At 46.8% G+C, this 52,245-nt stretch overlaps 1 protein-coding gene across 1 annotated transcript; it reads left to right on the top strand.

Annotated features, from left to right (window-relative positions):
* The first annotated feature begins 10,647 nt into the window (after positions 1-10,647).
* SLC18A2 (solute carrier family 18 member A2) lies at positions 10,648-49,438 on the top strand. Its single transcript, XM_065923407.1, has 16 exons — positions 10,648-10,960; positions 11,438-11,573; positions 13,143-13,494; positions 22,676-22,734; positions 23,034-23,117; positions 23,404-23,496; positions 24,413-24,502; positions 24,612-24,655; positions 24,725-24,785; positions 28,285-28,380; positions 39,725-39,803; positions 39,971-40,022; positions 40,897-40,960; positions 42,800-42,919; positions 43,062-43,195; positions 48,979-49,438. The coding sequence occupies exons 2-16, from the start codon at positions 11,453-11,455 to the stop codon at positions 49,081-49,083; spliced, it is 1,554 nt and encodes a 517-aa protein (XP_065779479.1). The 5' UTR covers positions 10,648-10,960; positions 11,438-11,452; the 3' UTR covers positions 49,084-49,438.
* Positions 49,439-52,245: the final 2,807 nt, after the last annotated feature.

Below are 52,245 nucleotides of genomic sequence, written 5' to 3' on the forward strand. Positions count from 1 at the left end.
TGCTAGCAGCCATGTTTAAAAAGGTACAAAGCAAGAGGTGAAATTAGCTTTTAATAATATATTTTATTTAAGCCAATTCTAAGTATCTAAGATGCTAAGATCTAAGATATGAAGATGTTATCTAAGTATCTAAGATATTATTGTTTCAGCATATAAGAGTAATAAACATTAATGAAATTCTTTACATTTTTTTCATACTGAGTCCTTGAAATTCTCTGTGTATTTTATACTTCACAGCACCTCTCCATCTGGCCTCTGGCATTTTGAGCGCTCCATGGTCACGGGTGGTGCATGGCTACTGGACTGGACATCTCAGGTGTCCCTGGTCCATTCCTTGTCTATACAGATGAAGACACTGAAGCAGACCGACTGGGACAGATGGCTCTAGCCCCAGGCTCCTACCTGTGATCCGATGCTGGTCCCAGGATTTACTCTCTCCAGCTCACTGTACAAGCCACTCTGGGGGAGACAGAGGAGGAAGGAATCCCTTTGCCATCAAGGAGCTAATAATCCAGTTGGAGAAAAGAAAAAGAAGGAGCCCAGAGGCACCTTCTGGGGACCAGTGCTGGCTGGTTAAATTTTAGGGGGGACAGGCTATCAGGGCTTCGTGCGCTCTTGGAGATAGAGACCCAGGGTGGCTGTGGGTCATCCCAGACTTGACTTCATGTGAACAGAGGACTTGAGTTGGGCATCCAGGGTAGGAAAAAGATTCAAAAGCTCAGAGAGATGTGGAAAATATGAATAATGTCCATTGCTGGGGAATTAAGGGGGCCATTGTGATTAGAGCCGAAGGTGGGAACTTGGGGGGGTGTGGTGGAGTGGATTGTGGACAACCTTGAAACATAGATACTGGGAAAGATTGAAGGCAGGAGGAGAAGGGGACAGCAGAGGATGAGACGGTTGGATGGCATCACCGACTTGATGGACATGAGTTTGAGCAAGCTCTGGGAGTTGGTGATGGACAGGGAAGCCTGGTGTGCTGCAGTCCATGGGGTTGCAAAGAGTCAGACATGACTGAGCAATTAAACTTGAAACACAGAAGTGTTTAGACAGGAGTATGGGAAGCCACCTTTGGTTCTTGAGCTGGGGAAGGGTTCACTGGAAGCGGTGGTTCAATGAGATCCGCTCAGTCACTGATGGGCTGGAGGCAGCACCTGTTGCCAGGAGTGGGTGAGGGGACTGCTGGATCAGGAGGTGGTGACCGGAGCTGGGGGTAAGAGGAGTCATTCTACAGAATGAGAGGATGCCAGTCCCGTGGGTCTTCAGCTTTGATGGTGAAACCATGATGGTGTGATGAGATCTGGGCATTTTGTTTCCTCCTGGGCTCTCCCTCCTAAGGGCAGGAGGGTCACACTGTGTGGATGGTTCTGCTTAAGCAAAGACTCAGTCAGAAAGAGACAGAGGTTGGGGTGTTGGGACTGGGTTGGCTGCAGGTAAGTGCTGGGGAGGGAGGGGGATGAAGGAATCAACTGATTGAGGCTTTAATGAGCAAGACAGCAATTCCTTGCATGTGTGCTTAGTCGCTTAGTCATGTCCGACTCTCTGCGACCCCAAGGACTATAGCCTGCCAGGCTGCTCTGTCCATGGAATTCTCCAGGCAAGAATACTAGAGTGGGTAGCCATTCCCTTCTCCAGGGAATCTTCCCAACTCAAGAATCAAACCTGGGTCTCTTGCACTGCAGGAAGATTCTTTACCATCTGAGCCACCAAGCCTTGGCATCATAAATTGAGTGGGGTTTTTGGTAAGTTGGTAGAATGGCAGGAAAAAGGTTTTTCAAACCCAGCCAGGTAGGAGGGGGTCAGGGCTTGGGCAGGTAGAAGACAGGTGGTAGAGGGACATCAATTTTGCAATGACCTCTGAGCTGGACTGGGCGTAGCAGCTTGTTTCTGTTTCTAGACAGCCTGGGAGAACAGAGGTCAATTCCGTGAGTCACCCTCACGGAATTGAAGGCAGGAGGAGAAGGGGACAGCAGAGGGCGCTCACTGCCAAAGTGGTCTCCAAGCCGGAGTCAATCACTGCATTTATGGGTACTTCCTCTGTGCCAGGCAGCGTGAGGCTCTGGGGGGAAGATGTGGGGAGCAAGACCCCAGCGGCCTTGCCCTGGCCTCAGATTGTGTGAAGGAGGGATGGAGAAGTCAGACATTACTCACAGTCTCACAGTCACAGGTTATTATTGAGAAGTAGCAGGAATGAAGGAACCAATCAATATACTACAAGCGACAAATGCACAGGTGTTGGTGAGACCTCCCAAGAAGAAACACCTTTCCATCCATTTGCTTTCAGCCTACCTGTGTCTTGACCCCAAGGCATAAAGGCTAAGGGGAAACTAACAAATTTAAAAGGAGCGAGAGGGAAGGACATTCCCGGCAAGCAGAAATGGCCTCAGCAAAGGCTCCACGTAGGAAGGAGCACAAGATATATGAACAGATGGAAGGCAAGGAATGAGAAACAAACAAAGAGACAGAGAAGAGCTTCACAGGCAGAAGGAATGGAGCGTGCAAAGGCCCTGAGGCAGAGAACCTCAGTGCAAGAAGCCCTCTGTGGCTGCAGGGGGAAGGGAGGGGCCATAAGAAGTGTGGAGGCTGCATGACCCAGGAGGGGCATGGCCTCTGGTTCAGGGTTCCTCCAGCTGCAATGCTAGGACCCCCGTGATACACACAGACATATGATTCTATCTGAGAGCCCAGCAAATCAGAAGGGAATCTGATTTTAGGTTAGCGGCACGAACAGTGTGGTAAATGAGGATGGAGGAGTGGTTGAGGCCAGAACAGGCACTTCCTGTTGGACCACATTGAAGATGTTTGACATTATCCCAAGTGCAAGGCCTCTGAAGGTTTGGAGAGGGAGTGGTATCACCACTCTGGTGTTTTGGAGCTCTCTAGAACACGTGAGGAGGGTGAAGTGTAGGAGGCCTGGGTGACCGTCAGCGTAGCCACTGGAGATGATTGCAAAAGTCCAGGTGAGAGTGGGGAATCAAGGCCTAAAGCTGATGAAATGCTGCCTTTCACAGCTGCCTGGCTCCTCTGCAGCCTCTAATAACAGCAAATGTCCTCAGACAGGTTAGTGATTCTATTAAAGTGGCCAAACCTGGAGACCCACATTTTACAGATAATGCTGCATGAAGCCAGTTAATTCAGTGATTGAATTATTAAGTTAGAGCATCTATGACTTAATTTCATTGGCCATCAGCAAGGCCTCCTTCAAGTAAATTGACATTTGCTTTGCCATTCTGTCTTAAAACCAGAACAGTAGATTTGGTTAAACTTTATACAGAAAATGTGCTTTGTAGTATGCAGAAGAACTCAGAAAAGGATGAAAATAAAATGAATTTTTTTCCTACTTGTATTCTCAGTCTTTATATACGTGGTTAACAACAGATAGAGCCAGCTTCAAGAAGGAAGCTAAGAGCACTTGAAAAGAATGTGAAGTCATTTGTTCAGGGTAAATAAATATCAATTAAACCAAGGTGGTTGATGGCGTGGTTTTGATCTTCTATATCTGCTGATTTTTTGGTCTAGGTGTTTAGATTCCCTAGTTTGGATTGTGAAATTGTCTTTTTCTCTTATTTAATTCTGTCTGGTTTTGTTTCATACATTTTGAAGTTCTGCTCGGGTATATACACATTGAGTCTTATGTTTTCTACTGAATTGATCGCTTTTACCGTTATATTAATGTAGTCATTTCAGTACTCTTATGCTTATAGTTTGCATGCTGTATTTTTTTTCACCCATTTACTTTCCACCTACCTGTGTCTATATTTAAATGGTCTTGTATAGACATCGTAGAGGTGGGGCTATTTTTTTTTTTAAATCTATTCTGACAATTTCTACCTTTTAATTGTGGGTCCCCATACACAATATAATTGTTAATATAGCTGAGTTTCAATCTCATTCTTTAAAATTTTTTTTTTTTGACTTATTTTTGGCTGTGCTGGGTCTCCGTTGCCGCAGGAGCTTTTCTCTAATTGCAACGAGCAGGGGGCTACTCTCTTGTGGTGTGTGGGCTTCTCACTGTGGTGGCTCCTCTTGTTTCAGAGCATGGGCTCTAGGGAGCATGGGCTTCAGCAGTTGTGACCCCCAGACTCTAGGGCTCAACGGTTGCGGTGCACAGGTGTTGGGTCCTTTAGTGGACCGGAACCTGTGGTCCCGAGTCAACGATAAGAAAGTGAAAGAAGGAAAGAGGCTAATATCCCCTGGATTATGCAGCCGGCCTTCACGCTCCAGGGAATCAGTCAGAAAGAGAGAGAGAGAGAGAGACAGAGAGAAAGAAGGACACGGGGACCCAACTCTTTGGTGGAGCAAGGGTGCTTTATTGAACTCTGTAAGAGTATATACACCGTATTACAAGGTAGCTTCTTCAGATAAAGGTCAAAAGACCTGACTTTACAAGTTACCAAGGAGACAAGAAGCAATAGAGGCCATAAGGCCAAAAGGCGATCCATATCAAAAGAGAGTCGTAAATACTCCCTTTCACCAAATGGAAAAGCTAATGAAGGAAATCCGATGCAAGCATCCCATCTCTATGATCTCTGTCCTGGGAGCTGCTGGCCAGCTCCTCTCGCCCCTGATGGGGACTGATAAGGAACAGAGGGCTCAAGAGAGATAGGACACAGCACACAGGAGTCCTCCTGTTAAACATCCCCTGACACACAGGCTTCGTTGCTCCGCGGCATGTAGATTCTTCCCGGAGAGAGGATCAAAACTGTTTCCTACATTGGCAGGCGGATTCTTCACCACAGAGCCACCAGGGAAGCCCTCAATCTATCATTTTATTTTTTGTTTTCTACTTGACTCCTCTAGGTTTTTTTGTTTGTTTGATTGATTTGTTTTCTTTTTTTTGCTCATCTGTTCCTCCTTTCCTACCTGTTACAAGTATATGAATACTTTACAGAATCCCATTTAATTTTCCTGTTAGCTACTTATCCTCCTTTTTATTACTTTTACAGTGGTTGTGCTAGAGATTACAACACACATTCTTGACTTTTTACAGTCCATTTACAGTGAATAATATACCACTTCACATAAAATACAGATATCTGGCTGCTTTAGATCCCCACAACCACTCTCATCCTTTAAGTTTTGGTTGTTTTAAGTAGTTCATCTACTCATCATCAATTCCTCAACTGTTATAGTTTTAAATGTTATAAATCTAAACAGTTAAAGACTTATAAAGAAAACAAGAGGGAACAAGAGGGAAAAGGCAAAACAAAACAAAATAAGACCAAAAAACCAGCCGTATCGTTTGCATTTAGTTTGCATTTGATGTTCTCTGCTCTTTCCTGGACCTGGATTTCCATCTGCTCTCCCTTCCCATCAGGCTGGGTTAAGACAGGGCACAGTCCTGCCTGCCCTGGGAGACAAAGCCCCTGGGCAGCCTATGCATTCAGAATAGCTAACTCTGTACTGAAAGGCTCCTACTTCTCTAGGCTTCCCTTTGGGGGCACCCATGTGCACAGAGTTGAGTTGATCATCTGTCTCATCTCTGAGCATACTATCATCATCGATCCTTGTAAGGCCCATTTCTTGGTTTATGTCCACTTTTTTTCCCCAATTCATCTCACATGCTCACTCCTGGGCCGCTCCCCTATGAAGGCACCCACTCCGCAGAACTTAATATGGATCTTTGAATAGGAATGAAGCCTCCAGAATAAGTGGTGCTCCGTGTGCTTTTACAACATGGAATTTTACTTCAGATCCCGCTCGCCTCCTCGTGCCTTTACCCTCAAGGCTTAGTAGAATCTGTACACAGATACATGGTAATCCCACATCCATGGCACTCCATTCTGAGCATCCTCCACATTTCAATTATTTCTTCCCTAGTGATGGAGACCGAAGTTGCCTCCCACTCCCCACTGCGACCAACACTGTAATGCCTTCCTGCCTTCCCTAGTTCTTCCCCCCTTGGGATTTCCCTGAGATGTGAACTTGATCAGAGGGTGCACGCTGACTTAATTCCATCAAGCTTCCAGAAAGGCTGCCGCAGTCCCCACACCACCCCCAAGGAAAGGGTCCCTATTTCCTTACATCTTCACCAACAAATGGCATTTACCCAGCTTCCTAGTTGTTGCCAGTCTGATGGGTATAGTGCTGCCTCTTCGTCCCATTATAATTGGCATTTCTCTGATCACTAGTGTGTCTGAGCATCTCTTCATGAGCTTCAGAGCCACTAGGGCTCCCTCTTCTAGGAACAGCCTGCTCCACCCCGTGCCTGGCTCTCCACCGGGTACTCCACTCCTTACTCTGCCCACAAGTTAACCAGTGTATTGGGTTTTGCTGGCCCACGAACCATTGTGTCACTTCAGGATGCCATTGTTCATTTCTGCTCTGATCCCTTGTCTGCATTTCACAGCTTAATGCCCAGGTCATAAATCTGTTTTCCTTATTTCCAAGGTCTCTGATGGGGAGAGAGCCCGAACATTTTCCCATGGACCAGTTATACCTCCCACGTATCAGCACTTTCACTTTTCTGAGGCCAAGGAACCCTTCAACTGTGAGCTTCTGCTCTATGCCAGGCACTATGCCAGGATCATCTCCCTCCATCCCCAAACAGCTCTGTATGTGTGTGTGTGTTGTGGGGGCGGGAGGGGGGGGTGCTCCTATCATGCTTGAGTGACAGATGCTAAACTGAGGCACATACAAGTTTAATGACTCACTCAAATTCACAGAATTGTAAAAGTGACCCAATCAGATGCCATCCATAGCTTAAACTCTTGTTAGTGTATCTCCCATAGTGCCGATTTCAAATAACTGCTATGTTCAAGAAAGCTCCATGCCTTATCTTTCCTAAATACTGAAATTTAATGGGGAAAAAAAAATCAACCCTATTGGGACCTTTGTACCTTCCCAGTCCCTAGTGTTTGAAAAGGGTGGGAGTGGGTGAAGGCAGGGGGTTGAGTGGCTGAGCTCACCAGTCTGAGTTCCCAGGAAAAGTAAATACTGGGTTGGCCAGAAAGTTCATTCGAGTTTTTCCTTAATATCCTACAGAAAATCCCGAACAAACTTTTTGGTCAAGCCAATAAACGTGTTCACTAGGAAATGAAAGTGAAAGTATTAGTCACTCAGTCATGTCTGACTCTTTGTGACCCCCTGGACTATAGCCCGCAAGGCTCCTCTGCCCGTGGAATTCTCCAGGCAAGAATACTGGAGTGAGTTGCCATTCCCTTCTCCAGGGAATTTTCCCAATCCCTCCCGCATTGCAGGCTAATTCTTTATCATCTGAGCCACCAGTGTTCACTAGGGGGCTTCCTCAAAGCCTGGTCCTGGAGGAGTGGGGGAGAGAGACAGGAGTGTAACCTTGACCTTCCAGCAAAGGTGCTTCTCTTTCAGGTTCCCACCATTCTGCTTCAGAAGGGAACCCGATTCACTCAGAACACATCCTCTTTGCAGGTATTTAATGAGCTTCATCTGTGTTTTGGAACCTTGGTGATGACCAAGAAGGGTCTCCCTGGTCCTGATACCTGGGGAGACAGAAGCTCCTCATGGACAGACATATTCTGGAGGAAGTAACAGTTCATGAGGATTTACAAGAGAAGGGGACCTGATACTTGGGGCTGGGGTGTCCATGAAAGGATGGCTCCCCTTAAGAAGTGGCATTAGGACTGGTAACGAAGAAGGAGAAGGGGATAACTAGAAGCAGAGCTTCCCGGGCAGAGAACGTGCAGAGGCCCTGCGGCAGAGAAAGGCCAGAGGAGCGAGTGTGGTGCAGAGGGGAGGCAGGGGCTGAGTCAGTTAAAAGGCTCTGGAGTCCCAAAGTCCCAGATCAGGTTGGGCTTCCAGGTTGGCTCTTCAGTCTGCTACTTCAGGACACTGGGTATATATGAAGGTTTCCCAAGCCATAGCAGATGCTCATTCCATACGCCCTGTACTTAAAAATTGACCTGGCTGCGATGGTCCCAGGTAGAGACATGAGGATTCTCTTTTATCACTTCCCCTTTCAATAATCTCCTGTCTCCCACTGGACAAAGAAAGGCTTACCTCCCACCCAACATGACACATAGGGTTTTACTGTGTTACATTGTTCCGAGGCATAAAAACATCCAGAGACAATATGGTTTCTCTTCTGTTAAGGCTCCAAAAATCCTCTCCCTGCTCATCTCATTAGGTAATACACGTCTAATATGTTTCTCTTTTGTTTAATATTTATCAAAATTTGTATTATGTGTTTGCAGCTTTATCATTTATATACTACTAATAATTGCTATAATAACACAATCTTAAAAAGAATTTTTGAACTTAGGACCTTATGGCTATAAGAAAATTTTAAAATGCTAATGCATGTTCACATATCTGTTGAAGTTCATATAATAGATAAGGCGGTAAATACAGAATTTAAGTAGTAAAAAATTACAGTTAGATAAAAATTCTGTTGAAAGTGGCTAGAAAATATACTTTGAGAGCATAAAGGAAACAATGTAAAAATTTTACATTGTTAAAGAGAAACAATGTAACATTTATGATGTTAAAGAAAAAGTTCTTTGCATTTTTAAATAAAATGTGGTAATTTTATAATCCATTGGGTACATTCAAAAGAGAGTCACAATGGTTTTATATATAAAGATGAATATAGCCTGGTGTGCTGCAGCCCATGGGGTCGCAAAGAGTCGGACAGGACTGAGCAACTGAACTGAATTGAACTGATACATGATATGGGGCTTTCCTGGTGCCTCAGACAGTAAAGAATCTGCCTGCAACACAGGAAACCCGTGTTCAATCCCTGGGTTGGGAAGATCCCCTGGAGAGGGGAATGGCAACCACTCCAGTATTCCTGCCTAGAGAATTCCATGGACAGAGGAGCCTGGTGAGCTACAGTCTATGGGGTCGCAAAGATTTAGACACAACTAAGTGACTAACATACACACACATACATGATGTACCCCTAAACTATTTAAATTTATGACGAAAGAATATTTTAGATGCCAACTGAGAAATGTGTCAGGCTCACCTATCTTTTTAAAAACACTCTGGGGCATGTCAACAAAAAATCTGAAGACGCTAGTACAGGCTATGGTGCTCTAGGAGGGGTGGCAGAGATCAGGAGAAGGGACCCAGGGATTGGCATTTTCCCCTAGCGCCACATTCTTCCAGATGGCTGGGCTCGAGTTGGTGTGGCTTCCTCTGTGCACCATCGTGGTGTTGCCACCAGAATGTGCAAGGCCCCCAAGGATGGGGATTTTATCTCTTTGGGCCATTAATATCTCTCCAATATCATCGACAGTGCCTGGATGTAGTCAATGCTCAACAAATATATGTTGGGTGGATGAATGGTGGATGCTGACTCTCACTTTTGTGCCAGGCACTGTATTAAGGAATCCTTGTGGATCCCCACAACACTGCATTATGTCCAGTTGGCATCCCCGTTTCAGAGATGAGGAAACTAAGGCATGGAGAAGATACATAATGTGCCCGAGGTCACCTATCAAGGACACAGTGGACAGGACCCAGGCATCCTGATAACCAAGGCACCTCTCTTCCCCAGCGAGCAGAGGGACAGGGCCTGTGTCTTTGTTCTGAAACTCCAGGCACTTTGGGCCACCCCCATGAACGTGATACCCTTCTGAGCCATCTCAAACAGCTCCCTGCCATCTGTTCTCTCCTCCTAAGTGGTTTTCCTCCCCTCCTCCCCGTTTAATATTTAAGTTGCACACATCCTGGGACATCCCGGAGTCCCCATGTTACTGACCTATTTACTTATCCAACCATTTCTCTTACATCGGGGATGGCACAGGGGGTGTCTGGAAGGAAGGAGGTGCAGAGAGAGGGGAGCCCCACACAGCACCCCGCTGCTCTTAGCAGTCTCCAGCTGACAAGCAAACATTAATAAAACACGGCCAGACTCTACCGCTGCCGCTGCAGCAGATAACATTTATTCTAAGTGGCTTTCCAAGAAAACAGCTTCTGCTCCTCCCGCCCCTTAAAGGGTCACCAAAGCTCCAGCTGTGTCAGGAGGGAAGTCTGTCTTTTTCTCTTTATAAAATAGAGGGACTTGGAAATCAGATTGGGCTCCTGCCCTTTGGTAGCGAAGATGACAGCTCCAGGTCAGCCACAGACAGGCCCTTTGCCAGTATCCCCGGAAAACATTGAGCAGAGAGCACTGTGGCCACAGGACTTGGGCAGCTGCCCACGGGGTCCTTTTATTTGGTCACCAGGCGCTCACCTAGTCTCCAGTGTCCCCTGCTCAGGCGACATGGTCCTCCTTTCTGGGATCTGGACTCAGGGGCCTGGGGCCCTCATATCCTCACTCTCACTCTGGGGATGACACTGAGGGATGTCCCTTTCTTCACCCCCCCCCCCCCCCGTATCCACATCACCATCTGGAGGGTACCCGAGGACCCAACGGTCACAGAGGCCGAGGGGCACTCTGCACCAAGATCCGGAGGCGGGAGAGGGGAGGGGTGCTGGGGTGCAGGGCGGCTTCTCCAGGAAACAGGCCTGTCCGCGGCCGCCCAACCCCCAACCTCTGTCCCTATCACACTCACTCACGAGGCTTCACGTCCTCATGGCCCGGCTCAGGAACACGGAGGCTCAACGAGAGCGTTAGCTCCTAACTGGGGCCAGATGAAATCACTAACCCCCGACTCCTCATCCTGGCCCCTGAGCCCGGGACCCTTGGCCCCTCGCCCTGGAGTCCTGACGTCCTCCCTTTAGACCCATCCGCTTCACCAGGGCCGGTGTTCCCAGGGCGCACGGCCAAGTGCCCGGGCAGGGGCGAGGGTCTGCTCGGGACCGGGCAACTCCGGAGTCCCGGCGCAAAGCCGGGTCCGGGGCGGGGACAGGAGAGCTACTGCGCTGGGAAGGCGGAGGCCCGGGCGCCCCTGCCCCCCGCCCCCGCTCCGCGCCGGCCGTGACGTCAGAGCCGGACCCGGTAAACTGAGCGGCGGCGGCCGGGCGCTGGGGTGGAGACGGCGACCGGAGCCGGCCGGCCAGACGGAGCCCACGGCGGCCAGCCGCAGACGACCCCGAGGTAAGGCCGGCTCCGCTCCCGGCCCGCGGGGCTCGGCGCTGGGGACTGATCGCCGCCGGGACGCGCGGGAGAGCGGGGCCCGGCTGAGGACAGGGGAAGCCCCCGGAGGCGCCACTGGAGGGGTTCCGAGGGGTCCCGGGAAAGCCGAGGTGCAGGACGTCTGGTGCGCGGGGGGCGCGCGGCCCTTTCCGAGCGCGCAGGGGGTGAAGTGGGCGCGGGCGGCGGAGAGCCGGGCGTGGCGGGGGATTCGTGCCCCGACGGCGCTCGCGGGCGTTATTACCCGGGAGCGCAGGTGCCGGTGAGGACGCTTTCGCCGCAGGTGAACCGAGGGTGGGACGCCGGGGACCGTCTGGCGCCGTCCGGTGCGCGCCGCTCTGCGAGCGCCCCTCCGGCGGGCCGGGCCGGGCGAAGTCCGAGCCCTGGGGTCGGGGGAGCCGGCGGCCCCGCACGGCCCCTGACCGCGCGCCGCGCCCGCAGCCGAGCCCCGGAGCCATGGCCCTGAGCGAGCTGGCGCTGCTCCGCTGGCTGCAGGAGAGCCGGCACTCGCGGAAGCTCATCCTGTTCATCGTGTTCCTCGCGCTGCTGCTGGATAACATGCTGCTCACGGTCGTGGGTACGTACGGACCGGGCGTCCCAGTCCCCGGGCGCGCACGCCTTATCCCAGCGCGGTGCGGGCAGATTGGAGGGAATACGTTTTTCAAAAAGACGTTCCCCGCCCGAGGCTGCCTCGTTTAGGCTAGTGGCCGCGTTTGCGGCTTCGTTTTCCTGGAGGTCCGGTCAAAAAACTGTGACATCAGATAAAACCCAGAACTTATGTTTCCTCCTGATAATTTCCTGCTTCCCCTTGTCACTTTCAACGCGATTAAAAAAAAAAAACAATTCTGTGAAGGAAGAGCAATTTCCAGGATTCAGAATAATATTATAATAATTATTACGCCCCCCGAAAAAGGTGGGTTAATAATGTGGTCTGTCACCTAAAGGAACAGGTCAGCATACCTCCCTCCATAGAAGGAAGGGACATTTAAATGTAGTGACTCTGCAGATGACTTGACATGGACGCATGTCAGGACTCCTATCAAGAGCAGCTTTAACTGTTGCTTTTCATCTTTTTTGTTGTAACAGATTTTTGAACAGCTACATAATTGACATCCAGGTCTCTTAATTAGCCCCAAGAACAACGGGTTTGGCACGCATATTTTCCTAAAAAAGTCCCAGTTTTTAATGAATAAAAATGATTTTTTAAAGGGTCATTTCCCTTGTCTCTGTTTAAGGTTCTCTCTCTGGACGGTTTTCAGAGCATCAGAGAGTCAGGTTTTCATTTCCAGGAATATCGGAGCTTTGGGGCTCATCCCAGTAGAGTAACAAGGGCCTGGGTACTCCTTTGTCTTGAATCCTCTGTTATACACATGCCCAAAGCTTCGATTACATCAGCTTTCTTTTCTTTCATGAAAGTCTCAGGAAGTCTTGAATTTGCCAAGTTGTATGAAACATTGCCGCTTCCCCCTCAAGTAATAGAAAGATAAAGTGAGCCTGGTGCAGAATTTCCAAATTATTACTTCCTGCAGGTTAATTTTTTTTTTTTCTAAGACACATAATGAAATTTAGGTTTCTGTTTTCCTGATTCATTCACTTAAAGGTCTTTCTAGCCTCTTTCTGAGAAGCCCTGGTTGACCCCAGGTCAGCACTGACTAGATTTCAGATTGCATCTTGCTTTCCTTTCCTAAAATATTCCTGTCAAGGAGCCCTGTAAGAAGCATAGGGAGCTTTGGGGTTGGTCAGGTCTGCTGGCCCTGAGAGCTCACACAGCCTCTGGGGCTTAGTTCTCAGAGCTTGTTGTTTAGTTGCTCAGTTGTGTCTGACTCTTTGCAGCCCCTTGGACTGCAGCCCACCAGCCTTCCCTGCCCTTCATCATCTCCTGGAATTTGCTAAAACTTAAGTCCATTAAGTCGGTGATACCCTGTAACCATCTCATCCTCTGTCACCCCTTTCTCCTTCTGCCCTCAATCTTTGCCAGAGCTAAACAACATGAAATTGTTCAGTGTCAGTGCAGAGGCTCCCTTTCCTGAGGCAGACACGCCACTTCCCTGGGTCTCCTTTAGCGTTTGACAAGACTACAGTTTTGCTGGCTTTGGCCCCAGGGAGGCTTTCAATGTAATCACCGCTGTCCTGCTCTTGTCCCCAGTCCCCATCATCCCGAGTTACTTGTATAGCATTGAGCATGAGAAAGATGCTCTAGAAATCCAGACCGCCAAGCCTGGGCTCACAGCCTCCGCCTCCGGCGGCTTCCAGAACATCTTCTCCTATTACGACAACTCCACCATGGTCACCGGGAACAGCACCGACCACCTTCAGGGGGCGCTGGTGCACGAGGCCATCACGCAGCGCATGGCCACTAACTCGACCTCGGCCCCTTCCGACTGTCCCAGTGAAGACAAAGACCTCCTGAACGAGAATGTGCAGGTCGGCCTGCTGTTTGCCTCGAAAGCCACTGTCCAGCTCCTCACCAACCCGTTCATAGGACTGTTGACCAACAGGTGGGTTATATTGTTTCGGTCAAGGAGCTAAATATTCATAATTTTGTTCCAGATTATTTTGTTTCTCATTCATTGATCAGAGTCTGGAGATCTAAAGCTGGAGGGAAAATCCAATCTCCTTCACCTTACGTTGCCATCTTGAGTCAGTCGCGATTTCCCATTTGGTGCTCCTTTTCATTGCCACTGTGGCCGTCATTGTGGGATTGTATGTGCCACGTGGCTTTCTCTTCTCTTCCACCTCTGGTCATGGACTTCCCAACAGACAGCCGAAGCGGTTTCCTTCAGGGCTGGTGTGGTCAAGGCTCGTGTGGATGGCCAGGTGGGGAACGTGGGATCTGATCCGTAATCCTGCTGATAGAGGAAGCAGCTCACTGACCCCGAGGCCCTGGGCAGTGGACCTTCCCCTGCCACGTGCTGAGCTGTGTCCACGTGCACACAATGAAGAGAATTTTTTTTCCCCCAGATAATTCAAGCTGCCCACACGAGCTTTATGTTAATCCGGATGTTCTGGAGTCTTTTAAGACCCAGTTATTCTGAATAATGGTTCACATTTTCATTGTTGGTGGCCATCCAGCTAGTATTTGTTCTTCTCCAGCTGAGGTGGTCCAGCTCTGCCCAGTACTTGGGGGCTGCAAGCACAGGTCAGGGGGCTTGCAAAAGAGGGGAGGAGGTGTCTGTTGCAAAGAGTGGGAGCTGGTAGAGTGGTGGTGGTGGGCTCACATCTAAACAGTGTGACCCCAAGAGCGGAGATGTGAAAAACGGTGGAGGGGGGTGGTGCCCAGAGTCCTACCTGTGAAGCAGGCTTAGAGGCACAAACAAAGACAAGGACCAGAGGTGGGAAACAGGGCAAAAGAGGGGTCCAGAGAACAGAGGAGGGCAGCTCTGGGGGGACTGGGCCGGGCTGGGCTGTGAGAAGCCCCACGTGCTAGACGGAGGAGTAGGAGTTGGTTGCAGGAGCACTTGGGAGCCACTAGAGGTTCCAAAACCAAGTTGAAGAGTCAGGGAAAGTGAAAAATGAAAGTATTAGTCACTCGGATGTGTTCGACTCTCTGCGGCCCCGTGGACTGTAGTAGCCCACCAGGCTCCTCTGGGAAGGGATTTCCCAGACAAGAATACTGGAGGGGGTTGCCATTTCTTCCTCCAAGGTCCGGCCTTTTATTAACATCCTATTCATCATTTCAAGATGGTGACAATAGAGAGGGACCCTGTGTGGCTGAGAGTGTGGCCAGCTCTGGAGGGCTGGGGGCTGTATGAGGCGATGAGGCCTGGGGTGGGGCAGGGGCTCAAAACGGGCACAGCAGGCCTGCCTTCCTCCACACAAGCGGTGCTCTGACACAGAGATTTCTGGTAGGGTTCCCATGGTGAGTCGGACGGAAGCACGTTTTCTACCTCTGCGATGTGATTTTCTGGACTGGGTGGTGCCATTGAATGCATTTTAACCATCCCAGGCCACATCCAGCCCGCAGGCTGTGTGGCAGTGTTATCAGGCTGCTGCATAAAAAGCTAAGCAAATGAAGGCAGGACGCTGGGCCAACTGGGCGCCCACCAAGAAGCACCATTGTGAAGGTGGCAGTCAGCGGGTCTTCTGTTCTTCAGGAAGAAAACCAAGCAGACCTCCGTGGTTACAGGGTTTTCTTTCTTTTCACACGCCTAAGAGCGCGCCTTCAAATGCATCTGGTATAATTACAGAAAACAGCTCCGGGTTTTGTATTCTGAGAAAGCAAACAGCTCAAATGATATATGGGAAAATTGAGGACATTATTGTAATAACACCTTGCCAATCACTTGGGCATGACTGTCACTAGCTGTACAGTGCAATACTTAGAAACTCGGCAGAAACGACGTGAGCGTTCCAATCTTCCAAATGTAAATGGCAAATGAAAAGCCTGAAAAAAACCTCCCATTCTCATTTCTAATGCTTTGCTTATGCCAAGGGGCAGGAGCTTGTTTAAAACCAGTGAGACCTTTGCCCTATTATATACTCCAAATGCTTTGACATTGCAGCCACCTCAGGGGTAAAGAATCTGCCTGCAATGCAGGAGCTGCAGGAGACGCAGATTTGATCCCTGGGTTGGGAAGATCCCGTGGAAGAGGGCATGGCAACCCACTCCAGTGTTCTTGCCTGAAGAATCCTATGGACAGAGGAGCCTGACAGTCTTACAGTCCATGGGGTTGCAAAGAGTTGGATGTGAGTTAGCACACATGCATGCAAGGCTTGTGTTTGGGCCTCCTAAAAAAAATTATCTTCCAAGACAAAACTAATTTCCTTTAGTGACCTGTGAAATTTAGTCTATTTGTATGGTGGAACTTGTCAAGAACAAAATTTTCCTCCCTGGCTGATTTCTCCCAGCTCTCCAGCAAATTTCAAAATAATCTTCATCTTCTAGCACTGCCTTGTAATGTGGAAATGGAAACAAATGTTAATATCAATGCAGGCAGGCAAAACAATTGAACAAACTCTGTTGTCCCTCCAACATGATCGTGATAAGTAATGTTTTCTAATATTTTCCAAGCCCAGTAGATATGAATTTGGGGACTTGCAGCATTTCTGGGCACTCCGCAGCTCTACTCAGAGAAGTGATAAATATGTTTCCGCTTACAGACTCTTCCCTTGTGAGCCATTGCAAATAGCCTTTTGATGTAATTTGTGCCAATCACATCCGCAATTACCAACAAGATGTGTGACTCACATTTTCAGGGTTGTAAAGAACTGAGTTTAAAATAGCATTTTACACTTGGTTAATATGTTTTTGATTAAAGAGTAGTTAAAACTTGAAGCATCAGATCTTGAGGAGGCTTGAGCAAAAGCTTTTGGGGCTGTCTTAATATTTTTATAGTGGTGGTCCCCACCCTTTTTGGCACCAGGGACTGGTTTTGTGGAAGACAGTTGTTCCATGGGTAGGGAGTAGGGGGTGCTTTGGGGATGATTCAATGGCATTACATTTATTATGCACTTTATTTCTGTTATTATTACATCAGCTCCAGCTCAGATCACCAGGCATTAGATCCTGAAGGTTAGGGACCCTGGTTTATAGCCACAGGGGTTTGCCACTCACAAGGATAGGCTGCCTTGGTGACTCAGTGGAATGAAATTGCAACCACTCCAGTATTCTTGCCTGTGAAATCCCATGGACAGAGGAGCCTGGCTAGCTATAGTCCATGGGGTCACAGAACAACCTAGTGACTAACCAACAACTCAGGAGGAGAAAGCATTTGTCCAGACTCTGATGATGTCTTCCTCTCTTCCAGTTCTTTCCACCAGCTTACTATTAACCTGGTTTGTACCTTTAGTTATGGAATATAAATAATATAGGTAAAATCCGCCTTTTTGGCATCTACTTGGGCTCTCCCTGGGTACACCAGGCGGAATGAGAAAAAGTAAAAACAGTGAGTTGTTGGATGCTATTTTTATTCAATGGGAGTGAGTTTAGGAAAAATCAGCCTGATATGAGGGAACTTGATCCTCCCCCACCTCCCTGGTCCTAGAAAAATATCTTTTTCCATCCCATGATGTGTGCAGGTCCAGCATCCCGGTATCTCTGCAATGCTTCTGACAGTGGGGAAAAAAGAAACCTCTTGCATCTCCAGAGATGCAGTGGGGAGCTCCTTAGAGATGGGCTGCTTGGAGCCACTCATTTCTAAAGCTTCTTGCTCTAAGCAGCACCCACTCTGAAATGAGACACTCAACGTCACACCCATCATAACCCGTTGAACCCCCACATTACAATCCAGCGCCCCATTGTTTGTGGTCACGATGCTGCCACGTGAGTGGCTTTTGTGAGTGGGTGACAACAGGAGGCAGCCTCCTGTCTTTTGTTTTAAATATTGGGTAAGATCTCAAGTCATGAAAATAAAATATGACGCTTCTTGGGAAGTATTTAAGTGCTCATTTGGCTGTTGGATGGTGCAAGTAATTCCTGTTTCATTTCCTCTGTAGGTAGTATATTTTCACTGAATAATTTGTGACCAGATAGGGAACAAAGGACATTTTGACTACGGTGAGGGTGGTGATCACAGGTCCAGTAACACACTTTCCAAAGCCTGTGGGTGTGTGTCTTGACTTGATTGCCATCTTTGAGGCTTGTGTGACTTCTTTTCTAATTCCAGTTTAACTGTTCATTTCATGATTGCACTTGTGAGTGAAATGGAGTAGAAGGACTTATATGAGCAACAGCTGTTGTCATTTGGCCCAGTAAGTGGATTTTTAAAAAGCATGTTCCAGGGAGGTAAACAATGTGAAAACCACCTTATATTTCTCTCTTCCGTAAGTCAAATTAAGAACATGGCACTGTGGTCTTCACTTGCTTAACATAAGGCTTACATAGAGGTTGTATCTTTAGACCCAAGATATTCCAAATGAACCCGACGGCTTGGGAAAGGGTTAACTCTGGGGCCAGGGGGTGGGGAGAGCTCCCTCCTCAGCTTGTCGTTGTCTCAGTGGTCTGCTTTTTATCAAACCAGCCTCAGTGGCTTAATTTATTTCCATAGTTACCTAGTATATTTGAAAGCCAGTTATTCTTCCTCACAAATCTTAGCTCACATCTGAACGACAGGGAGAAAGCCGCAGGGCATGAAATCCCCCCCAGATCGACTGTGTGTTTTTGTGGTTTTTTTTTTCTCTAGCTTCAGGCAGTTGGTCTGAGGTGGGTTCTGTAGGAATAAGCAGTGACCTTTTCAAAAAACATCTCCATGGACAGGGAAAGCAGCCATTCTGGAAAGGGATCTCCCATCCCAGATGTCATGAGGATGGAGAGGGTGTGACAGAGTCTTTGCTTTGAAATCAGAACAAGTTGGCTGTGGATTTGGGTCTTTCCCATGGGAGCAGAGCCCTCACATGACCTGTACATCAAGGAACACACGGGCGAGGAAGAAATTCAAGGCTCATGTAGCTCACTCCACATGTAATAACTGAAAGAGACAGACCCAGGGGCTAAACCTAAGGATTTTCTTTTATTTATGAAATGGTTGACCACAAGCTTCCAAGTCCTGTCGGATTTTTTGTGACCCCATGGACTGTAGCCGGCCAGGCTCCTCCGTCCGTGGCATTTCCCAGATAAGAATACTGGAGTGGGTTGCCATTCCCTTCTCCAGGGGATCTTCCCGCTCCAGGGATGGACCCTGTGTCTCCTGCATACCACTGAGCCACTAGTAAATGTAAAATGCCTTTCTGTTGACTGCTGTTCACCGTTTAGGAGTGTGTTGAGATAATTGAAAAGGGAGGTGTCACCTCTGTCTCCTCTGGTGCAGTTGGTTCCCTTCTCTGTCTCCTGTTCTGTGTCCTTGCTTTTGTCACTTACCCAGAACAGGGAACTGAGGCCGATCTTAGCAAGCCTGGGACAAGAGCTTGCATTAATCTCTGTGATAAAGATAAACTAGTTCGTAGCATTAGAGAACAAGTATTGATTGCCAGTGATAATTTAGGAACATAATGGGGTTTTTCCACTGACTGTATGGATACATATTGCATATAACTTTTATTGCTTTGCGCTCTCTTCTAGGATTCAAATATATGATTTTTACTCTTGTTCCAATTGAGTTAACTGCTCCCTGATGCCCTGTGGAGATGACTATAGGCCAGGATGACTCACGAGGGGGTGATAACGAGATGCTTGGGTAAAGGTTTGCTGCATCAGACATGGCTCAGCTCAGTAACACTTTAATTGAGATGGCATTGAATTGCGGCAGGAGGCCAAATCAGACATTTATGACTAATGTCAATTGAGGTTCTGACCATTTAGGAGACATTGTGGGGAGGCAGAAAGGACAATGGCCATCTGCCCATCACTCAGTGACCCTGGGGCCTTGGGCAGCTGTCCTGAGGCAGGTGTTCAGGGGACAGGACAATCTGCGGGTGGAGAGCCAGGAGCTGCCCAGTGGGCTGCGTTTGCCTTGGGGCTGAGCTCCAGAGAAGGATGCTGCCCAGCACTTGCCACTGGGCAGCCCTGCCAGTGGCCTGGCCAGTGTTGAAAGCGTAGGCCACACGAGTCTGGTAGTGAGAAGGAAGCCCCAGGATCCCAGTGATACCCAAAGCGTCTGGCTTGCTCTGCAGTTGTGGCTGAGTCACAGGCTCCACCTTTGAACCTTGACTTTCTCATCCCAAATAGGGGTTTGGACTGGGGGCCAGCCTTTGAGTTTCCTTCTAGCTTTGCCATTTGGTTTTCCAGTCATGCTTTATTAAAACCCCAAAGCAATTGAGAAACACAACAGTAGCTGCTGTATTTTTAGAGAAAAACACAACACCTGGTTTTGGTTAAAACAATTGTCCATAAGTGCACAGTCCTCTGGGTACCAAGCCACCTGGTACTAACAGGTACTGTGGACCCATGCTCCATGCACCCCGTGTGAACCTCTGCTTCTGCGACTGGTGTCCCCACCAGAGTGTACACTAGCAAGACCTGGCCTCGTCGACACTCAAGATTATGCCCTCTGTCCTGAATTTGGGGCAAGTTACTTAAGTCCCTTGAGCCTCCATGTGGCCATCTGAAAATAGGGTTGGAGCCAGCTACCACATGGAACTGTGACAGTAACAGGTGACTCCGCATGCTTATCATCTCTGGGAAAGCTGGAGCCTCCAGGTCAGAAGGCGCTCACACCAGCTGTGTTCTGCCAGGTGACCTTGGTCAGTGGCCGGGCTGTAGGCTGGATGTAATATTACTGGTATTTCAATAGGTTTGACTTAAGTCAGTGGTTTTCCAGGTTGGATGTTGAAAGGGACAAGAAGCCTCTTTTCATTCCAGGGCAGTTGTGTCTTCATTCTTCCCCCAGACAGGCAATGTTGTTGTTCAGTTGCTTGGTCATGTCTGATTCTTTGTGACCCCATGGACTGCAAGTGCCAGGCTTCCCTGTCCTTCATCAGCTCCCGGAGTTTGCTCAAACTCGTGTCCATTGAGTCGGTGATGCCATCCAACAATCTCATCCTCGGTCATCCCCTTCTCCTCCTGCCCTCAATTTTTCCCAGCATCAGGGTCGTTTCTAATGAGTCAAATTTTTGCAGCAGGTGCCAAAGTATTGGAGCTTCAGCTTCAGCATCAGTCCTTCCAATGAATATTCAGGGTTGATTTCCTTTAGGATTGACTAGCTTGATCTCCTTGCAGTCCAGGGGGCTCTCAAAAGTCGTCTTCAGCACCACAGTTCAAAAGCATCAATTCTTTGGTCAGCCTTCTTTATGGACATGCAATAGTTACTGAGGAAATAAACTGCCTGTGACTTCTCTGTAAGCCTCCTGGAAGTTTCCTTCATCATTTTCCGTTAGTGCTGTGTTGAATCTGGTGTTGTGAGCAGGTTTCTTTTGCCCACAGAAGTAAGAGCACAGAGCAGTCAGCTCAGGGCTGGTGGAGACAAGCAGCTGTCATTCGATGACATTCGAACTGCAGTTCAGAACCTTGGTATCTTTCCTAGTTCAACAGATTGGCTTCAAAGCCTGCTTTGTGAGTTACAAGCTCACTTCAGGTCACAGTAGAGGGGTCTTTGCGTCGGTTTGTGGGGGTGGTGATTGCCTGAGAATGCGAGGATTTTATGATGCTATTTGTTTTCTGAATGCACATGAAAGCAGTTAAAATATTATAAAAGTGTGACCAGAACTTTTAGAAGGTTCTGTTCAAAACCACATATGCCTTTTGGCTACTTGGGGAGATTAATAAAGTAAGTCTGCAAGGAGAAGGACTAGTTAGAATGGCCCTGAATGGAATTAGCCTTAAGACATCAGACAAGTCAGTTTTTCATACCTCATCTGTAACATGGGGAAGTGGTCTGTCTGCTCTTATCAAATCAGAGAGCTCATGGGTGGAAGTGCTTGGAGAATGGAGTGTAACCTTAGGTGAAGGTATTGTTGATTTTTTATTCCAGCTTGGGGTAGAAGAGCCCTCCCAGGCTGTGTGACTGGGACTCAGGGCTTCTTGTTCCTCGTTGGGTTTCTCACCAGGGTCTGGAGTGTCTAGGGCTGGAGGAAGATGAGGCCTGGAGATGCTCAGGGCTATTCTGGGCTGTGACACAGATCTCCTCTAGGGCTGTCGCTCAGCCAGTCCTGGCCTCTACTTTTTTCTGCTTTTTTCCTGGCAGAAAGGAGGCCAGGGGCAGGAAGCCACTTCACTCTCATGTACCATCTGTATGACAGGGACCAAGCTGCTTAATCTGCAGAAACGGGTGGGGAAAACAGGAAGAGAATGAGGGATGAAGCAAAATTTCTGAAGCACTTTTCATGTTCCGGGTGCCCTGGTAGCAGTTTAATAGCCATGTCTCATGTCATACCCACTCCACCTGCCTGGTGGTACCAGTGGTAAAGAACCCACCTGCCAGTGCAGGAGGCATAAGAGATGTGGATTCACTCCCTGGGTCGGGAAGATCCCCTGGAGGAGGAAATGGCAACCCACTCCAGGATTCTTGCCTGGAGAATCCCATGGACGGAGGAGCCTGGTGGGCTACAGTCCATGGGGTTGCAAAGAGTGGGACATGACTAAAGGGACATAGCATTCCACCTCTGGGAAGTGGGTGGTGATCTCTCTTTGAGCCTGGGGAGGTGGGGATCTACTTGAGTTAAATGACAAGGCCAGGTGTCCAGCCAAGGGTGTGATACCCAGACGCTGAGGTCTCCCCACCTCTCCTGTCTGCCTGGTGGCAGAGCCCTGTGCTCTGTGGTCTTATGGAGCAATTAGGATGTTGAGATTTTTGCACAGAAAACAAGGCCTGTCTTTCTTAGCTAGCCTTATCAGGGTCAAGGTGAAGATAGACTTGGAATTGTCCTTGTTTCTTGATGCCTCTTAGACGTACTGCAATTGTGTCTGCTGCTCATGGAATCTCTTGATGACCTTTTACTAGAATCATTTGATTGCAGCTGTCCCTCTGGGGAAGCTCTAGCCAAGACTATAATTAAAGAAAGTTTTACAAAATGCTGGAAACAGGGGCTGTGTATTTGAATGTGTTCTGGGTTACTTGCCAAGATTTTATTAACATTTATGCCAGAGAAATTTCCCCTCAGAGTGGCAGTCCCTAAATGTATTCACGTTCCAAGACAGTCAAACACCAAAAGGTCACGGAGGAAGCACCAACTATATGAATTTTTAGAAAAGTTGACCAGACGCTTATCCACCCGATCCCAAAGGCTAACAGGAGAAACTCAATAGAAAGGCTTAAAAAAAAAAATACGGAGCAGTCACTAGGTTCTCTCTGTGGTTCTGTTTTGCAGAATTGGCTACCCAATTCCCATGTTCACGGGATTCTGCATCATGTTTATCTCAACAGTTAGTAAGTGTCTGACGTTTGCCTTCCGAGTTTGGGTCACCGGGTGGGCTCTGACCGCCACCAGCTGGGAATTGAGAACGCAGCTGGGATGGGGGCGGGGGTAGGTATGTTGGCAACAACTGCAGAAAGGAGTGAGGTCTTCAGGGTGGGTGAGGTCTTCAGGGAGCCAAGGCATGATGTGGTTAATGCAGCAGTACCCCCATCTGGCTAAGGGAAGCCTTCCGAAGGGTCCTGTTTGCGCGTGTTTGGTCGCCCCGCCAGCCGGGTCTGCACTGACTGTGGCCTGGCCACTCTCTCTGCAGTGTTCGCATTCTCCCGCAGCTACGCCTTCCTGCTGATCGCCAGGTCCCTGCAGGGCATCGGCTCCTCCTGCTCGTCCGTAGCTGGTAGGTGTGGAACCAAGTCCGTGCCCCAGGGGCTTTGGTCTGTGGGAGGACCATGGGCACTGCCTTGGCTGGCGACCCTTTACAGAATGAGCTGGAATAATTCAGGCAATTAGGGTATCGGTGGTGGTGGGCGGTGGGTTTTTGGATGTTGCTTGACCTTATGTTTTGTTGGTCTGGCAGGTGTGGGAAGACCACAGTCTGGGCTGGTGGTGGGCGGGGTTGTGAGTCATGAAGATAATTCTGTTGCTTCCAGAGCTTGGCTGTCACCGTTTCTTTCCCTGATTAGGGATGGGCATGCTGGCCAGCGTGTACACAGATGATGAGGAGAGAGGCAACGCCATGGGGATTGCCCTGGGAGGCCTGGCCATGGGGGTCCTAGGTGGGTGAGGGCCACAGTAGGGGGAAGGGTCTGTCCTGTGTTGGACAATGAGCCCCTTTTCACTCTACTGCCCTCTGTTTCCTCCCTGCTTTCATGGAGTCTTTGAAAAATGGGACGTGTCCTGACCTGGGCAGTTCTGGGCTCCCCAGTCCCCTCTCCCCGATCCAGATGAAAACGAGTCTTGAACAGGATGCCCTGCCAAGGTCCCTGCCCTAGAACATTCTCTGAGTTTCCATCCCACCCGAGGACCTTCCCTCTTTCTGAGCCTGCCTCCCCGACTTGCCCTGGCTGAGCTCCCAGGCCAGGAACAGGCACCTTCCCTGACAGATCCAGGTCATCTGCCTCCTCTGTACCTTCCTGCCCTTCGTCTGGGAGCCCACCGTCCCTCCCTGTCTGCTGCTTTGGAAGGACCCTGAAGTTCTCCCTGGTCCATTTTCCTCTGCATGTCTGTGCCTGGGCCTTATTTCCCTCTAACCTTTACTTGGGGGGTTTCCCTCATAGGCTCTTGCCCATGTCTCAGGTGTAAAACCACTTAGAGGAGTCGCCAGGGTGGTTTAACACTCCTGAACAGAACATAGGGTGGTCCTTTCACATACTGTCTGGAACCAAGTAGGGGGGGTTCCCAGGAGATGTTTGCAGTAAAGAATCTGCCTGCCGATGCAGGAGATGCAGGAGAGGAGGCTTTGCTGTCTGGGTCGGGAAGATCCCCTGGAGTAGGAAATGGCAACCCACTCTAGTATTCTTGGCTGGGAAATCCCATGGACAGAGGATCCTGGTGAGCTACAGTCCATGGGGTCGCAAAGAGTCGGACATGACTGAGCACGCGTACAGGGAGAAGCACAAAACAGAGGGTTCTGGACGTGGGGTGGTCGGCAGTCCCGGGCCTGGTACCAGCCCCGCTCCGTCTTCCTCGCAGTGGGCCCCCCCTTTGGGAGTGTGCTATATGAGTTTGTGGGGAAGACAGCTCCGTTCCTGGTCTTGGCTGCCCTGGTGCTCTTGGATGGAGGTGAGTGAGTGAGTCCCCTGGGACCCCTGGCCGTGATCTCGGGGACCTCGGGCTCAGCATCCTTGTGGGCAGGTGCTCGGGGCCACGCCTCTTCTTTTTCCTCCCGTAGCCATTCAGCTCTTTGTGCTCCAGCCGTCCCGGGTGCAGCCAGAGGTGAGCAGCAGGGCCAGGTGGGCGCTGTGGTGGCCGCGCGGCCTCTTCTAACCCCTGTTTTCCCGACAGAGCCAGAAGGGGACGCCGCTCACCACTCTGCTGAGGGACCCGTACATCCTCATCGCTGCAGGTGGGGCTTCCCCAGCACCCCGGCTCTTCCCTGCCAAGCAGGTGGGGGCGGGTGGCGAGGATCAGTGTTGGTTTTGCTGCTGGAAACATTGGGCTGTAGAAAAACATAAAAGGCACAAAGAGGTCACACGTCAGAAGAAATGTTTTTCTTCTGTTGTTGATTTCTGACGCAGCCAAGTTCCTTTGTTGTTTTGCATTTGGGGCAAAGCTGTCTGCGTCACAGAGATGCCCTCCACGCAGGATGTTTGGGCCAAGCTTGTTCTCTGTGTTTGTGTCAGCGGGCATCGCTGTTTGGCCTCGAGCTTCCGGCATGGGTCCGTGGGCTCCCTACAGGCATCTTAGGTGGGTGGTCTGATTCACCTTGGCACCTGTGAATGGAGGCCGACAACAGGGCACTGGAGGGTGAAGGGGCACGCCCTTTCTGCAGAGGGTATCCTGTGCGGCGGCCAGAAGACATCCTTTGTGTTCTTAGCAGAGATGGGCTCAGAAGATGCCCCGGAGTGCTGTGACTCTTGCAGGGGATAATGGGCTGTATCCATCCAAGTGACCCTCCTCCTAGGACCATCCCTGTGACCCAGGCCTGGGACTGCCTCGTGAGGGACCAGCCTTATGTGGCCTGGGCCTGGACACAGGGTCAGCAGCAGCCCTTGGGGTCAGGAGACCTGTGCAGTGTGGGTTCCCTCCCATTAGGGTTAGGTGTCTCTAAGCAGGGGTCACAGACAGGGCCTCAGGGAGCCTGGGCGAGCCAAGGCACACCCTGCCTGAGGCCATTCAGATTCAGCCATTTTCAAAACCTCAGGCTGTTTTTTATTTTATTTTTTTAATATTTTAAATTTTTTATTGGCATATAGTTGCTTTATAGTGTTGTATTAGTTTTTGCTGTGTAACGAAGCAGATCAGTTAAATGTGTGTGTGTGTATATGTGTGTGTATATATATATATATATTTCAGTTCAGTTCAGTCGCTCAGTCGTGTCCGACTCTTTGCGACCCCATGAACCGCAGCACACCAGGCCTACCTGTCCATCAGCAACTCCCGGAGTTTACGCAAACTCATGTCCATTGAGTCGGTGATGCCATCCAGCCATCTCATCCTCTGCCGTCCCCTTCTCCTCCTGCCCCCAATCCCTCCCAGCATCAGGGTCTTTTCCAATGAGTCAACTCTTCGCACAAGGTGGCCAAAGTATTGGAATTTCAGCTTCAGCATCAGTCCCTCCAGTGAACACCCAGGACTGATCTCCTTTAGGATGGACTGGTTAGACCTCCTTGCTGTCCAAGGGACTCTCAAGAGTCTTCTCCAACACCACAGTTCAAAAGCATAAATTTTTCAGTGCCCAGCTTTCTTCACAGTCCAACTCTCGCATCCATACATGACCACTGGAAAAATCATAGCTATATATATATATATATATATATATAGCCTTATGTGTATATATATCCCTCCTTTTTTGAGGCAAGGTTGGCAACCCACTCCAGTATTCTTGCCTGGAGAATCCCCATGGAGAAAGGAGCCTGGTGGGCTACAGTGCATGGGGTCACCAAAATTCAAACGTGACTGGGCGACTAAGCACATCCTTCCTTTTTTGGATTTTCTTGCCATCTAGGTCATCACAGAGCATTGAGTAGAGTTCCCTGTGGTATACAGTAGGTTCTCCTTAGTTATCTATTTTATATATAGTATCAATAGTGTGTATACATCCTTGTGGAATCTGAAAAAGTTGGTGCAGAGGATCTTATTTACAAAGCAGAAATAGACGTATTCTCTACAGACATAGAGAATGACCGTTTTGTTACGCAGGGGGAGAGGAGCGGGTGGGATGAATTGCAAGACTGGGGTTGACCTGTATACCCAGGCTGGTTTTGTTACGCCATCTGCCGCTGGGTTTGGTTCAGGCGGCACGCATGTGACCCTGGTCTGGACCTTCTCTGTCATACCTGTTGACCAAAGGGTGGTAAGCCTAGAGTGGTGACCGCCTCCTGGCGGGGGCCTTCTGGGTGCCCCCTGCAGGACACAGGGAACATTCCAGAGCTGGGATTCCCCTGGAGCCCTGGATGTCCGAGCTGGGGGTGAGGACATGTGTGGTGAGAGGTGGGGGCCCAGAGACGCCACCCTGTACCTTGGGGCAGACGTGGGCAGGGGTTGCTGCCTGTGACCTTCCTGCCCCTGCCTCTCTCTGACCTGCTCTGACCTGTCTTGTTCCTACGCGACACCCACCCACCACGGAGGAAGTACAGAGACCCAGCCAGCACTCAATGGCAGGCCATCGCAGGTCCAGGCAGCCTGGCCAGGGGGAGGGGTTAGTTGCAAGCCTGGTGTGTCTCATTTGTTAGTTTATGGAGGTGACTGAGTGATGACACAGGAGAGGTCAATACCGCTGAAGGAAGATTTTGTTAGTTGCATTTCCTAAGAAAAGGGAGCATGCCACACTGCTCAGGGCCACATGGTTTGGTCAGGAGGCAGAAAGGGGCTGGGGAAAGCCCAGGCCAGACTCTAGGGGCTTCTATGTGAATATTAGGGCAGGGTAAGCAGCTTAGGGTTGGCTAGTTTCAGTAATCCCAGTTTGGGTGCTCTCCCCAGTTCCCTGGGTGAATTTAGAGTGGGGAGGGGATACTGGTGTCATGGGTCAGAGTTAAGAAAGAGAGAGCTCAGAATATGGGCCCTGGATTACAGGGGAGACATGAACAACCCTGGTTTGTTAGTTTGGCCCTATAGTTAATGTCAAATAGACATACAGAATCTAAGGAAACACAAAATAGGTGAGTGAAGGTAGTCTAGCCATTTCAATATCATTTTTACGTTCTGTCTTTAAGTTTACAAATAATGAAAAAAAATCTTTCTTCATCTGTAAGTACCTTAATTATGGTTGCACGATGTTCTTTGAATCTGAAGTCTAGAAAATTAGAGGATTCACAGTGCACAGCATAGGAAGCTTTCAGAATAATAGGGACAGCAGTGTATGTGTGTGTTTTCCTCAAAGGTTCTGCATTTACAAAGGGTTCTGGTTAACACAGTAATGATGGGTATTTACCCTATAGGTATAGTTGTTTTAAAAGGAAAATTCCTCACCAGCATATTTGCACTGAGTGCGCTGGAATTTCAAGCAACCAGGGGCATCCTTAGAAATATCTGTGTGATTGCACAAAGTGTAAGAGCCTCAGGTTGCCTGAGTCTGTGTGTGATCAGTCTGAGCTGCTGAGTGGCCTCAAGGATATTACTTCCCTAATAAATTGGGAAAGTTTAAACCTGGTGATCTCTAAGCCTTTCTCCAGTTCCAAACTTTATGACTATGAGATGCTAGTTGTCTTAAGTAATAGTAATACTTAAAAGAAACAACCCTTCCCACTATCCCCTTGATCTATTATTCTTACAAAAGTAGAAGTTCTGGGTATCTGAGCTGATTGTTCTGGCTGTGGGCACATGGGATTTAGCTGTGTTTGGGAATGGTAGGGGACACTGGGGACCCCAAACAGAAGGACACTAACCCTCTTCCTCCCTTAAAGGGTCCATCTGCTTCGCAAACATGGGGATTGCCATGTTGGAGCCAGCCCTGCCCATCTGGATGATGGAGACCATGTGTTCCCACAAGTGGCAGCTGGGTAAGACTGGGCCGGGCACTTCTGATTCTAGAACTGTTGTCCCCAGGGGAGTTCTCATTATTGTAGCCCTGGTGAGCTGCTGGTGGCAGGATGATAAAGCGATTGTTTCTGTTTGACACTTAAGGGGATCAGTGCTTAGGTTAGCAATGAGCTTTGGGGTTTCTTTCAACTCCAGTTTTTGCATCATGCCTGATAGAGGTGCAGTTAATATAAAGAGCAGAAATGAGAGAGAAAAAATGCATTCAGTATTTCCTCATGTTTCTGAAGCTGAACTATTGTATTAAATATATGTGGACAGCAATCAAATTTATGGAAAAGAGAATAACAAGAAACTTAGTTTTATTTTTCAAGAGGGCTTCCCTAGTGGCTCGGTGGTAAAGAATCCACTTGCAGTGCAGGAGATGCAAGTTGGTCCCTGGGTCGGGAAGATCCTCTGGAGAAGGAAATGGCAACCCACTCTTGTAATCTTGCCTGGGAAATCCCATGGACAGAGGAGCCTGGCGGGCTATAGTCCATGGGGCTGCTAAAGAGTCAGACACAACTTAGCAACTAAACAGTTTTTTTAAAAATTGAAGTATCGTTGATTTACCTTTTTTTGTTAGTTTTCGATGTACAGCACAGTGATCCAGTTATACATGCATGCGTGCTTAGTCACTCAGTCATGTTTGAGTCGTCGTGACTCTGCGAACTGTAGCCCACCAGGCTCCTCTGTCCTTAGAGTTTTCCAGGCAAATTTCCTCCTCCAGATCTTTCCGACCCAGGGATCAAACCTGAGTCTCTTGTGTCTCCTCTATTGGCAGACAGATTCCTTACCACTGTGCCTCCTAGGAAGGCCCAAGCATATATATACATATTCTTTTACATTATGGTTTATTACAGGATATTGAGTATAGTTCTCTGTGCTGTAGAGTAGGCCCTTGTTGTTTCTTTATTTTGTATGTAGTGATTTGTATCTGCTAATACCAAACTCCTAATTTATCCCTCCCCCACCTTCCCTGTTTGCTAACTATGTATTTTGTCTTCCATGTCTAAGTCTGTTTCTGTTTCCTAAATAAGTTCATTTGTGTCAAATTTTAGATTCCGCATGTAAGTGGTATCATATGCTATTTGTCTTTCTCTGTTTGAGTTACTTCCCTTAGTATGATAATCTCTAGGTCCATACATGTTTCTGGAATGGCATTATTTCATTCTTTTTATGGCTGAGTAGTATTCCATTTTATCTATATACTACATCATCTTTATCCATTACAAACTTAGTTTTTAAGAGGATGAATTTTTTAGAGTATTTTTTATTTATAGTGTAAATCATGCTTATTGGTGGCTTCTTTGGTAAGTTAGCTGTTAAAGAATTCGCCTGCAATGCAGGAATCCTGGGTTTGATCCCTGGATTGGGAAGATCCTCTGGAGAAGGGGACGGCTATCCAGTCCAGTATTCTGGTCTGGAGAATTCCATGGACTGTATAGCCCATGAACTCACAAAGAGTCAGACACGACTAAGAGACTTTCACTTTTGCTTTCATGCTTATTGCTCAAAACCAAAGTACAGGGAATGAGGAAGTAAAATTTTTTTAAAAATCTCATGTGCATCTTTCCCCTTCTCCCAGCCCAGGCCTCTGTGACAGTCACTGTTAACAATTCTGTGTCTTCTGGTTCTGTGCCATCTGTGTGAAATGCTTGAAAACCCAACCCATGTGAAATCTTTTCATTTACATAACTGTGTGACCTCTTGTTTTTTCATGTTTCTGTGTCAGAATGGGTAGATTTACTTTTCACAGTTAAATTTTAGTTTTTATCAAAATTACACATGTACATAATTTTTAAGTAAAATATTACACAAGTCATAGTGAAAAGACAGCAGTCTTATTTTTTTCCATTTATTTTTATTAGTTGGAGGCTAATTACTTTACAATATTGTAGTGGTTTTTGTCATACAATGACGTAAATCATCCATGGATTTACATGTATTCCCCATCCCGATCCCTCCTCCCACCTCCCTCTCTACCTGATCCCTCTGGGTCCTCCCAGTGCACCAGGCCGAGCACTTGTCTCATGCATCCAGTCTGGGCTGGTGATATGTTTCACCCTAGATAATATACATGTTTTGATGCTGTTCTCTCGAAACATCCCACCCTTGCCTTCTCCCACAGAGTCCAAAAGTCTATTCTGCACATCTGAAGACAGCAGTCTTTTCTGAATGCCTTCTCATCTCCAATCCCTTCCTCAAATTTTGTTCACCCTCAGCTCTTTTAGTTGTTTCTTCTGCTAATTCCTTCATGTCTCTCAAAAATGTGTACACCCTTATTTTTTGATTTTCCAATTTCTGACTTGTCCACCAGCTTCCTAATATAATAAATGAGGCTTTAATGCCATTATTGCTCTACCTGAGAATATCAAACAAACAACTCACGTGTTTTCTCATCCTCTGTTCTCCTAAACCAGTTCTATAATAGGTTTTGTTTACATTGGCTTTCAGTGTTGACATTACTATCACTGTGTAAATGTTGTTCAAAGATGAGCTGTATAGGGTTCTGTGATTATTTCCTTCGTGTGTGTGTGTAATCTAGTTCCCCAACCAGGGATTGAACCCAGGGCCCCTGCAGTGGAAGTGTGGAGTCTTAACTACTGGACTACTTGTAGTTTCTCTCTTTTTTACAAACTGCTTGTTTTTCCTAGAGGCAGTAATTGCTGTCTTTCCATTTCCTTAGATTCCAATGTAGCATTTATGAATATATCCCTCAAACTCTCCTGCAGAGATGAGAGACCCTCTAAATATAGCCAAGTGCATTCACAGACCTAACCTTTCTGTGTTTCTGCTTGTTTGTGGACATCTGTTCCACGTCATTCTGTTTTCCTGCTCCAGTCTAGACTTGCTCTCTAGGCCATCCTGAGACTTTTCTCTTCTAATATCTGGGCATCTTCTTTGCCTTTCTTCTGTTCCCTGTACCCTCCTCTCTTGCATTCATCTCTTTGGTTTATATTCTCATTATGCTGGAACACATCCTCCAGCAGCTTCCTGAGGGGGGAATGCATGGCAGGTAAAAGTTCTCTGGGATCCTGCATATCTGAAAGTGTCTTTATAGAGGAGGGCATGGCACCCCACTCCAGTGTTCTTGCCTGGAGAACCCCATGGACAGAGGAGCCTGGTGGGCTTCCGTCCATGGGGTTGCAAAGAGTCGGTCATGACTGAAGCAACTTAGCACACACACATGCATCCTTACCTCAGTTTTATCCTGAGTTTGATTGACTTAGTCTGTTTGGCTGTATAATCCTAGGTTGGAAGTGCTTTTCCTTCAGAATCTTTAAAAAAAAAAGTTTTTTTGATGCGCTGTGTGGCATGTGGGATCTTAGTTTCCCAACCAGGAATCAAACCCATGCTCCCTGCCTTGGGAGTATGGAGTCCCAGCCACTTGACCACCAGGGAAATCCTTCAGAGTTTTGAGGCCACTGGCCTGTTGTCTTCTGGCAGCCAGGGTCGCTGTTGAGGAGGCCATCTTCTGTAGGAGCTTGAAGGGTCTTCTGTTTGTCTCTAGGTTTTGAGCATCCACGATGCTGACTGACAGGAGTCTTGTTTTCCTCCACTCTGCTGGGCATTAGCGTGGTCAGCCTCCTCACTTAGGAAACCCCTTTTTTCAGTTCTGGGAGACCTTTTTATATTATTTCTTTAATCCTACCCCTCTTCCATTTTCTCTCTGCTCTTTTCTGGTGCTCTGGTTGGTCAGATGTTGGACCCTTCACTTTATACTTTAATTTCTTATCTTGCCTTTCCTGTTTCCAAGGATTTCTTCATCTTCACCCTCTAAACTCTATTGAGTTTTTATAACTGGTGTCATATGTCATACCTCTGAAGAGTCCTTTCGTATTTTCTCTGAGTGGTTTTGTGTATGTGTTGGGAGGGTGGTGATGGGGTTGTTGAAAGAGTATCCTCTTACTATTTAGTAGGAAAACTCTGTCCACCTCCTGTTTCAGCCTCCTGTGTCATTATCTGGGGTCTTTGAACCTCTTCAGTTCAGTTTCTCTCAAGAAACTGTCTCCTGCCAGGTGAATCACTGAGGACGGGGCGGATGAGGGGGCGGTTCAACCTATCTTAGAACAACCCTCTTTCTGGTTGACGGCCTGCGCTGTCAGCCTTACGTTCACAGCACCTGGAGCCTTCAGCTCCTGAACTTCCTGGCTTCTGAGGCACAAAGGTCTCACTGCCTCTACCCACTCTGTGTGCGGGTGGAAGGTTCCAGAGCTCTCTGCCATGTCCCTCACTTCTCTCCCTCTGGTTGATCCTCCCTCTCACTGCATTTTCTTTTTCATTTTTGTTTCTCCTTGAGCAGAGAGGGGAGGGTCTATAGTTTTCTTTTATTCCTTTACTAAAATTTAAGTGGAATTTAGAAAACGCTGTAGATTCAGTCTGCCCTGTTTAACTGGATCTGGCTTCCCAGATGGCTCAGTGGTAAAGAATCTGCCTGTAATGCAGGAGATGCATGTTCAATCCCTGGGTCAGGAAGATCTCCTGGAGAAGGAAATGGCAACCCCCTCCAGTGTTCTTGCCAAGAGAATTCCATGGACAGAGGAGCCTGCTGGGCTGCTGTCCAGGGGGGGTCACAAAAGAGTCAGAAATGACTCGGCAACTAAACAACATCATTCCTTTTTAAAATTTAAATATTTATTTATTTATTTGGCTGAGCAGGATCTTTAGTTGTGGTGTGCGAACACTTAGTTGCTACATGTGGAATCTGGATCCTTGACCAGCGATCGAACCTGGGCCCCCTGCATTGGGAGTGCGTCATCTTAGCCGCTGAACCACCAGGGACGTCCCCATCATTCCTACTAGTGATTTCCTTCTGTTCTGTGTTATGATTATACCATACATTTTCCACTTGTCCTTAGCTGAACATTTGGTTTCATTCCAGTTTTTGCCATTAGAATCCACACTGCAGTGAAATAGCCTTTCCATGTATTCCTACTCAAGTTTGAAAGTACCTATGTCTATAGGGCAAATTCCTAAACTTAAATTGTGTTTTGATATTTGGTGGCCTTGCCCTAAAACAGGTGTTATCAGCCTTTCCCCATTGAGTGTATGTGAGAAAGGGGGTCTCATATTGATTTATTTCTGCTTTGTGAGTGAAATTGAGCAACCTTTTCATATGTTTATTATTCATATGTATTCCCTTTACTGTGAATTTCTAATTAATATCCTTTGCCCATTTTTTCTATTGTTTCATCCTTTTTAAAAAAGTTGTGTTCTTTGTATGTTCAGATATTAATCTTTATCAGATGTTTTGCAAATATGGCCCTTTGTTGTCTGTCTTTTGACTTAATAGGTGTTCTTAGGTTTTTTTGTTTTTCTTTCTTTTTCTTTTTGCCACTTGGAACATTTAAAATGCCCTGAGTCAGATTTAGCAGGCTTCTCCATCATTTCAAAGTCAGGTTCAGGAAGGCCTTTCCTATGTCAAGATTATTGTTTCGCTGAGTTTCCTTCAATAAATGTATGAGTTGCTTTTTTTTTTTTTTTTGCATTTAACTCTTGGTTTTACAGAGAATTCATTTTGCTGTATAAGAGTGCGACAAGGACCTGGTGTTACTGTTTTCTTTATAGCCAGCCAGCCCTACAGCCAGGCGCCCCTGGAGTCCATCTGATATTTCCCATGTCCCACTTGCTGGAAATGACCATATGTTCTCGAGTCTGTTTCTGGATTTCTCTCTTGTGTTCCATTTGTCTGCCTGTATCCCCTTGTGAATACCTTACTATTTAATTACTGTAGCCTGATAATCTTGTTTAATATCTGAAAGACTAGTCCTTGCACGTACACATTTCTTTGAGAATTTATCAACTGTCCTTCCTGGAGATTTAGTTTCTTCTCACAGTTCTTTCACATTACATACTGACATCTTCAGATGGAGACTCTCAGTTTTGAACAAGCCTACATTTTTAGAGTCCCCCAACCTTTTCTGGTAGCTCAGTTGGTAAAGAATCTGCCTGCAATGCGGGAGACCTGGTTTGATCCCTGGGTCAGGAAGATCCCCTGGAGGAGGGCAGGGCAACCCACTCCAGTATTCTGGCCTGGAGAATCCCCATGGACAGAGGAGCCTGGCGGGCTGCAGTCCATGGGGTCGTAAAGAGGCGGACAGGACTGAGTGACTGAGCATAGCCCAGCACTACCTTCCTCAGGTGAGCTTGCATGCTCCTTGCAGAGGCGTCTTCACCAACGCTGCTCTCTGGTTGGGGCTGGTCCCTCATCTTCCAGACTTATTCCAGTTGGCCTGGCCTGGGGACTGGTCCTTTGGGGGTCTGCACTGAATTTCTGTGTTCTTTCATTAAAAAAAAAAAAAATCCTTCATTAAAAAGCCCCAAATGGCTGGAAGCTGGGCTGGATGTGGAGGGACTGCTAAAGGGTGTGAGATTTCTTTTGGGGGTGATGAAAGCATTCTGAAATTAAATCGTAATGCTGGTTTCACAGCCCAGTGGATATGATAAAAAACCAGTGAACTGTGTACTTCAAAAGGGTACACAGAGTTGTCTGGTCTGTGGATTATGCCACAAAACAAAACCAAAACCAAACGCTCAACAACAGGAGTCATTCAGTGAAGGAGGAAAGATTCTGGGAGCTCAACTAAGGCCAGTTCTCAGCAGAAATCTCACTTTGAACTTCCTGGCTATGGAGATGGCAAAGGAACTGTGGAAGCTCCCCAGGGTCCTAAGGCGAGCTCAGCGCTTCTCAGGAGGCGTGGACTTCTGTCCTTAAGTTAGTGAACAGTGGTTTTGCAAAGGATGAGACGTGCTTCGTCTCAGTGCTGATACCTGCGGATGACGCCATGGGGGGTGTTTTTCTCGGGCTCTTTCCCTCTGGCCTGTGCTGACTGGGGCCTCCAGGTGTCCTCAGGCGTTGCCCTGTGTGTTGGCGAGGCGCGTGGCTGTGAATGGAGCTACGTGCTAGCTTTGCACGTGCTCCTGGGCAGAGATGCTGCTCTGGTGTTTCTGTTTTCTCCAATTAACTGACTTATCGCTCTAATTGACCGTGTCCTGGCCATACGCAGGGCTCTTCAGCGGCTTGGCCCTCTTCCTCTCCAGACACGTAAACATCATCAAGTCTTTCATGTCAGCCAGGGACCCAGGCCATCCGGGTTAGATAGCCGGACACAGCCTGCTTAGATTTCATCAGGAAGGACCTCTTTCAGGGCTTATCTCTCCAGCCAGATGGTCCCCCAGCCCCATACCTTTCCACCAGTGACCTGGCTCCTTCCTTGCCTCAGAGCTAGACTTGTGTTTCCTTCAGAGAATCAGATTTCTGTTCCCATTTGCAGTGTCATCTCCAGTGTGGGGGAAAATCTCCCTCCATCCCCCACCATGTGGGCCCTTGGCACCTTGCTGCCCACCTCTCCCGAGCCCCTTGGGCACCCCCAGCCAGGTGAGGAGCCCCCACGCTGAGCCTGTCCCCGAGGTGAGGAGCCGCTGCCAGGAGGCCACACTGCTCTTTCCCGGAGGCCTGGCAGCTCTGCCCCTCCTGGTCTAGGGTCTCGTGAGGTGGGGGTTGAAGCCCGCTGCTCTTGGCTCTGGAATGTGAACCAGGGCTGGTGGGTGGAGATGACGGGAGGGCTTAGGGCTTGGTGTCAGGATGCCTGCCCGGTCCTAGGAGGTGCCCTGAAAGGCTGTCTGGAAAAGTAGTAGGTTGCCAGCCCCGGGTCTGGCAGAGATGGATGACTCCCTGTTGGAACACTGGAGCAGTTCCTCCGTGAGGCCCACTGAGGTCTCTTTGAGTTCCGAGAGGTGGGTTCCGTCGATGGTGTAGGCAGTGGAGGTCCCAGAAGGAAGAGGATGCAGAGGCTGTGTCAGAACATGAATCGGGAGCTCGGAGCCTGAGGTCCAAAGAACATGTGGCCCTGTCCACACCTTGGAGGGAGAAGGGGGGCTTCTGGGCTCCTAAACATGTACCCTGCCTGTTTCCCCATGGGGCAGGCTGCCGGACCAGTGGGGGCGCCTTCAAGGGACGGCCTTCAGCTCTGTTAAGTGAATGTCCTGGCTCTGGGTCTTTGCTCTAAATGGTCAGGTGGTTCGGGCACCTCCTGTGTGCCGCCGTGGAGCAAGGCTGCAGGGAGACAGATGAAGTGGTCCCTGCCCACAGAAGCTTACCGCAGTGTGGGGAAGGTCAGCGTGCCAGGGTGAATGGTGGGTCAGGTGGGGTGAGTGTGGAGTGACAGGGCACAGGGGTCGGGCTGGGAGGGCAGGTGCCAAGCCCTTGGTGCTCACTTGGCCACGTGATCTTCAAAGCCTCTCTGTGAGGTGTGTGCAGTGGGAGCTGTTGCCATCTCTCTGTCTCGAGGTTCAAGTGACCCATTCAAGCCTCAGCTGGTAAATTCCCAGCTGAAATGAACACCTTGTTGCCTGCCTCCTAATTCCATGCTTCTGACTAGAGAATCATGAAGTTGGTGTTTGCCGTCTGAGAGTATCGCTGACCCTTGAACAACTGGGGGGTTAGAAGCACTGACCCTCCACACGGTTGGAAATTCGCTATAATTTATAGTTGCCTTGGTGTCTGTGGTTCCACATGTGTGGATTCACCCAACCGTGGGGCGTGTAGAACTGTAGGATTTACTACTGGAAAAAATCTACATGCAAATGATCTGAGCAGTTCAAACTCATATTGTTCAAGGGTCAGCTCTATTTGCCGGAAAATAACGTGTGCCGGCTCCCAGGATACGCCTGTGTGCTCAGTATCCCAGCTGGTTTGCTCAGGAAGATGTAGCTCATCTGGGGCATTCCATGAGCTTGTTTGCATCCCTGCTTTGAAGTTTCAGCTTCAGAGATGCTTCCCATGTTTCACCTGGGGAGTCAGGAGTCACCAGCAAGCCATTCTGGCCAGATGCTGTACCAACCACTTTCTCCAACCTCCGCTCGGGTTCTGGGCCAAATTCAGCCTAGAAGTACATTTTGCTTGGCTGGCACAGGTGTTGGCATGAGGTTTATGTTTTTAAAATATGAATTGCCAACGTGTAAAAATCAGGAGACTTCATGTAAGAATCTGGAGTTCCAACTTTTCTAGAAAAACCAGGCCGTCTCATTTGGGACTTCAGTCCCCCAGGGCAGCCATTGTCTGGGCAGAATGGCAGCTGCATCCTTAGGTGGGTCTGGGGCCTCCCCCTCTGTTTTCCTTTTGTTTCTCTGATGCTGAAGCTGAATGCCAGCAGCTCTTTATCACAGTACCCATGCTGCTGCTTTTCTGATAGTTTGCGTGCTTCATTCATTAATGCCTCCCTGACACTCATCCTCAGACAAAGACCCTCATGATTTCTTACATCTCCAGACTAATTTAGCTCTCTGCTATGCCCCTTCCAGGGTCAGGTTTAAACACTGGCTGCTTTGGGGAGCTTTGCAGCTGCAGACTCTGGTTCCCAGAGCCCGGCGCTGGCACCTGTGTGCGTCCCCAGCTCAGCCATGTCGTAGTTCAGTTGTCCTCTGATCCTCTGAAGAGGCTCTCATGGTGACCAGGACCACGTTGTGGCCATTGTCTTTGCCGCAGCCCAGCCCTCATGAGCTGTTGGTGATGTTTGCTGTGTCCTGTCACCCCAGCAATTATGTGGCCACTGTATGTTGCTAAGTGTGATGGAAATGGTTTCCTGGAACGCGAAATGAGATCGCATTTAATTGTTATTTTCCAGATTATCAAATCTAGAATGATCTGGTTTTAGATTTAACTCCCGTAAGCAATCACTTATTGAAGTCCCTTCTGTTCCGGGAAGCTCGGCCTTTCTGGAGGGTTTTTTTTTTTAATTAATTTTTATTGAATCACAGTTTCTTTACAATGTTGTTTTACTTTCTACTTACAGCATAGTGCAGTCTGCTGTGTGTTTACATATACCCCCTCTTTGATTCCCTTCAATACTGTGTATCTGAGAGTTTGATGGCTTGTGTTAGTTAGTGCCTGTGGGGGAGCAGTGGAAGCCAGTGTGTCTTTGGAGAGGTAAGATCACACTTGCTGCTCGTGTGCTGGTGAGCTGCTTGGGCCTTTGGAGTGAGTGGGGACCTGCTGACCGTCTGGTATCCCTCTGCATATCTAATTTCTGCAGTCAGATGATTGGGAACAAAGCAACGTTTACCACTTGTGGGCCAGGCTTAGGAACCAACCTGGTATTTCTGGATTTCAAGGGAAAACACCAGAAGTGTTAAAACTTTGAAAAGCCATCTTTGGAAAAGAGATTGTCCTATTGCCCTAAAGATGGATGGAGACCAGATGGAACTGATGTGGACAAATGCCCTGGCCACCAAGCGTGGGCTGGCTTGAGTAGGCTTTCCTATTCCAGGCAGAGGTACATTCAAGGCAACCATTGCCCTCGTCAGCTGTGAACTTAGCTTGGGGCTTGCAAAGTTCCTCTCCTGGGAAACCATGAAACTGTCAGTCACATAGGATTTGGCCACAAAAAAATGACCACATACTTATTTACTTATTTATCTGGCATGCACAGATGTCCATAAGGTAATTGAAAGCAGCTTGGGGCTTCCCTAGTGGCTCGGTGGTAGAGAATCCGCCTGCCATTTTAGGAGACACAGGTTTGATCCCTGGTTCGATCCCTGGAGGATCCCACCGGCCATGGGACCACTCAGCCCGTGTGCCCTAGACCCCATGGCCCCCAACAAGAGAAGCCGCTGCAAGGAAGAGGAGCCCCACTCGCTGCAACTAGGGAAAAGCCTGACCAGCAATGAAGACCCAGCACAGCCAAAAATAAATAAATAAGTCTTAAAAAAAAAGATGGATATAGAACCGTAGGTATAATACTAATTTTTTTTTTTAAAGACACAAAACTCCTGTGCTTACGCATTTATTTATGTACATAGAACTTGCCAGGGAAAACTGTGGGACTATCTGAGTGATAGAACATGGGAGAATTTTAATGTTTTTTTCTTTATGCTCATCTCAGTGTTCCTGACTTTTGTCAGTGCCTGTGTCTTTGTTCCTCTGCACAAATACGAAGGGAGGAACCTGGGAGCAGATCACCAGCACTGCTCACTGCCTGTGTGGGGCGGCAGCCGGCAGGTCCACAGCCGGGAGCAGTCCCCGTCACCGCCCCCTCCCCTGGTAAAGCCCGCCACCAGGCAGAGGTGGGGGCGAGATGAAGCCCACGATAGAGGGAGGGGTCTCATTTCTGGAGTGTCGTGGCGGCTGGCGGCTTCGTGTGGACGGATGAGCCGTGTGGGGTCCAGACTAGCTCCGTCAGACACCGGATATTAGCTGCTTGGGTGCAGGTCGCAGGACTTCATTTCCTCAGCTTTCATCACAAGCGTGGTGCCTCACCATTATTAGTTTTTCTCACACGTGACTGATATCTGTACTGATAAGGTGTCCCTTTCATAAATTTACAGGCGTGGCTTTCTTGCCAGCTAGCGTCTCTTATCTCATTGGAACCAATGTCTTCGGGATCCTCGCACACAAAATGGGGAGGTAAGATGAAATGAAACAACTCAACACTCACTCTGTTATGGTGACGTGCTTACTTCAAAAAACCCCAAGTGTTTCTACCGTCACTATTTTGATTCTGTTTTGATTTCCACTGAAAACCTAGATGGGGGGAGAATCGTTTCTTAATGTGCTTTTTTGTGTTTTGACAGATGGCTTTGTGCTCTTCTAGGAATGATAATTGTCGGAATGAGCATTTTATGTGTGAGTAAAAGATAACATTTGAAAAAAAAAAGAAAAGATGACATTTGGCAGGTGGAAATAACCTGTAAATGAAACTTTTGCTTTGGGCAAGAATCACCAACAAATATGGCAGTTTGAAGTTTGTTGACACTTAGTTTTATTAATCTTCCCTTTTCTTCTCATTTTTTATCATGTTAAAAACTGCGGACAAGATTCTCCAAAGGGTTTATCTTTATTTTATGTCAGTGGGAAATTATTTAGAATGTTACATTGTTTTTATTTCACCTTGTTCCCCCTCCCTGTGCATCTAAAACATTGCAGTATCTTGAACACTTTAGGGCAACCAGCCAGAAACAATAGCAAGATGTTTTTCTAGAGTAAAACATCTTCTACCAAAGGCTAGTATCTACCCCAAATGAGACCTTCTGGTTTTTTCAAAAATGGAGTATGGGCACTTCCCTGGTGCTCCAGTGGCTGACTCTGCCCTCCCAGTGCAGTGGGCCTGGGTTTGATCCCTCGTCAGGGAACTAGATCCCGTATGCTGCAACTAAGCGTTCGAATGCTGCAGCTAAAGATCCCGCATGCTGCAACTAAGACCCAGTGCAGCCAAATAAATAAAAATAACTATTAAAAAAAATGGAGTATAGAGTAGGCTGAACTTTCACATCTGGAAGTGAACTAGCTTTTCATGGTGGTCACAAAACCCATTTCAACTCTATTAAATAAAGATTTGGAGGGTCCTCTTTTGCCCAAACCCCATCTTGCCCCCTCCTCCTACTTCCTCCATGAGGGGACACACATACCAGGCCAGAGAAAACCTCTCTTTAAGACTTCCTATGATAATTCAGAGTTGAATAGCATGTTCTTTTGGCATAACATGTATTTCCTCTTACAGATTCCTCTTGCAAAAAACATCTATGGACTCATAGCTCCTAACTTCGGAGTTGGTTTTGCAATTGGTAAGTCACTGGAGCCTCGTGCCTAAATTTAAAACTTTGTTTTCCCAGTACCAAGAAAGAGTTCCTCAACTTCCCCGGCAGTCCAGTGGTTAGGACTCTGCACTCTTACAGCAAGGGCTTGGGTTCAATTCCTGGTTGGGGAACTAAGGTCCTGCATGCTGCACTGTGTGGCAAAAACAAAACAACAACAAAAAAAGAGCCCTTACTTGGGCACACTTATAGTTACTCAATAATAAAATTTCTAGAAGCTTGACAGGAGACTGTGGCAGCTTAGCTCATGTACAGTTTGTAGATTGTCCACAGATACTGGCTTTCATGAACTAGTCATTTATTTCCCGAAAACCAGTATTGTAAAAGCCTGATATTTACAGAAGCAATACGACACTCCACTGCTGAGCCTGGGCAAACAGAACTGCTTACTCAGAACCCATCTGTTTGGGCTCATATCTGTGCACAGACTTTCTCATATGAGGCTGGGGGACAAAGGCTTCACATGTAGTTTTCAACAAGGTTTGGTACAGAAAAGGTTACTGATGCATTGATGACCACGGGAATTTTCACAAGCAAAGGGGACAAGTCTTTGTAGCAGTGTGAGGCACAGTAAGTAATATGTTAGGAAAAATCTCGTTCATATTTTAGATAAATAGCACATGCTTGTTTCTCATTTATAATATACAGATTAATCATGATAAAGGTGAATCTGTCCAGGGTAAAGGCAGAAGTTGGATCTTTGGTACAGTAGCGAGGATGGAGCCTTTGCTGACCGCTTAGACCAGGCTAGGTTATCCCAGCTTATGTGCATACATACACATATACACATACACATACATATGTGTATACATACACACAGCTTCTCACAGCACCTTCATAGCATCACTCACAATCATAATTTATTTTTCAACTCTTTGCTCTGTTCGTTGTCCCAGCACCTTGCACATCTTAGGTGATCAGCACATACTAGGTGAAGGCAAGAAATCTCCCTTACCCTCCTGCCTCTGTGGGGGTGTGGGTGAGGGAGCTGACATTTGAATGCCCTGCCAGATGTGTTCACAGCCATCATCTCATTCAGCCAGTCATTATCATCTCCATTTTATCAATGGGGAGAGTGACGTTCAGAGAGATAAGGCACGATGATGCTCAGCCAGCCAGGGGTTTGGATTTAGAACTCCGAATACACGTGTCCTTTCTTTATGCTTCCTGTTCCCTGACTATTCTAGAGACTAGAGGTTCTAATACAGGTCTTGGCAGTGGTGATGGTTTTTGGTGTTTTAGCCAACTAAATGAGCAAACCTCTTTGGATTTTAGTTTCCTGAGTAGGGCCAGGCAGTCCCTCATACTCTTTCCTGTTCTGGTCCCTCCTGATTCTCTCTATGCTTTCCGACTTTAGCTCTCATAATTTAAGAGTGAGGCCAAGCTGTGGGTGGGGAGGAGGCAGGGTGAGGCATGTAGTGTACCCACTCTTTGAGGGCAGAGGACAACGTGGACCAGAAAATAGTGAATCAGGAAAGCAGCCACAGGAAGCAGGCTCAGGGTTCACACAGCCGGTAACCAGCATCCCTCTGGGTCTGCAGGATGGCAGGCGAGTCCCTAGAGGACTGCGTGCCGTCTCCCAGACAGTGGAGGACACGATGGGGCAAGGCACGGAACAGGCAAATGCTAGTCTGAGTTCCAGTCCCAGCCTCAGGCACCTTTGGTCTGTCTTCAGTGAAAGGTACGTTGTAGGGAGTCTGCCGTGAAGAATCTTGGCAGGGTTGTAAGGTTAGGACACAGTCATTGACATTCAGCCCACTGTTGGTTTCCATCAGTTTTCTGTAGACTGTGTTCCCTGACTGTCCACAGGTATGGTGGATTCATCAATGATGCCCATCATGGGCTACCTGGTCGACCTGCGGCACGTGTCCGTCTATGGGAGCGTGTATGCCATTGCCGATGTAGCGTTTTGTATGGGATATGCCATAGGTAAGGACACTGGGTTTCCAAAAGAACTTTTTTTTCTCAGTGCAAGACTAATAATGCCTACTGAGAATTATTTAAACCTTTGCATCTTTCTGCCTACAAGACATTTAGAGAGAGCTTTATCTAATTCTCTGTTTCCTGAAAGGTCCTTCCGCTGGTGGGGCTATCGCAAAGGCAATTGGATTTCCATGGCTCATGACAATTATCGGAATAATTGATATTCTTTTTGCTCCACTCTGCTTTTTTCTTCGAAGTCCACCTGCCAAGGAAGAAAAAATGGTAAGAAAAATTTTAGGTTGCAATTAAGTGTTTCTTGATCATTTTAGCATGGTCTTCTGGCTAGTGCCTTATTTCTACTCCTTTTGAACAGAACTCCCCAAATATAAACGGTAAGAGTTCCTTTTTAGCTTATACTGCATAGAGCAGATACTTCTTTGACTGTATCAAGCATTATGTTTATACATTTGAAGAGTGAAATAATTTTCATACCTAGATTATTGATCAATATAGCTCTTCTGTCAATCAAATATAAACATAGATTTATATTAACAATTAAACAATTTAACTTTCAAAGATTCTTGAACTCTTGACCATAACTTTTTTGCCTCCAGTGCTCACTCCTAAGATCAACCTTTTTTGGTCCTGTCTGCTTTTCTCTTAACCCTTACCATTTTCAGTAGTAGTGTCTTAGTCTTTATTGCATAAGAGTCTGGAGATGGTTTTAATGTAGGTAACAGACACTTATGGAAAAACATTGTTTTATGTACCTTTGGGCACATGTGAGCACATCTTTATAACGTTTAAGTTAACAATTTCATGACCAGAATCCTAACTATAAGCAAGATATAGTATTGAGTATAAAGTGTTCCCCTTTTGAACAAATTCAAACTTATCAATTCTAAATTTGAATTTTGAAATGCATCAGTCATTTTATCCTTTCCAATAAGTGTTCATACCTGGTAGTGCTGCTGCTGACTTTTTTAAAATATTCGATGCTGATGGACACGCATCTGGTTGAAAGAAGAGGGCCTTAGATTAAGAGTGAATGAGAGAAGCAAGGCCGGGGGAGGTGGTATTTTTGTGTTTAGTAATGGATATAGCTTCTTCCCTTGCGCTGTGCTCTTGGCAGGACATCAGAAGTTCTCCATGACATTTGAACTGTCATGGGTTTTAAGGCTTTGGCATTTCTTAATCGCCCCTTTCAAGACCTTCCCCAAAGAGTAGGTTTAAAGACAGACACAGACCCTGAAGTTGAGTTGTATGTAGTCTTTGTTTTGGGCATTTTGGGCATTTATTAATATGTTCAGTATATTTAAGAAGTGTATCCAGCACTGAGCACTGGTCTTGTGCCCTTTATTATATAGGATTTAAGTAGGTATCTTTGAATTACTCACACCCATCTGACTCTTCCTCTTTTGCTGACACCTCCCCAGCTCTGAACAACCTTCTCATCTCTCTCAGGGCACTTCCTGCTTTCCAGCCTGGTCATCTGAGTTCCCTGGCCACCTTTGTCTGACCCCGGCAGAGTACCTTGGCCCCCATCAGGGTCAGGACATTCTCTGTGCAATCCCAGAAAATAGCTCTTGTTCTGTTGCCACCGTGTCAATCTGATTAAGGCTGAATGAAGATTACTCCCAACCCTATTTGACCAAAAAAAGAAAAAATCACCTACAAATGATTCTGTCACCCAGGAGACTGTATAAAACCCAGGGGGTAGCGCAGGGCCCTGGAGCCGATCTGTCTCTCACGGGAAGACGATTTAGCCCTGACCTCACAGGGTGGTTTGAGGATTCAATGAAGGGGTCCCAGCGGAGTGTGACCCCCATATCCGCACACAGGAAATGCTCAATAAGCTCTCACTCGTTGCCACATAACCCCACCCTCCTTTCTTGTCTTCCCTAGCTCTGACGTACTCTGTCAGCCCGGCAGTCCCTCAGTCTCCTCCCCTTCTTCTCTCTGGGAGATGAGAACGCTCATAACCCAGCGCTGCCCACTGGGCTTCCCTTGCCGATCAGCAGACGTTAGTGGCCGCGGTGTTATCTGTTTGTCAGTAGCAGCTTTGAGGGCTTATCTGAGGTCTTGGAGGAAGTGGGTGAGGTCAGGGGACCAGTTCCCGCTCTGGGGTCCACACACGATGGGCAGAAAGCCTCTGTGCCTCTCCCCACATTCAAACCAAGACTTTAGTTCATTTAAAAAGAGAAGTGCTGAAGGAAATGGAAGAGACAATCCTGAAAGGCAAAGTGATAAGGAGGGCCAGGCTTCCAGGAGCTACTTCCACTGTAAAATGTCCCTTAATAAGTGCCTAGCAAGATGAATCATTGAAAACCAGAGAGAATGTGTGTCTCCCTGCCCATAATTGATGCCTGTAATTGAAGGCATCACGTCAGATCCATTTGAGGGGCTCGATGGTGACATCGGAAGGTGGCAGCCAACAGCCGCTGCCTACTCACTGTGCAGGCAGGAAGCAGCCGATGGCACCGAGTGATGGGAGGCAGCCAGGGCATGGGAGGAAGCCGTGCGAGCCGGGGCGGAGAAGCCATCGATTACCACCCACTTGAGAAGCTCCAATACCGCCAAGTGCCGGCATTCAGAATCAGCAGTTACCAGGCCCAGGGGACGGGAGAGCCAGAAGGCGTACAAACCTTAGCAAGTAATCCCTTCATTAGGAAGCCTTCTGATTAAGTGGTGTGTGGACTTAAGCTCGAAATGGAAAGTTCAAGTGCCGTTTGATGGTTCCCAAGTCATCCAATCATGAACCAGTTTGTGAGCTCCTGAGTGTTGCTTTCATTTGGTTTATTGGATTTCTGTGTTGTTTTTTTTTTTTGCTTTGTTTTAAATTAGTGTTATCAAAACAGGCAGAGAGAAAAGCCTCTTACTGTAGTCCCTCTGCAGGTATAAGAAACACCAGCTCTGTCATTTGAGGGAACTGCATTCCACTTATGAGATTGGTTGTAGCCTCTGGCTCTCAGAGTAGCCAGTGAGGAAACTGGGTTCTGGAATGGACTTTATTTTTTCAGGTTAAAATTTTTTTTAAAGATAGAGCACGTTTCTTAGGTCTCAATGGACATGAGTTTGAGCAAACTCCAGGAGATGGTGAAGGACAGGGAGCCTGGCGTGCTGCAGTCCATGGGGTTGCAAAGAATTGCGACTTAGCGACTAAACAACCACTTAGGTCTTACTCTTCAAGTTTCTAATTGTTGCTCAGACAGGAAAGTAGGCTATTTGAGGACTGTAGCTTGCTTTTACTGGCTGATCCTGATGCAAACCCATCACTTTATTAAAAAAAAAAGATAATGTGGTAAATAAGTCTTTTCTAGCACACAGGAGCCCTGGTATCTTTCAATATCTTGAAGCCTGGAACTCTTACATTTTAATACTTTGACGGTTTCGCTGTCCTAGCTTCGTATTTGTGTTATTTTTACACTTCACTTGGTCCAGCGTGTTTTTACTGCTTTGGAAATCCTGACTCTACGGTGTCTGATATGAAACCAGGCATTTGGCAGGACTGGAGCTCAACTCTCAGGAATGGGCTTTGTCCTGAATACAAATGACAATCCCCTGCACCCACCTCTTTTATACTTCACTTGAGGGTCAAACACACCTTTCTCCCCACAGCAGTGCATGGAGGACTGCTCTAATTACCAGGCTGCTCCCCAGGCCCCTCTGGATGCGTCCCTCATGCCCGTGACTTACCCACTTGATGCTATTCATGCCCCTCTCTTCGTGGCACTTTTGGACTATTACATGCCAACTGGCACTTTTGGACTATTACATGCCAACTGGCTTAACCTTGTACAACTTAAAAAAAAAAGTGGCACAATAAATCTTTCAAAAAAGTGTCCAGAAGTCAGTAAGCTAGGTTTTAAGTTACAAATGATCTTTTAAGAAAGAAAACCCCTTTACCTGGTACAGATAGTGTCAGCAAATCCAGTTTGGCTAATTGATAAGTTCTGTACAATGCCAAATCATTGGTCTGACTGAACTTCTTCCCTTGCAATGCGACTTTTAAATTGAGTCCATTATGTGCCCAGTGCTAGGCTCCAGAGGTCCTTGAGTCTATATAGTGTATGGTATGATGGTGGACTAGCCAGGGGAGAGAAGGCCTTTATGGTAAGGAAGAAGGATGGCCATCCTTTCCAAGGCTGGCTCTCTCCCTGTGGGCCTGAGGGTTAATAAGGCCTCTTGCCTGGCATTCAGGGCCCTGCAGTCTGGGTCTGATTTGGCTTTCCCGCGATGGTCTCCTTGTGTCTCAACATCAGATCTCGGGGTCAGGAGGAGGGTTGGGGGAAAAGGCAGGCTGCTCTACAGAAGGCCCTGCAAGCTTCAAATCCACCCCTATCTTCTCCTGTGCTTCCCCCAAGCACTTGAGACTCCCGGTAAGCACTCTGCCCACGAACCCTGTGGAACCGTCACTTGTGTGCAGTGAGGTTCTGAAGTTGCTGGGAGAGGACCTTAAAGGCCTGAAGCACGCATCTGGTAGGTGCCCAGTAAGCGGTCATCAGCTGTGTGGCCCTGCTTTGTCCCAGAAGATGCCGCACGCACGTCGGGTGGTGTTTCTCACAGCACGCTGACACCAGGATCACTAAGGGTAGGAACCTGGGATTCGATGTTTAACCTGCCCCATCGAGTGATTCTTGGGCACGTTTCTTTGAGGATTGTGACTCCAGAGGCAAGACATGGAGCTCTTGATGGCTAAAGCTTGTGTGTTACAAGCACACACCCATGTGGGAAGAAGGGTCCTGCTGTCTATCACTTTAGTTACTTACTTTTTAAAAACTGAGCTCCTCATGAAGTCCATGTATCAATTCACTTGGCAAGAAGCATAATAATAATGGAAAAAAAAAAACAAACTAGAGTTGAATTTGCAGCTGACAATTTGAGCTGGCAGCCTAACTTAGAGTCACGGAAGTCCTTATCATCACAGGCCACATGGCAGATCATTTTAGAATTTCTTGGGAAATGATAAATGGGTTAAGGGCTGAGTGGAGACACAGCAGCTTATCAAATCTGTGGGACAAGAACTGGGAGGAGCAGCTGACAAGTGCCAAGATAGGTTGCAATAGGCCAACAGAAGATTAATTTAATCCAGATAAATGTTGCCATTTAGATTTTCAAATGCACAGAAAGGCACTGGCAGGATAACTTACGTGGAGGAAATCTGAAGGACATGCCTGGTGAGAGAATCCATTTCAGTCTCATGATCTGCACCCCTGGCTGTCCTGTGGAGCATCACCAGAGCGGACGTTGGCACAGGCCTCCTGGGCTCGATCCACCCCACTTAGCCGAGCATCTCTTGGTCAAGTTCTTTGACCCTTATGCCTACACAGAGGGTGATCAAGCTATCACATAGGGCTGTTGTGGAGTAGAGATATATTGAAAATGCCTAGCACAGTCTTGGCATGATAAACCCCAGCTGTATACTCAAGACTACGTGCTTGGTCTGTATGCTTCCGGGAGGAATAATGACTATAGCGCTTATCAACTGAAGATGTTTATCAGCTGAGGATCAATTGATCTTTAAAAAGTTTTTGTTACAATAAGGGAGCACATAGAATTTTTATGTGTATAAGAGAAACATACTTTTTATTAATAAAACACACTTGAGCAAGAAGAGGCCAGCCAGGACTTGGGAAGACGTCCTTCCGAGATGCCATATTTAAAAAGGTAAGGGCCCTGTGATGCTTAATCCAGGGAAACCAAAGGGGCCGTACCTGTGGCCTTACTAAGGAGGATCCCCCCACCCTAAGTATAAACTAAACCTAACCTGCATACCCCTTTCTTCATAGCTTACAGGTTCCTCCAAATTGACTTAGGGTCCCTGGCAGATATAATAGGAACACTGCAGAGACTGTTGCTGCTGCCTCCTACTGCCTGAAATTTTCACTCTTTAGAATGCCAGGTCTTCCAGGCCAGGCACATGGCAGTTGCACCAGATTACTGGTTGGTTAATATTGGGTGGTACTGTAGGTAGTTTTCAAACTACTAATCCTTAGTCTTAACCAGTTTCTGTCTTCTCTTTATGAACCAGTGAGTTAATATATCTGCACTCTGCTCTCTTTTAGGCTATCCTCATGGATCACAACTGCCCCATTAAAACAAAAATGTACACTCAGAATAGCAGCCAGTCGTATCCAATAGGTGAGGATGAAGAATCTGAAAGTGACTGAGACCCTGAAAAGTCCTCCAAGTACCTAATTGTATAAAACAGTGTTTCCAGTGAAATGACTCATCCAGAACTGTCTTAGTCATACCACTCATCCCTGGTGAAAGTCCATACAACCAAAGGTTCTTTCTTTTCCACGGTTATGATCGATTGCCAACGGCCTTATAAAGAAAAAGCAGCTTTTCTAGGGGTTTGTATAAATAGTGTTGAAAACTTTATTTTATGTATTTGATTTTATTAAATATTACACAATATATTTTGACGAAATATAGTGTAAATCTATAAATATTTGAATCCAAATCAAATATAATTTTTTAACTTACATTCACAAACACCTGGGCAAAAAAAAGTCTTATATTTTTTTCTGAATATTGGTAATGAGTGTTTAAAGCACACATTATCTCCGAGACACTTCCAACAATGAGAAACTAGAAGGAAGTCTGAAAAACAGAGTTAAGTAAGATGGCATATATTATGTAGTGACACTGAATGTTACTGAACTTGAAATTACAGTTGACCTGGAACAACACAGGGTTTGGGAATGCCAACACCCCACACAGCCGAAAACAGTCAGCCCTTCGTATCCGTGATTTCACATCTATGGATTCATCCTACCACGGGCCACATAATACTGCAGTCTGTATTTGTTGAAAAACTCTGCATATAAGTGGACCCATGCAGTTCAAATCATGTTGTTCAGGGGTCAACTGTACTATCAATATATTCATGAGGTAAAAGCTAGTTATCTCAAATCCAGAAGAACTTGAGTCAATCATCTTTCAGATTTAATCCGTGAATCTCAGCTGGCATTAGTTTTCTATGTAATCACCTACCTGGAAGCGGATGGTTGTAAATTATATGTTTACATGTCTTGTGGTTGGCAGCAAACATTAAAGCCAATACGGGTAAAACAGTGAATATTCTGAAAGCAGAGAAAAGCACCCAAATATATAGTTATGAACAACTAGAAGCTTTCCCTTTCAGATACATACTTGTCTTACCGGATGACAAAAGATTGAGAATAGAAAGTCCTTATACTATTAGGATTGTTTAAGCATGATGAGATATAGCAACATCTAGCTGAAGTTTTAGAAAAGAAATTTAAAAAGCTAATAGCTGCTGTGATGTGAAAAAAAAAAAATCAGACTATAATTTTCTTTTACCTGGAAGTCAAGTGTTTTCTAGGGATCTGTTAATTTTTTTTGATACTATTATTTTAGATGAAGATGAAGGAGGAATAAAACTGTCTTGAATCGTGTTAGCAAAACAGGTAAAAATAATAGGGTGGTCAGGGCACATGCCCTTTCACATGCAGGAAAAAACCCAACATCTAAAAATGTCTATGTAATACTGTATCACCTAGTGCTGTGTGATGTAGTTTTTCTGAGCATGATAACATTGCTGTGCCTTTTCGATGTAAGTACTGTTAGTGAACATTGTCCGTTTACATCGTTTTGTATGATATGAAGATAGTGTGGAATGTCTTAAAAACACTTGTTCATTCTGTAGTTCTGTAATAGTAAGCAAAAACTACCTAATGTCAGTTTCTTTGTAAAGTTAAAATTATTTCTGTTAACTTGGACTCTTTTACTTCCCTAAGAAAGTAGCTAATATTTCCTTTCCATTTTCTTCATGACGCTTTTTTGTGGGGCTTTGATCTGAAGTCTGGTTTTTTTAAGTGCATGTGTTGGAAGCAAACTGGCTTCCTACTCATGTATTTGCATTGGGCGACTCACACAAGGCCTCTGCTTTGCTGGAGGTGCTTCTATGGCTGAAGTAAAAAAGCGGGATTGTTCTCTACTTCTTTAGGGGAGACCAAAACAATGTACTACAAATCAGTTCTCTTGGAGGGTTTGTAGTTCTCCCCACTCCTAATACTATATAGCTTTTAAAATTTTTGCCTGTAAGGCTTCAGTCTCTTCAAGAATGATTGGCAGCCATGTCTGCTGGTGATCCCTAGAGAGAAATGTTTTTCAGACATGTTTTGAGAGCAAAAGGGGGAAAACTGTATCTGATGAGGGAAAAACCTGAAAGGTCTTTCATATGAATAATATTCTGGGGTGGGTAAAACTATGAAAAGAGGGGCTGTTTTTAAATGTGTGTATCAGAACAAAGAACACACAGCTCTCTGAACTGTTTATTTTTTTGAGCAGAGGTGGTTTTTAATGCTTGTACCTAGCAAAACAGATACAAAAAATTTAATGAGGTAGCAATGAATACTCAGTTCTTTCTTTTGACTGCTAAGTGTATCCACCTACATTCTGTTTTAGCTAGTTTACCTAATAAATCTTCTGAACACTACTGTGCCTGTTGTTTTCCTTTGTTAACCAGATAATATCATCAGAATAAAATATGTGAGAACATATTAACTGTGGATATTCAATTAAAAACTATTCTTTTTTGCTTGCAGACGTCAGGTAAAATCTACTCCAGACTAGTTTGAACCATATTTGCTGGCTTTGCAAAATTTGTTTTAAATTGAAATATGTAACTACCCACATGGTGTCAATGTGGAATCAACCAGTAAGTTATCCTTGCATCTCTAAAGCTGTTCTGCTTTCCTGATTGCTATGAACAAATAACTATAGTTGATAAAAGTAACTAGGATATGCAGCCACTTTACACAGCAGATTCACGGCCATGGAAGTACCATATAGTCTAGGATATGCTTATGTGCATCTTTCAGGGGTGAGAATCCATGGTTTTAAACAGATCTTAAAGTGGATCCACAGCTTAAAAACGTTTAAGGGAACCTCCCCCCAAGCCCATTTTTAAAGAAAAGCCATTATCTCTCAGTTTAGAATGTATTTTAAAATTAAAGTGATTTTGAAGTTATTCACTTTTACGGGGACTTAAGATTTTATCATTTTACTATTAGTAAGAGCCAAATATCTTCAAACTGCCTTTCAAAAAATTCAAATATACTTAAATTTAGAATTGATAGTAACCCTCCCATTTTTACTACCATGTGTTTTCTCCTCTCAAAATCACAAATGGCCACAGAATATTTTAACTAGTTCTGATTCTGAAGAATGTTAAGGCTTGATATTAAGAAATGTAGCATATGAATTTATTTTATTATTTTTTAAATGAATTTATTTTAAAATAATGCTAAAACGTTGCTCAACTTGACTGTCTAAACATTCATCTGAATACTGATATGTGG

The sequence above is a fragment of the Muntiacus reevesi genome, chromosome 2, assembly GCF_963930625.1.
Source record: "Muntiacus reevesi chromosome 2, mMunRee1.1, whole genome shotgun sequence".
Lineage (NCBI taxonomy): Eukaryota > Metazoa > Chordata > Mammalia > Artiodactyla > Cervidae > Muntiacus > Muntiacus reevesi.

Bases quoted from the DNA above. Each gene is read 5' to 3' on its own strand.
- SLC18A2 (XM_065923407.1), top strand. From the start codon at position 11,453: ATGGCCCTGAGCGAGCTGGCGCTGCTCCGCTGGCTGCAGGAGAGCCGG. The intron at 39,804-39,970 runs GTAAGATGAAAT...GTGTTTTGACAG, and splicing joins CTCGCACACAAAATGGGGAG to ATGGCTTTGTGCTCTTCTAG. The intron at 40,961-42,799 runs GTAAGTCACTGG...GACTGTCCACAG, and splicing joins CGGAGTTGGTTTTGCAATTG to GTATGGTGGATTCATCAATG.